The 71,023-nt window shown below is 45.1% G+C and overlaps 3 protein-coding genes across 4 annotated transcripts; all 3 read right to left on the bottom strand.

Moving 5' to 3' along the window:
- Positions 1-30,856: 30,856 nt before the first annotated feature.
- Positions 30,857-43,326, bottom strand: BUB3 (BUB3 mitotic checkpoint protein). 2 transcript variants are annotated; one of them, XM_058810653.1, is made up of 9 exons: positions 43,284-43,326; positions 42,987-43,103; positions 40,693-40,887; positions 40,120-40,189; positions 39,008-39,159; positions 35,813-35,971; positions 34,329-34,506; positions 33,192-33,408; positions 30,857-31,187 (listed from the first exon to the last, which is right to left on the bottom strand). In XM_058810653.1, exons 2-9 carry the CDS (start codon positions 42,993-42,995, stop codon positions 31,178-31,180), a joined length of 990 nt encoding a protein of 329 aa, XP_058666636.1. In that variant the 5' UTR covers positions 42,996-43,103; positions 43,284-43,326; the 3' UTR covers positions 30,857-31,177. The 2 variants fall into 2 exon arrangements, with proteins under 2 accessions (XP_058666636.1, XP_058666637.1); XM_058810654.1 differs by lacking the exon at positions 43,284-43,326 and having other exon boundaries at positions 30,858-31,187; positions 42,987-43,189.
- Positions 43,327-44,575: 1,249 nt separating this feature from the next.
- Positions 44,576-46,087, bottom strand: HMX2 (H6 family homeobox 2). The gene is made up of 2 exons (XM_058810838.1): positions 45,808-46,087; positions 44,576-45,123 (listed from the first exon to the last, which is right to left on the bottom strand). Exons 1-2 carry the CDS (start codon positions 46,085-46,087, stop codon positions 44,576-44,578), a joined length of 828 nt encoding a protein of 275 aa, XP_058666821.1.
- Positions 46,088-54,408: 8,321 nt separating this feature from the next.
- On the bottom strand, positions 54,409-55,529 carry HMX3 (H6 family homeobox 3). The gene is made up of 2 exons (XM_058810810.1): positions 55,214-55,529; positions 54,409-55,016 (listed from the first exon to the last, which is right to left on the bottom strand). The coding sequence occupies exons 1-2, from the start codon at positions 55,527-55,529 to the stop codon at positions 54,409-54,411; spliced, it is 924 nt and encodes a 307-aa protein (XP_058666793.1).
- Positions 55,530-71,023: the final 15,494 nt, after the last annotated feature.

Raw genomic sequence — 71,023 nt, 5'->3', positions numbered from 1 at the left:
AGGAGAATGTTTTTCCAATTAACAATGTTAAGCATTACTAAGTGATGTCATAAATCCCCTGTTTTAACTCTCCCTAAAATGTTCACTTGGCTTTAGAGTCTACTTCTGGAAAAACTCTCCATGACCTTATCCTAAGTCACTAAATAAATAATGCAGACACCCAAGAAACTGCCAGAAACTGAGGGAAGAGCCCTTATTTTTATGGCTTGTGAATATTTGCATTCTTAACAGATTTTTAAGAAGCAAATTGCATATTAGAAGATGTACTATAAAATAAAATAAATAAAAAGTCCATCCCTCTTCCTTTCTGACCATTTCTTGAGACAATTCTCAAAAGAAGCCCAAATAACATTTTATCTGAAAGTTTCTATAGAGACAGAAAATAGTTTACTGGGGTAATTTGCACTTCATTGACTTTTGGGTTTAAAAATTAAGCATCTGCCTTAATCTTTCTAGATTTTTCATCACAATATGCCTCCAGACAGCAGGAGCTCTCATCCTGACCCATGTACTGCTCCAAGTGCTCAGACAGCCCAGGTGCAAGGTGAGAGAAAACATTTAACTTTTGAACAATTTACAATAACCTCTGTGAATCACAATCAATTAGAGTTTCAGACCAGACTGCATTTTTTTTAAGTTGCCTTACAGCTTTCCCTTCCCAGTCAAACTTTTTTAGCCTTTAATTTGGAGGGGTTCATTTGAGACACTGCAACATCTTCTGGGACCTAAAGGGAGACACAAGAGAGCTGGAGAGAGAGTTTTGGTAAGGACATGAAGTGAAAGGAGAAGGGGGAATGGTTTTAAGCTCAAAGTGGGTAGGTTTAGATGGGGTTTTGGGAAGGAATTGTTCCCTGTGAGGGTGGGAGGCCCTGGCACAGGTGCCCAGAGCAGCTGTGGCTGCTCCTGGATCCCTGGCAGTGCCCAAGGCCAGGCTGGACATTGGGGCTGGGAGCACCTGGGACAGTGGGAGGTGTCCCTGCCATGGCAGGGGTGGCACTGGATGGGTTTTAAGGTCTTTTCCAACCCAAACCAGTCCATGATTTCGTGATTCAAGGCTATGATTTCAAGCTGATGAAGAATGAAGAATCCCGTCCGGTGCCTTTATCAGGTGATGATTTGATCACCCACCACCTTTCTCAGGGGCACATCTCACCTCCAGGCAGAGCCTGCATGAGCGCCCATGACTTTATTAAAGCAAGTTTTAACAATAAAACCATTGCCTGATGTCTGAGGGCTGCCCACCAGCTGCAGAGCAACCCCAGCAGCTGCTGCTCCACAGAGACCTCACAGCAGCTCCAGCCCAAGCCACCTTAACAACCTTGTGAAGGCACATTCTGCTGTCCTAATCACCATCATCTGACCTTTCCTCTCTGCAGGGGTCAGAATTTCACCCTTTGTCAATGTATATTAGCACTTGCCAACTGCTGTTTAAAATATTAAAACACAATCATGAGCTTCCAGAGCAGGATGAAGGTTGAGTTCTTTTCCTTCTCACTTGAAATGCCCTGAAGTCCCAGAAGACACTGGAAATGTATGTGGTACTTCACAGCTCAGATGGCCAACACAAACCTTTCTAAACTGCTTGCCTATCAAAATCATATTTGGAACTGTGCTTTGCAAGTGTGTGCAAAATTTACATTACAAAAGATGCAGTGTGACATCGAGAAAGAGTTACTACAACTGTTCTCAACCACTGTAATGTGGAAAAGGGGCCTCCAAGGATTATTTTTATCGCCCTTAGGACTCCTGTTCTGAAGTGCCTCAGCATGACAGCAGAAAATCCACAATTAAATATTGAAATCACCATAGCAGTATTTTTTAAGGAAAAAGGAACTTCTAAGAGACCTCTTTAGAAGCTGAATGCTTCCTCGTCACATTATACATGCTAGGGAAATAATTTTAAAATAAAAAGGTAATCTAAATTTTATATTGCCCTGGACGTAATAAGCTCCTGGTGAGCAGAGTAATATCGCAGTAAAATATGAAAGTGCAATGTGCTTTTTGATTACATCAGGGTTTTCTATTTGCCACTTTAATCCTTAGAATTCAGCTGTTCCCTGTTCAGTCCTTTTACATCATCCTTAGCCAATCTGTCAAACATTTCAGACAGCCAAACCAATTTTCAGATTGTTCAGGACTTTGCCACAAGCACCGTGTGCTGTTAATAAGATTTTCATTTGGAGTGATGCCATGTCGTCCATGTTTCCTATTGTATATAAATACTGAGATTTAATGGCTCCAGGTTTTGTTTAATGTTAACATCAACAATAAAAAAAGGGAGGTTCTCAAACGCCAAGCCCCATAGTGAAATGCACTAGTGACAGCTATTTGCAAGGTTAATGTTGTGGAAAACAACATCCATCTTTGAAACAGTTTCATTAGCCCCATACAGCTGACCTCTCCACATAATGTTGTCAAATGTGACGTGCATCAGATTATTGGGAATATGGAGATCAATAAATATGCAACACCAGCGCTCAGAACGCTCCTGGCATCATAGCCCTACAAACGCCATCCAACATCCCAAAGAGAAGCTGTCATCTGTCAAATCTACAGGCAAATAGACAGGCTTAAGGGGAAAGCCATGGGTGAGGGCAAAATACACGAGCAAAGATGAATGTGGGAGTGCAAAGTCAGGGCTCTGATGCATTGCAGCTCCAAAGGAACAGCTCCAGATAAACACTTTAGAGCAGGACTTGCCTTATTTGTTGTAAATGGAAACCCCTGCACGAGGCACCCTCCTTGTTTCAGGCACCCACTGCTTCCCTCGGTGTTGCTCTTGTCATGAAATCACGGAATTACAGAATCCTTTGGGTTGGAAAAGCCCCCCAAGGTCCAACATTCCCCAGCACTGCCAAGGCCAGCACTGCCCCACGTCCCCAGGGGCCACATCCACAGGGCTTTCCAGGCCCTCCAGGGATGGGGGCTCCACCACTGCCCTGGGCAGCCTGTTCCAATGCTTGACCATCCTTTCTCTAAAGAAATTTTTCCTAAATCAAATCTAAACCTCCTCTGGCTACTCCTGAGACCATTTCTTCTCCTCCTGTCCCTGTCCCTGGGAGCAGAACCCAATTCCCCCAGGACTTGTGCAGAGCCACAAGGTCCCCCCTGAGCCTCCTTTTCTCCGGCCTGAGCCCCTTCCCAGCTCCTCAGCCTCTCCTGGGGCTCCAGACCCTTCCTCACTTTCTTGCCTTGTCCCCACAGTGTCCCTCCCCTCTCAGGATCACCCCACTCCATGGGACACATCCCAATGTGCTCGGTGTCCTGCCAGCCCCAGATCCAGGAGCACACCAGGAACTGTGGTCCCCAGTCCTGGCACACTCCAGCTCTGCAAACACAGCCTAAGAATGGGCTCCCAAGGACAGCAAACATGTTTGGATGTAGTAGCTCCCACAGAAGTCACCGTGTTGTGATAACATAAAACTAACTAATGAAAAAAATTATTATTTCCTTTTAATTTTTGAAATAAATTCTATTGACAAGTTCATTCTGGTCTTCAACCAGGGTACAACTCAGCAGCAGATAGAGAAATCAATGTATGTTATATCATCAGCCCACTTCATGTTTAAGGATCTGAAGATATGGGGCAGTGGCAGAATTAAAGAGAGGGTGTAGGAACTGATTTCAAAAGAAGAGCAGACAGTACCTTGCATCACTAAGCTCCCAGTGATTTCAACCCAAAAATGAAGGTGCAAAGATCCATCTTACCTGGACTTTGACTGTAAACTAAAACTATTTAGGGACTAAAAATACCTGATTGCCTTTTTTCATTTTTTTCTGTATATATGGATTGGTTCTCATTACCCTGTCCTGGGTAATTGGGCAGTAATGCTCAGCTCACAGCTTTGGTGGGGCTGCCACTGATGAAATCCTGCAATAAATCAGTGCTTGGGATCACTCTCTGAGTGGGAGCTGAAAACTCCCCCAAAACTCAGAGGATGTCACACCTGCAAACAGCACCTCCTGCCAAGGTATAGATGAATATTAAAGAGTTACAACAATGCTGTCCAATTAAAGAGCCAACAGATTGGGGTTTCTGGGGGATTTTTATTCCTTATGCGGTTTTTAAAAACACTGCTCATGTTGTGGAAAAAAAAGGAGAACAAACAGAAAGCAGAAAGGCATTTTTGAAGTATACAGTTATAAGGTGCTTGGCTGATAATTTGCAACCTTGGTACACAACATACCTTTTAGCAAGGCTATTTATTTCTCGGGGAGAATGCTGCAGTACTTACGATAAAGGCCTCTGTTGGACCTCTTCATCAATAGCAAACCTTTAAGCACAGCACATTTCATAAATAGGAGTTCCACTAACACAGACTTCAAAAGGATAGAACCTGATAATTCAAAAATAGAGCTATATTAAGTGTTCCAACAGTCCATCCATAAAAGCAGTCTCCAAACGCCTCCTCTGTGCAGCATGACAGTCTATTAGAATAATGGCAGGGGAAAGCATAATTACAAGTAATCATTGGTTGGAAAGGAGCTAGTTGTTTTTGTAGAGTAAAATGCCTGACTGAACCCAGCAGAAGATGCAGTGCTGGTTCTAGCACTGAGGGCAGGCAGCCACAGAAAATAATCAGGGCACAAATCTTGAGTGATCAGGGTTTATTTTTTTAAACCCCTACGGATCGCTTCATATTTTCCTGGTGAATTGCACTTAATTTGCTGCTACAGTTTAAGTCCAGTTACAATATTATTGCTGCTGGTTGGGCAGTGACATCCCTGCAGCTGGAACATCACCTTGGATTTGGAAGGTCCATGACTTAATGACTTTCTTCTCATCCATGTCAAGGTGTCCCTTCTTATGGCAGGGAGGTTCGACCAGATGATCTTTAGAGGTCCCTTCCACCCCAAACCATTCTATAGCTGAACTTTAGAGGTCCCTTCCACCCCAAACCATTCTATAGTTGAGCTTTAGAGGTCCCTTCCACCCCAAACCATTCTATAGTTGAGCTTTAGAGGTCCATTTCACCCCAAACCATTCTGTGGCTCTATGATTCTAAGATAAAGTCCAACCAAATCTCCACCAACCATGATTTTGACCCATTCAAAACCCTCCCTGCAGACCATAAAGGTGGTTCAGCAATTTGTGTGAGACCGTTCAGGTGGGGTTCACAGTTCTTTCCCCTTTCCTCAGCAATGCAGGCCCTGGGCCTTGGTCTCTGGAGGTAAAAGCAGCCTGTGTTTGCAGGTAGCTGAGCTCCAGAACCCCACCTCTGATTGTTCCTTCTCTCTTCTGCTTTCTGAGTGCTCTGCCCTCCCTGCCAGCTCCTTTGCACTGCCCAGCCTCAGCCATGGCCCAGTCATTGCGACACACCAGGCGATGGATCTGCTGCTGACTTCAGTAAAAGCAGCACCATGGGGTTCGATCCCACAGATCCATCTCTGGGATTATTTCTGGTTATCTTTGCTGGAGTTGTGCATCTCAATAACCTCTACAAACCCTCTCTGACCTGCTCTAGGAGGCCAAGGGACTGGAAAATTCACCTGGCATTGCATTCCTCAGTGTCCTCACCATTTTAAAGCCCAGCAGTTTCCCTCATCACAAACGAGGCCAAGAATACAATCGGACCAATTAAGCAATTATAATTATACCCCCAAGTGCCAATCACTTTATCCATTCTGCCATTGCACACGAAGGATGAGCAACTTTTTTGTGTTCGGCATGTGGAAAGCGCCTCTGCAGCTGGGCCTGTACCTCCTTGCTGGTGTGATAATGCTTTTAAGGTAAAAACACCTCTTTGTGAGGACAGTCCCATTGGAAATGATCTGCTTAGTCGCAGCAGCTGAAAAGTTTCAATGTTCATTACATTAGCTGGTCTTAAAAACGGAATTCAAACCAATTTTAATCAATATGGAGTAATAAATAAATATTAAGGAACTATAGCACTAATGTGCAGGTAGCCTAATTAAAGTAACAGCATTTGCTGCACTCACATACCTTAATTTTCCCTACAAAATCCTTATTGAACCACTACTTTTTTAAAAAAATTGCATTTGCAATTAGAAACACTGAAGTTACATTATCGATTTTCTGCTAAAAACCTTTTTAGTAAACAAGCACAAACTACATTCATTAAATGTAAGTGCTTGGAGCTATGGTGTGAAATTCAATTCAGCCATTATCATGAATTACACTGATTATTGCTGTAATTATTTTCTCTTGGATACAACTGCATTTCTGTTCCTTGCTAGTTGTGTTGGACATATAACCATGTTCATTTTATAGCTAATAATACTCAACTGTAGTTTCAGCAATTACTATCACTTATACAAATCATTAAGTTAAGCTATGGGTAGCTAGCAAAATTTAAAAAAAAAAAGGTAGGTAAAACATCCTTTTATTTTTTACCTCTAAAGTAACTAATGGCATTAGCAGCAGAGGAAAATTACCAATGTTAAATGATTTACATTAGAAAAAGTGATCACCCGTGATACACTTTCACTGGTATTTCAGTCACAGTGAACTCTCCATTCAAAACCCAGGTAAACTATTTTTTTTACCACACAGGCCAATAGAATAATCCCTTTTTAAAAGTTTATCTCTTCAGGGAACAAATTTCTTTGGAGGTCCATGTACACTCTGACACGTCCTAGCCAAAAATGAAATATCCCAATAATTAGATCCATTAAAACAATTAATTTCAGAGATTAATTCAAGCATGGCAACAAAAAAATTGTCTTACAGTTTGAGATCCTTTCCCAAACCCAGCAGTGCAATCAAGAGGTTGTGTTGCCAGCAAGGTTGTTGCGCTTCTCAGCCCATCTAAATTTATCCACTTTCAGCTTAAACCCATTCCCTTTGTTCTGTCATTCCAGGCCCTTTTCCACAGCCCCTTTCCTGCTCTTTTGGAGTCCCTTCAGGCACTGGAAGAGCCTCTGAGGCCTTCCTGGAGACACATGAAGTTTTGACTTGGAGATATTTTTAGCTAAGGAGGCATTTCTGCAGCATGTTGGCCATATCAACATTTAGAATTTTTTTTTTTTAAGGTCCCTTCCAACCCAAGTCATTCTATGATTCTGTGATGCTTCTCTGAATGTCAAATATATGGAGGTCTCTGTACACAGAGTATTGAAAAAAAAAAAAAATTTGCAAAAATGCAAAAACTTTAAAGATAACACGTGCAAATTTTCTGAAGAAGTAAAAATACCACCTCCTCTCCCAAATCCAAGGAAACAATTGGAAACCTAGAACAAAATTCAATGGAAAATTTTAAAACCGCTACATTCTTATTCTCTGTCCCACTTTATTGTGTGCTAAATTAGAAACACTGAATAAATAGCAAGGAAATCCTAGCTGAAACACAAGCATTAAACGCACAAAAAGACAGTGGATATTCCCAGATATCTTCTTCATATAGGAACCTTTCCTCTGGCCACTTTGAAACCGTGTAACTCAACCTTCAAAGCAGGGCAGATGTGTTGAGGAAGTTCTGCTCAGCTAACCATGAATGCTAATTGCAGGGAGAATGATCTGCCGGGCCCGCAGGGCATGAGCCCGACCCAAGGGCACAAAAGTTCCATCGTGCTGCTGCAGACAATGGGGCAGGATGATGCTCTGAGCGTCAGGCAGCCTCCCTGAAACGGGATACCTGAAAATGGAATCCCCTTGTCACAGTGGCCTCGGAGAAGAGAGGATGAGTAAAGAGGAATTTTGTGTGTGTGTGTGCAAACCCTTCTGTGCAGCTCTTCCATGCTGCAGAGAGCACTTCCAGTGTGATTGCACACACACAGCCCAGCCCAGCACCCGGGCTCCTTGGCTGATGTGGGGATGAACCACACCAGGCGTTCCCCTGGGTTCAGCAGGAGCTCAGCAGTGGCTCCTCACTGATCCCTCCAGGTTGGCAAGGTCACATCCCCGCCACAGCAGCAGAGCCCAAACCTCTGAATGCTCCTGGAGGAACCTGAGTCACAGGTCAGGGCATTGCTGCCAGCAAAACACGACTGAGGTTCCATTGTGGGAACCCAGAACACCCCTCTGGCTGTCCAGGACGGCCAAGACCCCTGCCAGGGGGCTCAGAGACCCTGGCACGGAGCCCAACACACCTGTGGGTTTGATTATGACCCGTGAAGCAAATTACCAACCTTACAGGAAGATCAGCAAGCCACAACAGTTTAAGTAGAATATTAGTGAACTTATCATGGGGTGGAAAATAGATTTTAGGGGTTTTGCTATGGGGGTTCAGGAGGCAAGATGGAGGGAACTGGGTGTGTCCAGCCTTTCTTCTTCTTCTTCTTCTTGGCCACCATCTTCTGCTGTGATGGTGGCACTTCTAGATTGGTTTAGAGTAGAAGCTCACTGTCTAACATAGGTGATAGGTAGTGGAAAGTAATTGTAAACATTGCACACGTAGTTTTTAGTATAAAGACATTAACACTGCCCTGGGGGCAGGCAGAGTGCCTGGAACTGTCCTGCTGGACGGACCTCGGCTGGACAGGAGAAAGAATTTTATAGATAAGACGCAATAAACAAACTTGAGACTGAGAACTGAACTTCTTCAAGCACTGGGCTGGGAAAAGAGACTTTCTAACACATCTTGGGGTTGCAGCAACCCAGAAAGGTCCTGGGATTCCATCAGCAGTCAAAAAATCTCACTGAAGATACAACCCCAGCACTCCCACGTTCCACCACCCCACAGGGCCTGTGTCCTTGCTCCCCGCACCAGCTGCCCTCCATGAGCTTGTGAAAAATGCTAATCATTTGTTTTTAAAATTTTAAAAGTTTAATAGTAATTAAATGGTTATAAAAATAGTAATATAATTAGGGTAATAATAATCTGGACTAGGACAATATGATTTGGATTTGGATTAGGACAATATGAGACGACAATTTGGATTTGGATTAGGACAATATGAGACAACAGAAACAAAGAGTTACTGACAGTCCAGGTACCTTTTTCTGGGCAACATAAACTTGAAAAAGGCCCCACGTTAACAGAGGATTAACCGTTAAAAACAACAACTTGTTGCATATTCATACACCTCATACACGATGCATAAATTCCATTCAAACACAGGATTCTCTCTGGTGAGTGTCAACTTCTTCCTCTTAATCCTGATGACGTCTTCATCAGGGCTGAGTGAGGCGGGAAGAAGTACATTTCTCCTGATAATGGAGCAATAAATTTTCTTTCTCTGAAAGATTTGGGTGTCCTGTGGCTGCTATCTCGGAGTCCTTTCTTTAGTAAAAAAGTATCCTAAATAGCACAGTTTCTATTTTACCATTTTGTTATAACCTGAAACTATATTTAACACACTACTTAAGAGAATTAATACAGCATAACTTTCTAACACAACACATACAATATTCATTTGAATGTTTGTGCATTTTTCACAAACTGATTGGGATTAGGATTGGGATTGGGATTGGAGCTGCACTCCATGAGTTGAGGATTGGGATTGCAGTTGGGATTGGGATTGCGATGCTCAGCCCTAGCGAGGTGTTCTTGAGGAAGACAGCATTCATCTTTCCTTCTTCCAAATGACTGGGATGTGTTCAGTTCTGCCTTGAGTCAAGGAAGGAGCTCAATGATCAATTCTCTAGAGCTCCATTCATTTGTCAGGGCCAGATGGAAGAGGATTTGAAAGGCCTGATGTTCAAGGAGGGGGTTGCTATCGCTAATTCAAAGTCAAATTCTGCTCCCAAGTCCAGTGTTCAAAAGTGCAAGATCCAAAATCCCATTTGAAAGGCCTGAAACACAATTTTCTAATGAGCAACCACAATAACCCTACTGATAGCAGCTCTGTGGTGCCTGCCAGCCAGTACAAACCAGCAACACTACCATGAAAAAAGAGGAAGTTTCTATTTTTGAATCAGGGGATGTGTGGAGAGAAGCAGAAACCATCAAAGGAGCTGTGCCTGAAAACCCAGGCTGTAACTTTTGAAAAGAAGCACAAGTGTTCTCTGGACCCTGTTTCCCAACACAGATTGGGATGGGATTCCCTTTGCCCTGGCCAAACCCTGCTCCCCCTGAAAGCAAGAACAACCCATCACTGAATGTTTTTGGAACACAGTTACATTTTCTCTTTCCATGGATGTGTGCAGCGAGACTCGGGAGAAGCCAAAGCCAAATTTCCAGGCACTGACTAGAAAGTGGAGCAAACAGACACAGAAACAAAATATCCTGCTTGCCTAAAACAATTCTTAAAACAGGGTTTGTTTTCTTTTCCTGCAAAGCTGGGGCTTGGGCAGAGAAACAGAGAGGAGCTGGGGAGGACACTGTGTGTCCCACTTCAGGAAAATCATGGAGGTTGGATTTATTTTTTTGTGTAGTGATGATGCATCATCCTAGTGATGATGCAGGCAGATTAAAGGACCAAGTCTGGCTGAAATATTTTGTTTTAGAGCTTTCCTTTGAGATAAATGGCAAAGAAGCAGCATCACGATGGCACTGCCCATCCAAAAAGAACAGAAAATCTAATTAGAGACAGAAATGTCCTGGGATGAGTCAATTCCCCTGACAAAACTCCAGCTGCCCGTGGAGATGATATGCATGAAGGTTAGCAAGATAACACTGTTCACTTAACCTACTCAAGCCCATCCTCACAGAACTTTGCTTTTTATTTGTTATTAAGAAAAACTGCAGCTGAGGTTTTCCCTCTTTCCTTGCACTACTTGGACCTGCACAATTGAGGTACTTAAAATAACATTTGTATGACTGCTAGCCATGGTTGATCAGTTAGAGTGACATGGTTCAGATAAAAGTTCCAATTAGGCCTTAACTGTTTTCTTAATAGAAAGACCTGTTAGGAGCAAGAAGGATTGCCTGTTAGCAGAAGAACAGAACTTTTTCACGTGGCAGATTATCAGTATTCTTTAGATTCACACATAAACAAGGCTGAAATGCAATTACATTTTCCACAAGGACCCAAATGCTTTTAACCTTTTCAAGGTAAAAGGAGTTTAAAAAAAAAAATGTTGAAACTGCTGTTGAATTAGGTCCAGCAACCTTTTTTTTTTGTAAAGTTTTTGTTTCATTTTAATAATGGTTTAGTCTGTTTCACAGCCTGTGGCCTCTTCAAACCTGTTACTTTTAAAGATATAGCAGATGCTTCCTAAATGGAAAGGAAATTGTAATGATGCAAATCCCTATTCACATGATTTTCCAAATAGGTTTGAGCACTAGAGGCTGTATAGGGCAGGTGGGGTAGTGTTACTGACAACCAGAAAAGGTAAACTTGAATGCAAATAGACAAATCAAGCACATGTGTTCGTTTGGAAGTTTGTAGTCAGCTCCTCAATCTCCATCTGAGAAAATAAGCTATTATCAGCCCTGAGTGGCCTTCTCAGCATCAGAAAGCTCGAAATTAACTTAATTGCTGAACTGCACCTAAAATCAGCTGCTTTGAACATTACAATTTGCCTTTTAGTCTCATCAAAATTCCAAATATGTTAAAATTCTAATTTGCAAGCGTGTTAAATTAACACCGTGAAACCACAATATTTAACCTGTTGGCTAATCTGATGTCAAGTGAAAACATGTCAAACAATATGGAAATCATATACTGCGCAAAAAGCCACAGCAATTCACCTAAAAATCTTTAGCTTGGGGGTGCCACGAGGAATTCTGAAGTCTGGTTCTATTACAAGCCCTATTGAGCCTTTCCTCATACTAGTAAATAATACAGATTAATCTGGATAAAGAGAAGGAGTTTTTGTTTGAGAGTTTGCTAACATTTTCTTTGCTTTAGAAGCATAACTTTGCAAATCCTTGCAGTCTTACAGCAGCAAGCAGATTTGCATCTGAAAGGAAATTGGCTCCAGTTGGTAACCTACCAAAAAATATCTCAGAGAGATGCATGCCATTTGTAGGATTGCTCAGTAAACTACCTAAAACAACCACTTCTCCCCCAAAATTCTCCCTATTATAAAAATTATAAAAATCACCAAAACTTCCTTTACAGAGCCTGCTGTTCCTATGTGATATTAAGGGCTGGAAAGAAGCAAGGCAGAAGAAACTCAGCTCATGGCTTTTGATAAATTCATCTCCAAACCATGAAGAGTTTGTTGTAAGAGGCTGTGGGAGGTGAGGAGCAAAATGTTGTCGTGGCTTAGAAAGTAATTTGCACTGATGAAGTTCAGAGAAATCTCGGAGAAGTCTACAGAGGAGACAAATTGATTACACAACAGCAGTGACAGCCAATATTGACAAATGCAAGGCATGGGAAGATCAAAGTCAACAATTCCAACATGAAATCGGTCTCTGGGGGAAATATTTTTGTTTATTTCAAATTTTAATAAGTTTTCATTAGGCATCCTTAAACAGCAAGCTTAGCATACACAGAATTTACCTGTTTAGAAGGAAATTAATAAAGTTTCCCGTTTCATAACTTTTATTGAACTTGTATTAGCAGGAGGTATTAAAATAAAGTATCTATTCTGCTATAGCTTCTTGGCTGGTTTGGACTTCTGCTTTTTCTGCAAGTTTTGGACTATTCTTTATTACATGATGGCATTTGAAGAGTGACAAGATAAGTTTCTTTTAGAGTACAACACAACAAAGGACCTCTGGTTCCAAGTACTTCTAATTAGTTCCTAATGCAACGGTCCCATCAATGAATGGATCCTTCCTTAGCCTGGAAACCTCTCCAGAAAAGGAGATTCCTCTTTCTCCTCTGCCGAAGTTTGCAGCAGGAAGGGAGCTGCAGTTCCTGGGCTGAGATGATTCATGAGCAGCAGGGCTGGAGAGGCAGCAGCCCTCAGCGCCCTAGGAGGGGATGCAAAGGGAGAAAATACCCCCATCAGCAAACGTGACACACAGCTAATGGTTACAAATGTGTTTGCAAGGAGAAAGAGGGGGGAAAGGGCTTTAGAAATCTTCTATTCTGCTGTGTGGGAGAGCTTTTGTTTTTTAAAGCAGCTTTTTCTAAAATCATCTCTAAAAACACCCACCCTGTTCAAGACTGCTCTCAGAAATGCTGGCTAAAAGAGCAGAACTCGTTTCTTATGCCAAAACCAACAGCAGCCAAATAAAACACAGCAAGGATTAAATCAATTTAACACCTTCTAAGGTTTCCACCAAGTTTTCCTAGAAAAGAGTGTGGTTTTGTTTTCCTGACTTTGCTCAGTCTTTTTTAAATTTCACCGTATCTTCTCTGCCTGTGGATGCTGAGTGTTGGGACCATGGCTGGGCAGGCATGAGAGCAACAAAAAAACAGGGGCTGGATCCTCAGGGAGAGCAAAACTGTGTCTGGGATGGTGAAGAGTCATGTGTGTGCTTCCTTTCATCTTACAAACCATTATTTCTTTTTTTTTTAAATATATATATATATATAGATAGATAGATAGATAGATAGATTATCTGCATATTTAATAGCATGCAACTGATAAATTTTATATATATTAATTTGCTGTTGCATAAACAATGACTAGTCTTTCATGTTTGCTTCTTTACTGATAACACCTGTGGTTTATATTAATACAAGAAAAAATACTAGGTCAAGTTAGCTCCCAGCATAGAAATTATGAATTATTCTGTCCCCAAGTATATTATAAATATAAAATATCTAATATCTAATATCTAATGTATAGTATATACTATATAATATAAATTGTATTAAAAATATATTTTTATATATAATATATCATTCATAATATATCATAAATCATATATCATATATCATATATATGCAATAATTATATATAATATATAATACATCATATATAGTATATCATATATAGTGCATATATAATATATAAAAATACATATAATATATGTAAATATATATGAAATATATATTATATAAATATACATGGAAATATATACCATATATAATATATAATAAACTGAATATAGTATATATTGTATATATAATATATATAAAATATGTATAACATAAAAATTATCTAGAATATATGTAAATATATATTATATATATTATATAAATATATATAAAATATATATTTTATATGTAATATATGTTGTATGTTATATATGTTATACGTTATAGATTATAGATTATAGATTATAGATTATAGATTATAGATTATAGATTATAGATTATAGATTATAGATTATATTATGTTGTGCCTATAGAGTGATTTGGGAGGATTTCATCTGCTGGTTTGTGATTTCCTGAAGAAAGAAACAAACCAAAACTTGAGCAGGAATGCAGGGAGCACTCTCCTGGAGTGCATGGGGAGAGATGGGGCAATTACAGCATCTCAGGGTCTGCAGCAGGAGCCAACAGCATGAATTGGTGACTGAAGGTGCTCTGTCCATGGGGAATTGCTCCATCCTGAAGACACAGCTCATCCCTGTCCCCATCCATGTCCTCAGTCCAGAGGCACACAGGGGGACTGACTTGGATCCTACAACGCGGAGCTCTGGAGGAAGAGCTGGGGGCATTCATTGGTGACACAGCCAATAACCCACTGGAGCAGGAGAGAAGCTTTTCCTCCTCTCTTCCTAAGGATCAAACGTCCCCCTGGGGCAGAAATCTCTGCCTGGCCCGGGGTGCTCCAGGAGGTGCATTCACAATGAGATGCAGAGTGACCTCCTCCTCCTCCTCCTCCTCCTCCTCCTCCTTGATTGAACGCTGCCCAAGAGCCATGGGAGGCTGAGCAGCGCTTGGACACAATCCAAAGGTGATGAGTGTGCATTGCAGCCCTCAGAAACAGGGCCCAAGAACACAGCTCTCTCCTGCCCACCAGTAAGTAAAATACATCCCAGAGGGTCCTTTTGTTATACAGCAATCAGGTTCCCCAAATCCACTTGCTGCTTGTAGCTCATCTCATTTCCCACCCTCTTCCCCTTCTCACTGCTCACTGTGTCTGTTCAGCCCCAGCAGCTGCATCTCAGTCAAAAACCAAACCTTCTGCAGAGAAGCTGGGACCTTCTGCAGACAAGCTGGGCTCCATACATGGGAAGAAGACTCAAAAAATACCAGAGACAAGAGAAAACCAAGCCTTCTGCTCCTGCCTTAAGTGAACACAATAAATCAGATACAAGCACAGCCAGTCACACTTCCCTATGATTCTTTCCACAAATAATATTTGGATTAAACTAATTTATATACACCTTATTCTTTTCTATCTTTCAAGTTCCTAATCTGGATTTGGGAAAAAAAAAAAAAAAAAAAAAAAAACAACATGGGGGGAGAAGGGAATTCCTGACATTTTCAACCATCAAGAACTGGCAATGGCATAGAACAACTGCACTCTGAATTCCTTAAGCTGTAGATGTATCTCATAATTGAGTAAGTGTGAGAGAAGGGGGTTGTGTGCATCTGTGTGCACACGAGATGAACTTTCCTCTTGGCTTAGTTTTAAACTGCAGGAGGAAATCTTGAGAATGGGCAACAGCCACAAGGCAATCAGACAGACTGTCTGCAGCACAACGATTTAATTTGGTGCTGTTGCCCCTTCTGAAAAATGATGTCGACAGCAGATAAGGAGACAGAGAGTTTCAGATTGTTCTATCAGGACCAGTTCCCGGTTAGGAAGAGCATTTGAGGCAATTCAGGACTGCTCAGCTTTTCCCAGGGTGGCTGCCCATCATGGGGATTGTTTGGAGCTGAAGTGAAGCTCAGAGGGTTCCCAGAGCAGGGAGAGGTGCTGTGGGTTTGCACATATCCTGGGCATATTTCCCTTGTCTTGCCATTCCTTCTGCTTGCTGCGGAAGCTATTTCTTCCTGAGAGTCTGTTTATTAATTGAAAATAACAAGAGCTTTTTTCATTTTTATTTTGCGAGGCAGGCAATTAAAATAATCTCGGAAAATTGTTTCCCTATTCACTTAGGCTGTAGAGTACTGCAAGGGCAAACCTTGGCATTTACTGATGAGCTGAGATGGGTTTAGTAGGGGAGGACCAAGGGATTGACATGGCTTTGACTCATCCTCTTCAACACCACACAGATATGCGTTTTCCATAGGGAATGCCATCAGCCAGGGACAGGGCCACCTCAGCAGGGACCACAAGGGTGTCAGGAGGTGTTAACACCTATTTAATTGCTAAATAAAATCATTTTTACCCAATGCATAATTTATGGTGGCCATTATATTGTTTTGATGTTATTTATACATTTAGGTTTTATACTGTTTATACATTCATGCTTGTTCATGGTAAAGAAGCGGACCTGAGATAATCAGTGTGTAATTCTGTATATCCTGGTATATTGTTGTACAGTGATGGATTTGGATGTGCCTGAGCCTGACACTTAATAAAGGGCTGATCCTTGGATATTTTGTTGTTGTTGTGAATGGCAAACTCGAGGAATGAGTTCTGAGAAGCCAAGTTCCCTCAGTGATCAGCAGTCTCCCACTCACAAAACAAGAGGAAATGTGGCTCCACACGCTGGTTTGCTTTCCAGGATGTCATGTTGAATGTTGGCTGAGAGTTCCTTGTCAGTGAGCATCACTGAGACAGAGAACAGCCCTTTGAGGAATACTCAGCTGCAAGACATCCCCTCCCTGATTTAGGGCAGCCCTGTGTCCATCTCCCTGCCTAGAGCTGCTCCAGAGCCATTGGACCCACCCGAGGAGCAGCATGTAGAAGTGACATCAGCCCTTGGTCACCACTCCTCACTCCTGGATTTAGGGCAGTGAGCACGATGCTCTCTTCACCTCCTCATCCCTGAGGTCCCTGAGAAATTCCCTCTTCTGCCAAAATTCAGAGAGCTGGAGGCTGCTCTATGAGCAGAGAGCAATGCCAGAATGAGGGAAGTGCAAAGGTGGCTCTCACAGCCTCATGGACAAGAACGTGATTAGATCACCAAGCCTGCCTTTCTTCAGAAGGCAACAAGGAATTTCATAGCCAAAACTCTCCCTTGAGCCCAGTAATTTGTGTTTGACAAAGATTTGCAGCAGCAAACTGAAGCCATACCCCACCCAGGTTTGAAGGTGACAAGAAGATGTGCATTCTCTGACTCTTAGTGCTTCAAACTGTCTGAACATCTCTGGAAAACTGGCACTGACCAAACATAATCTCAAACAGCCTGTGTTACACCCTGTTTGACCAGAGAACCTCATTCTGCACCTTCCTCTGCAAATAACAGCAGCATATCCCGTGGCAAAGGCTCCCAAAAACTGCTGCCAAATCAGTGTTCCAGCCATGACCATGGAGCAGCCCAGGTGTCAGAACCCAGGAAATTCCTCTGGCTGCCCTGGAGGGCTCCAGCCCCTGCCCAGGGGGCTCAGAGACCTTGACACAGAGCCCAAGACCCCTGTGCCTTTGATTTAGCCCTTGGAAAAAGCAATTAACAACCTTATATGAAGAATTACAAGCCACAATAGTTTGAGTAGAATGCTAATGAATTTATCACAGGGTGAAAAATAGATTTTTGGAGTTTTTAGAATGGGGGTTCAGCAGGAAAGATGGAGGGATCTGGGCATGTCCAGCCTTTCTCCTTCTTCTTCTTGGCCTCCATCTTGTGCTGTGATGTTGGCACTTTTAGATTGGTTTAGAGTAGAAGCTCACTGTCTAACACAGGTGATGGGTATTGGGAAGTAGTAATTGTAAATAGTGTACACGTAGTTTTTAGTATAAAAAGATAACACCACCCCAGGGAGGCAGAGTGCCTCTGACTGTCCTGCTGGATGCACCTCAGCAGGAGAAAGAATTTTATAGATAAGATACAATAAACAACCTTGAGACCAAGAAATGAAGATTCTGACTCCTTCTTCAAGCACCAGGCTGTGAAAAGAGACTTTCTAATGTATCTTGGGGTCACTATGACCAGCTAGAGTCCCAAGATCCTGCAGCTCACGAGGTCAATGGGCTCTTTTGCCATTGCATTCAATCCGGGCAGAAATGACATTAAGATTTTTCCAGTTCAGATGTCAGCTATTAATTTGGATGATGGTTATTTGATTCCATAGAAAGTCAGTGGAATCAAGTTAAAAAGACAGAGATATATTCATATATCCTTAAACTGGGAGACACCACAAGTCACTGATAACCTAAATTAGATTGAGCTCGTGCTATCTCTGATTAGGATCTTTCACTATGAACAAGGAAAGAGGCCAAAGTGGATTAGCAAAGGAAACAGTACATGCATTGGCTCAAAACAATAACCAGAAATGTTGACTTCCATCTCAGCATGTCACGCATGAAAACAAAATGTTTCAAAAAGTATTTCCCTAAGAAAAAGCTGAAACTGTTCAGAATTAGAGAGACTCGCTAGAAATGTTGGTGACATTTATTAACTAATTAGCTAAATGACCTTTTCGTCATTTTTATACACAGTTTTCTTTCATAAATATTTCATGAATTACATGTAATTATTAGTAACATCAACTTTACTGAATTAATTACTGCCAATTCCTATTAATAAAATGCATCTTGTAATAAATAATGTTAGTTTATTACAGAGCATTGGTCTCGGAGGTATTCACATCTGTCAGTTGCCTTCTACTTCAGGCTAAAAGAAAGGTAATCAAATAACTGTAATTATTGTACTAAATATATCACCGTTTGTTTAAAATGTCAATGGGAATGGATAAAGGCATTTGTAACAATCTGAACTGTGTGCAGTGCTGTAAGTGCATGTGGCAGAGCCACATTTACCAGCAGGACACGGGCCCATGTCTGGGGCTGACAGACAGAAACGTCAACAAATGGTTACTGCTCTGATTTACTCACAGGGGGTTTGCCTGCAGGCCATTGGCTTAGGGACACTAATAAAGTCACAGGGAATTTAATCTGATGGCTCCTAATTAGCCCCTGTGAAAGGAGTGTTGGATTCGGGCCAGGCCTGACAGACAGGTCCCCATGCACTGACCGGTGCTGCCATGGCCGGTGGCTGCTGGACACGTCCTGCAGCAGAGCAAGGGTTAGAGAGAGTTCTCTGGGTTCCTCAGAGAGCCCAGCCCGGGCTGAGAGGCTCACCTGGAGCTGGGCTGAGCTTCCCCTTGCTCTCCTGAAAGGTGGAGCCTGCTCCTGGAGCACAGACCCTTCTCCTGGGCCATGGACCCTTCTCCTGGGGATGGACCCTTCTCCTGGGGCATGGACCCTTCTCCTGGGGCAGGGACCCTTCTCCTGGGGCATGGACCCTGCTACTGAGGGATGGACCCTTCTCCTGAGGCAGGGATGCTACTCCTGGAGCATGGACCCTGCTCCTGGAGGATGGACGCTTCTCCTGGAGAAGGGACCCTTCTTCTGAAAGGTGGGCCCTTCTCCTGGGGGATGGACCCCTCTCCTGGGGATGAATGCTTCCCCTGGGGCATGGATGCTTCTCCTGGGGGATGGACCCTTCTCCTATGGGCATGAACCCTGCTCCTGGGGGATGGACCCTTCTCCTGGGGGATGGACCTTCTCTTGGGGCAGAGACCCTTCTTCAGGAGGATGAACCCTGCTCCTGGGGGATGGATGCTTCTCCTGGGGAATGGACCCTTCTCCTGGGGCAGGGATCCTGCTCCTGGGGGATGGACTCTGCTACTGTGGGATGGACCCTGCTCCTGGGGGATGGATGCTTCTCCTGGGGCATGGATGCTTCTCTTGGAGGATGGACCCTTCTCCAAACAGCTGCTCCCCATCTCACATCTGGCAGGCACAAAGAGCAGCCCCCCTGGTCTGCCCAGCTCCACCCTGAGCCACACAGCACCAGCTGGGTGTTTGAGCCCCTTTATGACCCTTTCCTCAAGAACAGGGAAGAATTCTCCAGTTTTGTCTGAACAAAACTGCCTGATGTACACATCTGAATGCCTGTATATTCATTCAGCAAGGCCAGCTCAATGTGGTGGCACCTGCCAATCCTTAGGCCCTGGAATAAACCCCAAACTGCCATGGGGTTTGCAGGGTTTCATACTGAAGCTTCACAACATGGTATTATCTCATTATGGTATAAAATGTAAAATCTGAGCAACTGGAATAGGCTGAGTTTCCTATTCTCCACTCCCACCTATTTTTACTTTTTTCCTTCATCAGATAAATTCCTAGAGCTAAATCATAGGGAGACTAAGAGATGAAAATGGAAAATCCAAACACTGGGGAAGAATAGTGTTTGAAAAATAGCAAATCAGGTGCTGATAAGCTCAGACCTCTGTATCAGCCTAACCTACCTTCACTCTTCTCCTGCCTACCAGGTGCATCTCAGAGCCTAATAATATAAGCCTAATAATTTTTCCTTATTTAAATATGGAACTGAACCAGTTGTGGAGCTGATTGCTATCTCCTGCATCACACTTGACACCTCAGAACCACCCTGCACCCCAACAGCTGTGGCAGCATCTTAGAAAGAAGCTGGAATTCCTTTGGCAGGGTTCAGGGCTGAATGTGGGTCAGCATAGCTGAGACAGGCACTCTCTCCACTAGAAGCTTTTTGTTGTTCTTGTTTTAAGAGAAAATTGCATATATTAGGCAGGCTTTGAAGTTCCTACCAGACTGAGGCAGCTGGGAGACATGAGCAGAACATTATTGTTGATTTTAAAGATGAGGGGACGTGTTGACCTGCTCAGGGCTATCCAGGAGCTTTGGCTTTCAGAAACCCAGAGAAACTTAATGAGAGAGGGTTTCTGTAGCTTTCTTGATAATGGAGCCACAGATCTCAACCAACTTCCAACTTCTGTTGTTGCAAAGCTTTTAATTTTAATGTCCTGCCTCCCTCTAATATTGAGGAGCAGATTTTGCCCCAAGCTGACACCCTTAAAGCAGCAGGTTCCTCTCCTTAGCAGTATTTGGCAAACTTTGAGTTGCAGCAGGCTGGAGGTAACCAGTCCTGGCCAGAGAGTTTTAAATCATGTAACATGAGGGAACCAAACTTGTTCCTTTTAGCTGCCAGCCTCACCAGGGCTTTATCTTAATGCTCAAATTTCATTCATTCCCTGCTCTTTGATGTAGTCTTCCTCCAGATTCAGGCACTGGGTTGCAGACAGGAAAATGAGATTTTGCCACTGCATGGTAAGGAATTTTTTCAGGAGCTGCTTTAATTTCCTCACACACTGTAGGATAGTACACTGCGAAATTTAAAGGCACATTTCTGAAAGTATGAGGGAAAGAACTAGGAAGAAAATGGAGAAAATCTAGCTTAACAACTCTTTCAATTTTGAAAATTGCAATTTGACAGCAATCCTGTGGGCTGGGAAATAAACGTTCATGCCTTTGCCTCTATAGTCATTTGATTGATGTCAAATTGCTTAAGATGAAATAAAGAGTGAGATGCAGTCATATTTTTCCAGCTTCTTTCTATAGAATTGGGGTCACAGTATTTGGGATCAAAAAGTTATTTATGACATTTATTTTCTACCGCTGATTGCACTTTAGCCTCTCAAAATTTTGGTTTTATCATGAAGATGTGCCTTTATATTTAGAACTTTGCGGCACTGTGGTTTCTTAGACAGGAAAAGTGCACTGCTGATAAAAGAGCCCACCAGTTTTCAGACTTAATCCTTTCATCACCACAGATTCAGATGCTGACCCTACCAAACCCTTAAATTAACATATTTTGAAGCATTTAAATAGTGTGATCAACTTCAAAGGGTGCAAATGCAATATATTCACATGGCAGTAGACATCTTCATATTAATAAAGCTTCTTCCATGGCCTTCTTTTCCAAAAGTGCCACTGCCAAGATGAGCAGGGTAAATTTTCCCAGCTGGCTGCAAAAATGCCTCTTCCAAAGAGAGGAAATGAAGTCACACAGAATTTTGGTAACATCACCTCCCTTCTTCCCATTCCCTCTCCAGCCACCCCTGCTGGACAAGGAGGCTTTTCCCCTTCTGCTTGAGTTGGGTTTCAGTTTCTTTCCTCCCGCAAGGTGAGGGCACAGAACAGATGTGTCTTGCACAAACAGCTGTTATTTAACAATATTCCAAACACTGGAAATAGGGGAGCCTGGTTCTTCCTCATTTAGACCAAAAACCTGGCTTTGGAGAGCTGAAGGTAGGGGAGATAAATCTATCCCTGAATTTTGTGTAAGAATTAGACATTTAAATGGCTTTAAGAATGGAAATTAAGCTCCTAATGCAGATGTCACCCTTATACAAATTGACTCTCAGATGGTATTCCATTCATAATTTTTACAGTATTTTGAATTTTAAAACAAAACAAACAAAACAAAAAACAAATAAACAAACAAAGCCAGACAAGAATCACCTCATCAGAATAACAGGAAGGAACTGACACTGACAAAATGTAGGAAATGAAGAGTAATTAAAATCACTGTTGATTTCATGTTTACTGGAGCTAAATGCTGCATTATTGTTGTTAACTTTATGTATCCTGCAGCTTTTCATTCATTCCAATGCCCTAAATGTTGTACTGTGCAAGAAATCTATGAACATTCATCCAGAACTGAAAAGAAAAAGTCCCTCAGCATTTAATATTACAACATGCATAAAAATAAATTTAATTAGTCACCAAGGAAGGGGGAAGTGTTAGTAAAACTTCATAAAGATAATTACCTGATAGAAAAAGCATCTAACAAGACTATTCTGTACTGGATATTATCCAGGCAAAAAAATTAAACTTATGTTGCTGCTTCAATACCATCTAATACTAAAAATTGGCAGAAAAACATCTATTCTATGAATAATAGCTCAACAGTCCCAAAGGACATCAATACATGAATAAAGAAAAAAAAAAATCTCAAGCCTTTCCAAAATGGTGCTAATGCTCCACTGAAACTTAATTTTATAATTTACTGGCAGTCAAGATGGCAGGAAATAAAATAATTTGCTATATATTCTGCACAACAAACCCCCTGCTTTTCCTGGGAAGGGTAATTATCCCTAAAAAAAAAAAAAAAAAAAGAAAAAATACGACATCTCATATTAAGCTAAAGTCTCATCAAGAAGAGAAAGAGTGCCTCATTACATGTAATTACCAGGGAATTAGAAACATCATTTAACTAAATGAGCGAATAATGCTCAGGATATTGAAGAAACTTGCCTGCACTTCTGCAGAGCACTCTAAGTCCCATTACAAAAATTGCACCTCTTTAATGGAATAATTTTAGGCCTTGTCTGCCTTGCTTTAAAAATAAAGAGCCTCAGAGAGGCAGAAAGAGGCTGAAACTACCATAAACAACTGTTGAAAAGAGCTGCAGAGTAGGAGTAGTCTCTACTGGATACCATGATTTAAAATTACTCATAATCTAACATAATCATGAAAATTAAACCTAAGGACTTGGGTGGGAGGATGGGAGAGAGGGAGGGAAACTAATTACCCTTTTTAATTGTACTTACTCTAGACGACAATGTATTTATAATTATACATTCTAGATAACGGGTGAAAGATTTTAGGTTAAAGGTAAATCTTACAGAGAGGGATGAAAGGCTGCTGCATTAGAAGCTAAAATAAAAAAATAACCATACCTGCTGGTAGATACTTGCTGTCCTGCAATGCAAATTTTTTCTAAGAGTAAACAGTTACTGGGGAAATTAATAATGGCCATGGTTATTATATGCAAATAATATAAACCACAGCCTCTGTTTTAGGAGTTTAAAATCTTAAATAAATATTTCTCTGTCTGTAAAGGTGATTCTGATGCTGTAGCTACAAATAAAACCTGGAAAACCTTATTTACCACCATTTTGATGCTGTGCCAGGAGAAACAAGGTTTTCTTCACTGAGTTTAGCCAGAGGAATTGTCCCTCAGCCTTACAGCAAGGCAGTAAATTGAAATTAAATTCAACTCCCTTAGGTTGGAAAGGTTTTGGTCAGGGTTGGGATCCTGGTTCCACACCTCTCCATGAGGAACTAAAAAACTGAAGTGATGCTACAACAAAGTCCCACCAAAATGTCTTCAAGTTGATGCACAGGAAAAGCATCACTTCTTTTTTTGGTGGTGTTTTTTAAGAGAAGATCCTTGGAGAAATGAAAAATGCAGAGAAGTAAAACAAGAAACAAGGGGATACATATAATACATCATCTGAAACATGTGTGCTTCCTCTATTAACATTTCCATCCTTCATTTCCTTCTCTCCACACAAACAAAATCCCTCACTATAGAGATTCTAGGCAAACAAGGGGATTTTTTCTTTACAGCAACCAGTTCCACAGCAGAACAAGCTGTTAGCAAAACAAATACTGAAATAAGAGGAAGAAAAGGGCTCTAGAGCCCCAAAGTGTTGAATATGGACATCTCCACTGGGTAAAGCAGGATTGCAGAAAATTGATTATTTTTGCTGCTTTTGAGATCATAATCATCTCAGGCTGCTCACATAGGCTTGGTTTGCAATCAGAACTGCAAAAAAAACCTGGTTTTTGGGTTTTTTTGTTTTAGCTTGGGATTTTGATGGTGATTTAGAAGATAGTCCAGAAAATTACTTGGAAAATGTGATGGTTCCATTCAACCCCTCAATGTATCTGTGCCAATTAGAAGTTATACTTGAATTATTTCTGATTGTAGGAGTAGGAGATGGAATGTCAAATATTTAAACACACATTACCAGTGAGGTGGGGAGGGAGAGTAAACAGAATTATGTGGAGACCAGAGATTTCCAGAATGTGGGGAAAAAAAAAAAATCAGACAATTCCACACGAGAGGAGAGAAGAAATTGGTTAATTAGCAGCACTAAGGTCATTTAATGCTGAAACAGAAGCAGGGTGGCACCATGTCCTTTTGGGGTAAACAGCTTGTAGGAAACTCCTGCTGCTGGAAGAGGAACCAGCATCCCTGCAAGCTGCAGCAGGGAATCCTGGCACTGCCAAAGGCCCCAGAGCTCAGCTAATGCTGGTGGAAAATCCAGGGCTTTATCCCACACTTGGACACTCCAAACAGCCCCAAGAGGTTTAATCCTGCAGAGGCTGAGGAGGATATTGTGTATCATGGATACTTCAGCCAAAGGATTGTTCTGCCCAAGTAATTGAAGGAGGGGACTGGAGGGTCTTTAGGCTTAATTGATTTTTTTATTCCAGCTCCCTACGGAAATGAGATTGGTGCAATGAAATTGGCTGTGTCTGTCTGCCCGTCCCCTGCTCCTCTCATCCCCTAATAACTTGGGAACTCAGAGACCAATTACAAGGGAGCTTGTCAGAGGAAGGAGGTCTCAGAGCTATCAAATTCCTGCATCCCTCATGAAAGCAGGCAGCCAAGCAGAGGAGACAGCCTTTAATAACGTGCCCAGGAAACCTACCTGGGAAAAGTTATTGTGCTTTAAGTCAAAACTTGATTTCTCAAGAAAGAACAACCAAAAGAGCCAACTATGTAGAAAATTTTGCAACCCATTGAATTGCTTGCTCCCTGTGTAGATAAATTCCGTTTTTCGTGGATAATCTCTAGACCAAGACAAAAAAGACAACACAATTGGAGATCAGGAAAGAAATATGACTTTATTTGCATTTGCTTCCATACTGAGTTCCACCAGCATCAAAAAAAAAAGTATCACTCCAAATATCTCCATCCTTACAAATCTCCCCTCTAAGCCCATTATCTGCCTAATTAAATTTTGGGCGTATCAAACTGTTAGGCCCATCTTTTGGAGGCTGCACACTTCAATCACAGTTACATGCTGCATATTTCATTATATATTTCTTTTGCGTGTAATTAGGAATAAAAAATGTAATCCCAAAAAGATGGTTAATAATTTAAACCCTGAGGATTTGATTAAAAGCATCTGAGCATTGCAGATGACAAGGAAAGAACAGTGACTCCATTATAACCAAGGGAAAAAATCAAGGATTTAAGCACTTTTTTTTTTCCATACCAAGGCCTAAAATCCTAAAACCAAACAGAGGAACAGAAAAATATTTAATCTGTGGTATAGGGCTGAGAGTTCTGCACATGTTCCATTTGAATGTCTACAAATATTTCTTAAAATACTTCCTTCCAAAATTTCATTAGCAGAAATTAATATTGTCTGATGGAAACAGGGCACTTACATCACTGCTCAGGCAGCACCTCCTTCCAGAGCCTGTGTGTTTGCAGGCCAAAGCCTTCACACAAAAAATCAAATAATCTCAGCACTAAAAATATAGGTGGAAGAGAAACAGCCAAGGTGATGTTCTCAAAACAATTTGCAAATTCAGGATATTTTTATGTTTTATGTCTGTGCCAATAGTTGACATCTTTCAGGGATGAAGAGGAGAATGAAAAATTTTTCACCAGCAAGTGAAAAATTCAAAACAGGGATTATAAACATATTAAAGCAAACTGGGGCTGGGAACAGGGAGGCCATTCCCATTTACAAATATCCTACATTTGCTTCCAGGGAAAACACACCTGCAGCTTCTCCACAGCCATGCAGCAAGCTCTGAGCATCCTGCAGATGTGCACATGCAGCGCTGCAGCTCCCCAGAGCACAAAATGTCTCTGTGGGACAAGAAATCTGATTCATCAACAGGAGGCATCAGGAACCAGGGGTATGCAACATGGCAAACACAAACATTTATATGTATATATATAAATTCTTTTATTGATATCTCCACTCTATTGACTGCTGTACAGGCTACAGCTGTGCCAATTTTTTTTTTTTAGTTCTAAAAAACAAGTTACAAATTCTCTACTTAATAGTTCTGGATGATCTTTGATTTGTAGGGCCTGAATTATAAATTTTTTCTTCCTAGATAATACTATATAGAAACACAATGGTACATTTTATTATTTTTAAAAGTACATCTAATAATGCTTGCACTTTCTACTTTCTTCCTCTCACATCTCTCTCTCACTGAAGGAAAGGCAATCGTGGCATTTTACTGGAATCTCTCTTGCCATGTAGCACTACCAAATATCAACACACCAGTGTACACTGGATTAAAACTGCATTTTAAAAGATAGACTTTAAATTTTTTCTAACAATGTGGTTTCATTTACCTTTCCATGGAAGCCCTGGCCGTTCTATTGACCAAAAAATTACAACACAGGACTAAAAAAGATTAACTGAAATAACTCCCCACAGTAAGTCTACAGCAGAGGCAAAAAATTAAACCAATTACGTGCACTCAGAATCAAGACATCTGTTCAAGTCCTGCCTTTGCTCTGTGGCAAGGAAATTCACTTCCTTTTTCTGTGCCTTTGTTGACAACTCTGAAATGAGAACATTTCTTCTCTGCCCACCTTTGTCTGTCTTATCTATTGAGGGAACAAATTCTGCAGGCAGGATCCCCTCTGGCAGTGCCCCCATCCCAGCTGGGAATGAGGCAATGGTGCCTTTGTTGCATTGTTGTGGCTGCAGAGCAGGGGAGCTTGCAGCAAACACCAGCAGGGAAAAGCAACCCTTGCTTGGCTTAATTAGCAGGAAATCTTGGCCCTAAGTGAATAAATGATTGCTTTGTTTCTACTTGAGGCTGCCTTGCTGTGCTTTTCCCAGAAGAGAATGCAGTGGGTTTCTGCAAGTGGGGAATAGATTAAAACACACAACTCTGCTGATGGTGAAGCTGGGTGCAAGCTGAAAGTTATGGCAAGATGGATGTAAAAAAAAAATATTTATATAGCAAATAAAAGTCAGCTACTCTTGATTTACCTTCATTCAGAAATCAACCCTAATTCAGAATTAACCTAAGTTGAGAAATTCCTACTAAATGAATGCATCCATTGATTTGAAGAAATCAGACAATCACAGAATGTTTGGGTTGGAAGGGACATGGAAGGCCAGCTGGTTCCACCCCCTGTCATGGCAGGGACACCTTCCACTATCCCAGATCGTTCCAAGCCCTGTCCAACCTGCCCTTGGGCACTGCCAGGGATCCAGGGGCGGCCACAGCTTCTCTGGGCACCCTGTGCCAGAGCCTTACACCCTCACAAAGAAGAATTCCTTCCCAAAATCCCACTATCCCTGCCCTCTGGCAGTTTGAAGTCATTCCCCTTGTCCTGTCACCCCATCCCTTGTCAAAGTCCCTCTCCATGCTCCTGCCAGCCCCCTTTAGGTACTGGAAGGTGCCATAAGGGCTGCAGAGCTTCCCCCAGGCACTGCCCCCCTGGCTCTGGGAGATCAGATCCCACTACCAGGGGAAGCTGGGGAGCAGAACCACCACAAGGACAATCAGCACTGCCTTATCCTCCCCACCCAAAGAGGGAAAGATAGAACCAGTTAAAACCCCACCATTCCTGGGAGTCACTGGTCTAACCTGTGCTTGAGAAATTCCACAGATGGACACACTGCAGCTTCCCCAGGCCATTTATTCCTGGACTTAACCATCCCTTCACTTGAAAAGTTTTTCCTAATGTCTACACTAATCTGTGCTGCAATTTAAGTTCATTATGCCTGGTCCCAGTGGACATGGAGAACAGTTTATTCCCTTCCACTTTGCAGGTAATCATGGGAGGCTCTGCAGACCTATTACCTCCCCCATGTTGCTATCACATGTTTGAGCATTTGTGCTTTTCATGCTATAGGAAAATGTCTGATACACTGAAAAACTGCACATACAGCCTTAGGAAGAGATATTTCACACAGAGAGCCTTTAGCATATCAGTTACAAGAATACCTGGGCAAGTCCTGTTTTGACTCTTCATTTCTAAGTTCTACCTGACTAAAAGCATTTGAAACAAAGAATCCTGACACTTTTCAGAGCAAATGTCACAATGCTGGAGGAGCAGAAGTTGTTGCATATTGGCTAAAAAATGACTGCCTTTGTGGTTGTGATTATACTGAACAACATGAGAGCAGCTAATGGTGTAATCACCAGAGCAATGTCTGCAAGTCCAAAGAAATGGGTTCTGCTCCACACCACTGACACCAGTCCCTCATGGGGGATGGGTCATTCAGGAAATTTGCAGGAAAACTCAGTGGAAACACCCAGCTTTTGATGCAGCAGTGGAATTACTGCTCAACTGGGGGACTGAGTGACTCCAACTACAGAAAATCTCAAGGCAGTGAAAACCACTGGGCACATCAAAAAGCGTGAGGCAATTAAGAGGGAGCTGGCAATACCTACACAGCTTTGTAAAGTCATCCTCAACAGCATCACTTCAGTCTTTGTTGGGGGCTCAGAGCTCAGCTTTGGTTTTGCTTGGGAAAACACCCACCTAAAGAAGACATTTTTTAATATTCATTATAATTGCAGCAGCACCAGCACTAAACATCCCACCTGAGATGCAGCAGAGCTCCAGACCTGCATGCAGTAAGCACACACTGATTATCCTGAAGGACTGGCCAACAGAAAGAAGTACTTACCAGCTTGCTTTTGTGACATTCAGGGCACAGATGCCACTTGGCTTCTAATACCACAGTGTTATGAGGCTCTTGTGAGAGACAGCCCTGGATATTCACTGCTGCCAGCAGTCAGTGGTGATTGATGACTCTATTACAGTGATGGCTGTGGCTCCATGTTTTCTCCACGGCCCTCAACACCAGCCAAAATGCAGTGACTTAAGGAGCTTTTTTAGCTCTCAATTCCTCTGTCAAGAGTCAGTACATCCTTTGTTCAGCTGCTTGTTACAGAAGTCAGAAAAGGCTTGTTTCATGATTCCTCCAGCTTATGAACCTCTGCCTTGACCTGCATTTCTAGGAGAGTGCTAATAAAAGGGAGATTAATCGTGTAAAAGAAGTATCTGTATTTCAACTGCACATTGTGATACTTCTACCCAACACATGGACACAGCTGTAGCCCTGACTGACCAACATTTTATTTTCCTCACTGGTCTCACTATTTTTGTTTGTTTCAAGCATTTACATAAAACACCAGCTCACCAGGAGGAATCCTCCTCTGGGTTTTAAGCCAAAAGAGAAGTCAAATCCATTCCCTCACACTGGGCTAACTTTGCCCACTGGAACATGCAGATCTCAGCATATTAACAGGTTTTTCCCCCAATGCTTAGCACTGAGAAGTTGCACAGGTGGCATCATTTCCTAGTTGTATTATGGTTTTCTTTGTCAACCAAAGTATTTGGGATTCTCCTAATTCTTTGTTTTGCCCTATGCTCTCCAGCTCTTATTTCACTTTGCTCCCCACATCTCTGTACCTATAACTCCCCACTCTATCCTCTCTCCATTTCACATATTCCTTAGTCCCAGCCTAATTCTGCCTTCACGCTTTTTTTTTTTTTTTATTTGGACACATCCTCACTACTTTTTCCACAAGTTTATTATTGCTTTGCTAGTCACTCTGACAGAAACCTTTAGCTCCCATGATTGGGCTCCAATTGGCCCTCTTTAGCAAAGCTAAAATTCTAAAAATAATAAAACACCTGAACACCAAGGAGCTATGACTTCCTAAGCTGACATCAAAAATTCAACCTCTGCCCAACATCAGCCATGTAACCCTCACTGCAAAAAAGCCAATTAAAACTGCAGGGAACAGGGGTGGTGCACAACCACCAGAACAGAGGCTGGAGACACTGTGGTGAGGGCATTATTCATATTTAACTCAGGAAGATCTTCATTTTTTCCAAACCTATCAGAACCAGTTTCTATTACCAAAGAATTCACATCTAGCTCATGACAAACTATAAAATATTCCATACACAACTCATTTAGCATGTCCACCTGGTAACAGCTCCAGTTTGTCACATTTCTGCACACACAGAGCTGTCTTCTCTCCATCACCACCCTCTCTGCAACCATCTGGCACCATCCCTGTTATCAGCAAGTTTGTTTTCCTACAGGTAATAAAGTGCTCCCACTGGCTACACTGGCACTGATAGAAGAGAAGAAGTTGGAAGCAAAGAATGAATCCAATCTCCAATCCAAAATACCCACAGCTGAATCACCTTCCTCAAGCCTCAGCTTTTCTGTCCCTCCTTACTATTCACTGTAAAATTAATATTTAAGTAGTAACATCTGATACAAATTACCAGGAGAGCAGTGTGAGTCTGCACTGCAGAGTTAAGTGAGACAGCTTTTAGTGGTAATACTCAAACAAAACAAAAAAAACCAACTTTTTATTTCCTGGTTCATCTCACTGGAAAAAGATTAAAGATTCAGAAATTTTTCCATCAGGAAGATCTAGAACTCAATAACTCCTACAATTTAAGGGTTTGGTCTCAACATTTGTGTCAAAATCAGTAAAGGCTGCTACACAAAGTATTTATTTTCAAAAAATCTATAGATATTTATTGAACAAATAAGAAAGCAGTGGAAGTTTTCATAATCAGATACTACAAAATATCTAAATTTTTAAAAGGTTATCTACAGGATTGAAATAATTCAGCTCCAGACAGCAGATAAAGAAAATAGTTTCACTAACATTTTAAGCAGGTAAGGAATGACAGATTTAGACAAACTACAATAAACAAACAAACAAACAAACAAACATTTCTTAAAAACAAGAGGAGTACAAAGATTGTTCACTTGTTTTAGTGGAGCCTTGTTAGGAGCAGGTGAGCATTTCTTGTAGACAAGGAGCAGCAGCAGTAGTCTAAGTGGACCTACAATAAATAAACAAACTCCATTTTAGGAAGAATATTTAGAGCAATCATTAGCAGGTAGAATATTCACCATCCTAGGAAAGCAGAAAGTCAGCTTTGACTTGTACAAAACACAGAATATGAGAGTTTAATGATGAAAAAAGTGATCTTTATATAATATGGCACCATCTTGATGCACTAAGAATGCATTGTGCAGAAACACTGTGACTCAAATTAACATGCAAAGAGATCCCTATGAAACTGCCATTAGTCTTCTGCCCTAAGTAACTTATTTTTAGAATAAACCAGAGATGACTCACACTACTGAACCACTAAAATATACCCATCATTCTTAGTGCCCTAAGGTTGGCACAAGCAACTTGTAAATGTCAGAAAAGCATATAAACCTCGTTAATGTTTGCAGAAATTCATTTAAAGATAGAAACAGGTCCAAAAAGATGCCTGTCTAAATGCATTGCAATTACGTTACAATTATTTTCCAAATCCACAGATATGCTCTGTCTTTTCTCAGCTCATTACTGACTCAAACAATTTGCCCTTCTGGGATCAATTGTTTGCTAATAAATAATTGTTTACAGTCACAAAATGATATTAAGGAGTATTCTTATTAGTTTTCCTTCTACAGCCTAATAAGATTCCAAACTAGCTGATTCCCAAGAGTCTAACCTTAACCTTGCTGTGTTTAACAGCCCAGGAAATGATGAACCATCTGTTTCAGAAAATAATGGAGGGCCAAGAGGAAATATTGTTTAATTGTAGATTAACCTCCTTGTACAGCAGAATGAAGCAGCTACAGAATTAGCAACTCTAACTAGCAATGAATAAAGAAAAAACCCTGAAAGTAGTTCTTACTATTAGAAAACCAACAGCAGCAAGTATTCTTTTATCAACTTTGAAAAACACAACAAAACAAACCAACCCATAAATGTATGTAACAAGTAAAATTTGATTTTAAAAAAATTAATTATCATATTTGGATATTTCCACTTGAGGAACTCCCAGAAATAAATACTAAAATAGTTCTGGCTTTACTTTTCTAGGAGTATCAAAATTACTTTAAAACAAGCATCTCCAAGTGAGAGATGTGGAAGTTATACAGTAATAAATACCCTATCATTTTAGGTATGAAACTGCTGCTACAAAGCAACAGACAAGTCATTTAAGGGAGTGGAGGGAAAGATCTTGAGGTTTTAAACCCAAGAAATTTGATCATTTATGAATCTGTTTTCACAGCCACTTTTAATAATGGAGACAACCTGATAAGGTGTAAGACAGACTGAGTACTAGAAGAGCAAAACCCTAGCAGTGATAAGGCACGTGAATTTGAAAATAAAGCCAACTGCTCCTGTGCCTCCATCATTAAGAGCAGCACAATTCTGCAGTGGGATGGCAATTTTTTTATGTAACATTGATGTCAAAGCAAGCTGAACAGGAATTTTTACCTCCATCAATCAGCTTGCCTCGTTTTGACAGCAACAACGACAGAGAAGTGTGCTATCAAAGGGCTGCAGCAAACTCCAACACACAGGAACTGAGAGAGCTTTCCCTTGATTTCACACAACCCTCCTAGAACAGAATCTAAATTCACTGCTCACTCTGACAGCTGGGTGCATACTCAGCATGACAGATTGCATTCATTCCAAGTTTTAAATATCCAAACACGGTAACATTTACTCCAATAAATTATTCTTGAATTCTTCACTCAATTCCTGAAGCAATGAGCTCGCAATAACTCTACAGCTTCATATAATAGCACCTATTGAAAGAGGATAAGAGTTTGACATTCTTCTCCCACCAAACAACCGGGCACAATTTTATCCATCAGCCGTCTATCAACCTACGGATATTGAAAGCTTGGGCGAAGGAGATAACATCAAACCCAGCCCTACTGTCAAGCTGCGCTATCTCCTACCATCAATAATACTATTCATGAATTTAGGAAAATTAATAACTCTTGGGCTGGAGGCTGGGAGAGCCTCAAGTGCAGGTGAAGCAGGCACTCACTTGGGCTTTGTCTCGGCGTCGGTGACCTGGCGGATGTAGATGCCGTCCTCGGGGTGCTCGATGTCGTCCATCTCGTACATGTAGGAGGAGGCGATGGCCAGCGTGGTGCCGTCGTTGCTGAAGGCCAGCGAGGCGATGCTCGTGGGGTAGCGGTGGAACTGGCACAGCCTCTTCTTGTTGAAGGGGTCCCAGATGTTCACAAAGCCGTCGGAGCCGCCTGTGAGGCAGGGTTCCAAAGAGAAGTTGTAATTGAGGGAAAGAATAAAACTGAAGAGAAAAAAAGGCAACTACTCGTAATGACTTTGTGCTCTGTACCGAATGAATCAAGCCTGTGTTTTTCCTGACAATGAGCATTTCCCAAACTCCCTGTTAAAGCAGTTAACTGCAGAAAAGACTGCAATACAGTTTTATCTCACAGCACTCTAAATTCTAAGGCGGTGGTAAGGCAGAAAAACATTTCCTAAGAGAGATTCTCACTGCATCGTAGTTTTAAGCTGACAGTGAGACTTGTGATTACACCTGAAGCAGACAGTGAGAATTGTAATTACATCTGCATGGCACAGACATATTTTATGAAAAATCCTTTCATTAGGATCTTTTCCCCTGAGAAGCTTCAGCTTCTCCATGTTTTGCTGTTTTGGAATGTGATTTGGAGAATTGTTTACCCAGCATGTGAAACTGTTTTTACTTGATGACCAATGACAGCCACCTGTGTCGAGGCTGTGAGCAGTCACAAGATTCCATTCCATTCTTTTCTATTCCGTGCCAGCCTTCTGATGAAATTATTTCTTCTATTCTTTTAGTATAGTTTTAATATATCATTTTCTTTTAATATAATATATATCATAAAATAATAAATCAGCCTTCTGAAATATGGAGTCAAGATTTTCATCTCTTCTCTCATCCTGGGACTCCTGCAAACACCACCACACCCACAGGTCCAAATACAAGCTTGTGTTTGGGGAAAAAATATTAAGAGTTAAGAACTCTCACTGCATCAAATAATTTTAAAACCTTGCTTATAGCATGAATACAATTTAGATGCTTAAAAAGTCAGGGCATATGAAGTAAAGGCTGATCTGTTTAGAGCAAAACTAAAGGAACTGGGGCAAGTGTTACAATTAATTGAGTATTTACCTGTAGCAAACGTGTTGTGGACATTATGGAAAGAAATGGCATTCACTGGATAAATCTGCTCGATGTTATTCTCCTTCAAACGGTGACATTTGAATGCATATTTCTTCTTCTGGATTTCTGGGCTTGGATCCAAATATTCCACAGCTACACGACCTTCAATAGAGCTTAAAACATAACCCTAAAAGGAAAAAAGAAAAAAAATTGGAGCTACATGTTTTAGAAGTTTACAACTGGAGAAAAGACTGCAACACAATTTTATTTCATAGCCTAGTTCTAGGAAAGTGGTAAGGCTTGGAAAAAAGCTTTCTAAGAGAGATTCTCATTGCATTGTAGTTTAAAGCTGACAATGAGACTTGTAATTACTTCTGCAGGTTGAAAAACAAGCTTGTCTTTGGGGAAAAAAATTTCAAGAGATAAGAACACCTTGCATTTGCTCACCTATCCCCCAAGGCCTAAATATCTGAAATATGAGAGATACACACAGGACGATTTAGTTCCAGAATTACATTACATTAAAATTAGTTCAGAGCTTTATACTAACAACTAAACACTCAAGCTGAAATAGTATTTTCAGTGAAACTTGATTACAAGTTGTGTTCACTTATCCAGTTAATTACAGTCCTGACTTGGAGCAACCTGAGATGCTTTTATTATCACTTTTGAGTTAAGTCCATAATAGATCTTTTCAGAAATAGGATTGCAATGATATCTAGCTATAACAGGGCTCTTTAAAATCCATCATACAATACAATCTGGAAGATCAGCTTGTTTTACTATAACTAGAACTGAAAATGGACAAAGCATTCATGCCAGTTCAAGAACAAGTAACTAGGTCTTGCAATTCCTGTACTATCACTCTGTACAAGGGAAAATTCCCCTACAAATTAGTTTGGCAGAGAAAGCCAATCTTCTTGCTTTCCTTGAAAAAAGAAATACCACAGACACACCACGTTAACTCGCACAGAACAGCTGCAGGAGCACCTGAATTGCACAATTCCCCCTGGATAATGGATCCAGGGCTCTGCAGTGCATGCCACAGAACTCAGAGAAGAAAAAAAGAAAAATATATAAATGACATTTATGCAGTTTTAATCCTGCCTCTGTTCACAGACTGTTCAAAAACCCAGGGTTACAATGCATAAAAGGTGCTTAGGAACCACCAATTCTGGCTTTCTCTCTTCTACTGTAACTGGGGAGGGGAAGGATTTTTTTTTTAATCACATGTCAGCATTGTGATTCATTAAACAGGTTATTTCTAAAAAGAAGACAAATCTTGAGGAACAAAACAACAACATAATATGCTGGTAAATCACTGGCAAACATTGCTAAGCTGCGTTAAAAGAATTAATGTTCCCCGGGAAGCCTCCCCCCTCCCAAAGTTTGATTACAAAACACACCCCCATAGAAAAATGAACTTGAAAATAAACCCCCATTTTCCTGAAGAATATTGAGCAGAAATGTGAGTGCTGCCACTGCTGCCATACCTGTTTGTTGGGGAATGCTCTGATGCAGCGGGTCTGGTACTTCAGGCTGGATTCCCTTCGCTGCTGAACGTATCCCATGTTCCTCAAATCCCACACCAGCACCCTCCGGCCTGCTGTCCCCACAATCAGCCTGTCCCCAGACACAGAGAGGGTGTAGACCTTCCAAAAGAATATTTACAGTATTTAACACTGATATCAGCCTGGGAACCCCCCTGCTCTTTGGACAGAATAAGCTGTCAGCAATGAGCACTGACACCACTGGTGACATCTCCCATGGAATGCTCAGCAAAAAATTCCCTTCAGCTTTCATTTAGAACCCAAATTTGGGACAAGAACATGTATGTTAATGTAATTATATATTGAGAAAACTCAGGTGTGGTAAAAACATTTGTGATTTTGTTAACTATATTTAAGCTGATCTATATATACAAGAAGTTTTGAATTCACTTTTTTTCCTGGTAAAAAATGGGAGAGTGTCACTGGCTCCTTTAAAACAGGATTACTGACCTGGTGATTTGAGCACAGCCCAAAAATCAAACAAAGAATATTTACAGTATTTAACACTGATATCAGCCTGGAAACCCCCCTGCTCTTTGGACAGAATAACCTGTCAGCAATGAGCACTGACACCACTGGTGACATCTCCCATGGAATGCTCAGCAAAGAATTCCCTTCAGCTTTCATTCAGAACCCAAATTTGGGACAAGCAGCAGGAATGTGCAGCTGGTTAGTGAGAACATCCTGATACAGCATTCAAAAGCTCAGGCATTAAATTTACCAAAATTAATGGCAAAAGAAAAACCCATACAAAGGAACAGGAGGGGAAGTGATGGATATTGGAACTAATTTTGGCTTGGTTTTGCATTCCCACTGTCAGTTCATGATCCTGCAGTTTAGTCCTACAAAACCACATCACACATTTTCTTCTCTGTTTTCCTCCACCTGGTAACCAAGTATTTTTCTTTATAAACTGAATATTTTGAGATGAGCTTAATAAAATAAATTGCCAAGAGATCATTAACATTACTTTGTTTACTTTAATAAAATGAAGTGAATTTGAAGAGAGCAATATGCTTGACATATTAAAAAAATAAGATAATGGCTTGGAATGTTAACTCTACCCCAAAACTTGGCTCAGTGGGAAATTTTGGCTTATCAGATTTCATATGAAAATATTTAGTGCATGAATTGTTGTTTCCAGCTATTGCTTGGGGTGCAGTTCATCTGTAATGTGTAAAAAAAAAAAAACCAGCAAAACAAAAATACAAGAAAAAGGGAAGAGGTTTAGTCCAAAAAAGCCATAGAATGAATTCCAAGGTGTTGATACATAAGCAGATGGAATCCAGCTACCAACAGCTGCTTTACAAGAGCAAACAAGAATGAGCCTTTCCCAGTGATCAAATGCAGCCAAACACACAGGAAACAGACCCTGGGTACTCCTCAGATCAGGAATTAAAAGTGTAAGAGATCTGCTGTCCTGCCAGAGGGAATCAGCTTGCTTTTGGCACGTGCTTGGATGATTTTATTTAGTTTCACTTTGTGGTTCTCTGATGAAGCCCAAAGCTGCTTGGTTCTGCTAAGACTGCACTGAAACATCACACTCAACAAATTTTCTCCTCATTTGCTACAAATACATTTTGAAAAAGTTAATTTCTAATAAAAAGCTAAGCAGACAGGTGTGTATGTATACATAAAGATAAAAAAAGCTTTCTTTAACCAATCCTCATCCACCCAGCATGATTTCTTCTCTAAAATGTGATTATAGAACTGTTAAGACTGAGATTTTAAGATGGGAAAAGTCTTAAATATTCACATAGCAGTTGTCCAAAATATCTGATGATCCCAATTACTCCTAAAAAGGGTAAGAAAACTTGGAGCCAACAGTAGTTACACATTTTAACAAGACAGTTTTTTGTTATTGATGTAAAAATCAGTCCAGAAATATTCATAAAAACTATATAAAATATGTTTGTGTACATATAGGGAAACAAAGGCATAAAGAACATCAAATATCTTAAATCTTCTTCACAAACTGATGTCACACCTGTACACTGAGTGTTCTTTCTCCAGCACACAGCCATAAATCAAATGAAACCGTTGTCATGCAGTGGAGTAGGTGTACACATTCATCAAAGGCAGCATTAAAAAAATGACATAATGAACCTTGCTGAACCAATGAGCAGCTTGATTCACTGTGCCTGTCCATTACATGGTATTCTGTCAGCAATTTATCACAGTTCTTTACATGCTACATACATCTATAAATCAAAACTAGAAATAATGCAATTACTTTATTCTGCACAAAGGTCTGGCCAGGAGTAGATCCAGCTCTGCTGGAACAAAAGTAAGAGCTATTTAGGGGCAAAGGGAAGGTAATGATGGCTCATAATTAGGACTTGACAATAGGATGTCACAGAGCTAAATGAAATTTTTAAAAGGTACAGGCAAAAAAAAAAATTCATATGTAAAATTATCCAGCAAGCCAGCCTGTGTTTAGGGGTCTCTGCAGAAAAAAGAATTAACAGAAATTCCTGTTTTTTCTGTAAGCAGCATGAGAAGTTAACACATCATGTGGCCATTAGAAAAAAGCTGAAAACATCATCCCATTTTATCTTATTTCTCTGAGTCTCCCATTAGCACAGAGGATTTCAGCTTCAGGAGAATATCCCAATTTACTAGGCATTAATACAAAACAGGCAAATCACAAACCAAGCAATTCTGTTCAATTTTTTGAACACAAGTAAAAACCAAAAATATTATTTCAGGCAACAAAAAAGATCTCCTACATAGATATTTCTCTGTGCATACTCCAAAACAATCAGACCTTAGGACTGCCAGGGTCTGATGTACCTAAATCTTAACATTTAAGGAAATAAAATGTGCATTTTACAATTAAACCAAGATGCTTGGCTTTCCTTCAAATTTATTTGAAATTTAAAGGAAGTGGTCCAGCACAAGCACCAAGAATGGAGGAACACTGAGGAAAGCTCAAAGGGCTCACCAAAAATAGCAATACATTCTGAATACCAGTCATGTAAAATGCTACACTTCCACCCAGTTTAAAAAACATGAAATATAACTTCACAAATTCAGCTCACAGCTTCACAACTTCAGCCCAAGGCAGTGTCCTTGTGGTGTTCCAGTCCCAGGATGAATTATTATCCCATTATTTAGCACCTGGGGTGCTCCACTCACCTTTTCAGGCTGGGAGAAGGTTCCTGCATTGCAGGGAGTTCTGGGATCCCAGAGTTTGACAGTTTGGTCCCAGCTGCCAGTCACCATGACATTCACTTCTGGGCAATACTCCACACACCTGATAGGAGCATCGTGGGCACCAACAAGGTTTTCTGTAAGAAAACACAAAATTTTGCAAAAGAACACCACTGCAGCACAAAGCATTTTCTGACACTCTACAGGTGCATTTCTATGCCAGAAGTCCCTGTAAGGATAGTTCAGCCTTCAGAAGCATAACTTTTGCAAAGATCAGCACTGTTACATTTAAATTTATGAGCTTGAGCTTAGGATTAAAGAATTTCAGGCAGTCACTGAGAGATCTTTAAAGGTATAAAGCACCCACTGGTATCACACTGACAAACACACTAACACAGAAAGCAACTTAAGCTTGTGTGCATCAATAATATGACAAGAGAAAGCAATGAGAACCTTAATGAAAATATTAAAATACTTGTAGGAAGTCAGCTATGGCAGAATTATTTGAGCTTTTTGGTACCATTACTGCACACACTGATTTGCCAAGCCCTGGCTATTGGCAGGTGCTGGTGACTGGCTGAAATTTGCTTTTCTCTTTAACACTCTAAAAACACACAAAAAGTTGAGACAAACCAGTTCCATATTCTGCACCAACAAGGCACTGGAACTGTTAATTTCAAGCAATGTTTTCTTAGAAAAAATCTGTAGCACAAGGCCATGACTGACAAATCAAAAGCTCCATATATCCTCTGCCATAAAAGATCATTCTAAATACATCCAAACTACAAATCTCTGAAAAACAAAATGTTCAGCTTTAGTTCAGCTTGGCTCCCTAACTGAGCCACTGCAGCCTGTGGCAGGGCAGGATTATCATCAGAAAACCAATTCAATGCACCCTGCAAGCAGCCACCAAACCTTCTGGCAATGCCAAATTCTTCCAGGTTTTAGGTGGTCCTTATTAGGGTCACTGGTTATTCTGCAGATACTTCAATATCCCCCAGCTATAGAGCCTGAATGAAGAATGCTCTGTGCATGTAAGTACACAAACCTGAAGCTCAGCCCAGCTGCTGACAGCACTCAGAGTTCAATCTGCTCACCTTGGTCCGTGTTTAAGTCGTGCATTTTCAGTTGCTGATCCAGCCCCCCACTCCAGGCATGGGTAGGATCCTATAAAACATAAAATTTACTTTATTAAGTTTCCATGGCTGCTCTGCATCCAGCATCCTGAACTCATAACACAGGATGTGCTTTCAGGAGTTTTGGGAAGACAGGAATTCAGACACAAATGTTAAAGTCTGGTGTAAACAGATTTAAACAGACAGAAGCTTTACAAAATGTTTAAGTGCTTTGAGCAATATGAATTTTTTAGTTTAGAAGTAAAACAAAAATAAATTTTTAAAAGGCAGATTCAGGCTGGACCAAATAATTTCCATTTCTTCATATTTTAAATGACTGACAACCTAAGTCCCATCTAGGTGCAGGATAATGCTAAAACTGATTTAGAAGGGAGACACCATTTGAGAACCTGAGTGTTGATCCACAGCACAGCAGCAGCCACATGACAAAACATTCAGTGAAAAAAAATCACTGGTAGGCCTCTCTTTAATTTCAGGGACTGACAATTGCTCATATTTTGTAAAATAATAATTTAAAAAGCCCTCCACACTTACATAAAAAGCACAGTCCAGGACAGCTCCTGAATGCTGATATTTGAGTCTCATGGTGTTGGCAGGGACATCATAGAGCCGCACAGTCGTGTCCCAGGATGAAACCAGCAGAAACTGAGAAGTGTTTGGACTAAACTTCACTGATGAAATCCCATCATCTGGAGTTTGGTTGAGCTTGAACTCGTTCGATCCTGTCATCTGCAGACAATAAGGCACAGATGCAATTTTAGTGACTGCAAGAACACAGGCCTAGCAAGGGAACAAGACTGAGCCCTCTGAAAGGCAGCTTAAAACTTCACTGGATTTTACACAGAACAGGTTCAGAACACCCAAATGTCTCCAAACTCTAAAATTCAAGATGCCAATCCCTGTCCAAAACCTCAAGAAGTGCTTTTCTCTACAGAGAGCTTTTAAATATCAAATGCAACATGTATAAACAACACAAAAATATTATGATCATTATTATAACCTATAAGCTGAGCTATTGTTACTTACAAAAGTATTTCCCTCAGTCTGCTGAGTGTGTGGCTGTGATTTTTGAAGTATTTATAAGTTACTGTGAACATCAAGAAGTCACTTTTAAAAATATGTATTATGAGAAAGGAATTGGGATTTGAAAACTCCAAAAAGTGTTGGTTTGCTCCTGGATTGGTGTGACTGTCACACACTCCCAAGAATTTCAACTGGATCATCTTTTATGTAGCTCTGGGCACTGTGCAACTTTCAGACCTTTAGGCTTCCAAGATGCTGTGAAATATGTGCAACAAAAAGCTTTAAGATTATTTTTCCCCCTCTCTTAGAATCCAAAGAGCAGGTAAAGAAAGGAAAGTTTTGTTTTGAGAAGTTCTGAAATGTGGAGTGACCACAGAACAGGGATGTGACCAGGAAAAACATCAACAATTCAATCAAGAGGTAAATGCAGCACTCCCAATCCAGGACCAGTTTGTTGAAAACTTCCAAGGACAGCAGAAGTTATGAACTGCAAATTTCACCAGGAAAAGAGCTCAGGCCTTACAAACACTCTGAAAGAAGAAAGTGCTGGTTACACATCCACAAAACAACCACCAAAACAACCACAGCCTCTTCTCAAGGTTTCTCAAGGCCTCCACAGCACATTTACCTTCTGCTAAAGGGGCAGAGCAGTGAACTAGCTCAGATTTTCTGTAACTCTGTTACAGAATTTGTATGCACAACTGCCAAGGTAAGAGAATAAATCAGGAATAAATCATCTCTGAGAATAAATCGGGAGATAAGAAACAGATAGGGCAAGGTACAAATTTAGGGCACAGTGGTTCCAGGTCAGTGCTTGTCAGCAGCTAAACAACATCAGGTTGTGTAATAAAGTGAGGAACAAACTTTCCTGCACTGGAGAGATTTCCTGAGTGGGAGCTTTGCTAAGACACCCTTCAAAAAACACAAAAACCAACCACTGTGTCAACATAAAGTGCTATTTCTGCTACTGAAACATGAAGTTAAGGGGAAAAAACCCTTTTAATAATAGAGAAGCTTCTTTCTCAGCCCCTTTTTCAGCCCTGCTTTGGGAACACTTGGGGAAAGAGAGGCTTGAGGTTGTGCCACACATCTTTCCATGGGAATGTTACTTGGAATTCAGCAGCACCTGCTGAGGGTGTTTCAGATGCAGGTCCAGAGACACAAAACCTAAAGGAATTCAGAACAACTGAGGCAATTAAGTTGGACAAGCTTATTACTGTGCCAGAAAGCTCAAATAACAAAACATGAGATTTGAGGTACAAGTTACTGTATTATTTGAGGCCTGGTACAAATTACTAACCAGCCCAAAAGCAACTCCAGGAGGCAAAGCTACTCACACATGAAACCTGGAAGGATGTCCCAAAGATATTTTTAACAATGTTCATAATATCAGAATTTAAGTATATCCTGCCTCTTATACATGGTAAAAAAAAAAAAAAATATAAGACCCACACTTTCATAAAAACACAACCAGGATTCCAAACCACAGCGCTGTGCCCATGTCAAACAATAAAGTCCTGGTGAAATGTTGAGGAAAAAAAACTTTTAAATATTACAGAGAAAGCACATGCTGCTAAAATGGCGATTCTGAGTTAACCACGGGGTTCAGTTTGGCAAAAAAAAAAAAAAAAATGGGAAAAAAAAATTTATAGTGAGCAAGCAAGAAACCTGTGCTTTTATAGCTCCTCTTGGCACAGGTGTCACCCAGGTGGACGGAGGAGACGGAACAAAGCAGAACGCTCCGCTGAGAGCCTCGGGAATCCCCTCCCGCGCTTTTATTCACAAAACACGAAACTCAAAAGTACCGTTTTCATGCTGAACGAGCTCCTCCCGCTGCTCCACGGGCCGCCAAGGAAAAGCTTTCAGAGTCCGGGCAGGCCGAGGCCTCGGTCCCTGTGAGGAGCACCGGGGTGAGGAAAACGCTGCGGGGAAGGAAGAGAGTGAGGGAAAGGCCTGGCAGCCAGGCACGGAGGGCGCCGCACCGGGAACGAACACGCGGCCGGGAGGGAGGGTTCGGCTGTGCCCAGGGTCCCGGATCCCCGACCCCAAACCCTCAATCCGAACCCCCGGTCCCGAATTCCCGGCCCCGGCCCCGGCCTCACCTCAGCCGCCACCGCCGCCGCCCGCGCGCGCGCACTGCCGCCCGCCCCCCGCGATTGGCCGGTTCGAACGCGCGTGGCGCTGCGTGCCCGACGTGCGCCGCGAGCCCGCCGCGGGGCATGCCGGGAGCTGTAGTTCGCCGTTGCCAGGGCAGTGGCACCGTGAGGGGAGCGCTGCCTTCTCCCCGTCCCGGCCCGGCTGATAACGGAGGGGCCCAGGAGATACCCCCGGGGAAACAGCTCGGAAAGAGAGGCTGCTGCTGGGCTGCAGCGATGCGAAGGGATAAAACCCGAAATACGAGTTATTACCCCTAAAAATAGAGTCCGAAAGGCGGAGCGACAGAGCGGGGCTGTGTTCCCCGGCCCGGCTGCCGCTACCCCGGGGCTGCGGCTCAAACACCGGCTGTGGAGCGCGGGGAGAGCGTTCTCCTTCCCCGCACGGAAAAACGCCTTATTTATCCCTTCGGATATTTAATTTCTCTGGTTTTCGGGCGTTTGTTTTTCGCTGTCCTCGTTGCTGTCGCTGTTACAGCCCCGGCGCTCGGCACGGAGCCGGTGGCCGCAGTTTAATCGCCCCTATCCGCGGGATTTACGGGTCTGGGGTGACCCACCGAGGCCGTGTCCCGTGCGGAGCCGTCGAGGATGCCCAGTGCGAGCCCGGCCCGCGTAGAGCAGGGACCAGCCCCGGTAGCACCAAGCCCATCACCGCGGCTTCCACTGAAACACTCAAAAAACAGGAAAAAAAAGTCCCCGTTTAACGAAACTTTTCGGGAATTGCCCCTCATCTCCCAGCCGGGAGAAGAGCAGCGAGCCCCCGGTGCGGGCGGACGGTCGGGCCCGGCTGGGATTCCCTGCAGGAAACGAGATAAGGAGCAAAAATTCCGTCAAAACAAACTCTCGGCGTTACGAGTCGTTTTGGCTCTCCCGTGCATCTCCCGGGCCATTCCCGGCCCGGCTTCAGGACACCCCCGGTCCCCCTCGGGAACACGCGACCGAGGTGGCAAATTTATAAACGAGGCTTAAAACGCTTTAATTTTTTTTTCTTTCTTACTTTCTTTAAAAATATTTACAGATCTGAAATAACGCTTTTTTTAATTAATTTTTTTTTTCTTTTCAAGCGACAGGATGGCAGGAGGGGAGAGCGGGGGTGCCCCCGGCGCCCCGGGCTCTCCGTTTGCCCGTCCCTCCCATCAGTTTCGGGGCTGTGTCCCCTCCATGGGGGCGGCCCGAGAGCCCCTCACGGAGCCCCGGCCCCGCTCCCGGTGCGGGTCCCGACGGGGCGGGGGGCGCGGGGCTCAGTAGTCGATCTTGTTGTAGAGGTTGTAGAGCGGTAAGGCCGAGAGGTTGCTGCCGGGGTAGTAGAGAGGAGCGGGGAAGGCGATGGACCGGGGCACCGGCACTCGCAGGAGGGAATTGTCTCTGAACACCAGCGGCATCCCCACCAGAGTCTGCGCCGAGGCGTGGGCCATGTTGGCCGCCTCCAGCTCGGCCGAGAGCTGCCGTTTCCACTTGTTCCTGCGGTTCTGGAACCACGTCTTCACCTGGGTCTCGGTGAGCTGCAGGCTGGAGGCCAGGCAGGCCCGCTCCGAGCTGCTCAGGTAGCGCTTCATGTCGAAGGTGGACTCCAGCTGATAGACCTGCGAGCGGCTGAACACCGTGCGCGTCTTCTTCTTGGCGGCGCCGGCCTGCCGGTCCCCGCCTTCGCGCTGCCGCTCCCCGCAGGACGGCGAGGAGGGTCCCAGCGGCTTCTCCTTCTCGTCCTTACAGTCCTGCTGGGGGGGCGAGAGGAAGGGCCCCCGCTCCCCGCTGCCCGCCGCCGCCGCTCCGCTCCCCTTGGCGCTGCCTGCAACAGAGCGACAGCGCGGGGGTCGCACGGCGGCCGGCACCGGGACCCCCGCCGGCCGAGACCCCCGGCCCGCAGGGAAAAAGCACCGGGGCGAGATCCCGGGCAGGCACCCGCCGCCTCTGCCCCCGGGGGAACACACAATCGACACAGGGGGAAGCGATCCCCTTCTGGGTATCCCTGTGCCCCCGATGGATGGACGGACGGATGGATGGATGGATGGATGGATGGATGGATGGATGGATGGATGGATGGACGGACAGGTGGGTGTGCGTGCCACAGTGAAAAGAGCTGAGTACCAATCTTCCTATCCGACACGAGCCGGCAAATTTTACTTTACAGCATGGCATTTCACAGACCGTTTATTCAGAAATAATGCTAAAAACTATAAATAAATAAGCACCGTTCTTCCCTGCGCCCGAGCGCTGTAATCAGAATCTAAGAAAACGAGCGTTATCCATCGCGCCGCATCCCTCGGGGAAATCAACGCCGGATGAGATGGAAAAGATTTTTTTTAAAAAACACCCAATTTTTCCTGGAATCCCTTCCTCCCCGCTTCCCCCACGGACGGCGCAAACACTCTGTGCCCCGAGACGGTGCGGCGTGCTCCCGCCTCCCTCTTCCCGGCGGGGGCCGGACCCGCGGCCCTTCCCGTCCGCCCCGTCCCATCCGTGCGCTACTCACCGAGACAGGTGAAGCTGAGGGGGGGCTGGTGCTTGCGGCACGCCTCGGCGGGGCCCTGAGCCTCGGGGCAGAAGCAGCCGCGGTGCTTCCAGCTCTCCTCCGGCTCCTCGTCCTCCGAGGACAGGGACAGGGTCCGGGCGCGGGCGGGCCAGGCGGGCGCTCTGTCTGCGGCTTCCCGGGGGGGCTCGGCGCTGCCGCTGCCCAGGATGGACTGGATGGTGAAAGTGGAGATGGGAGCAGCCGCCGGACAGCACTTGCTCGGCTCTTCTTTGCTGCTCATCCTGGGTTCATAAGAAAGCAGAGGAGGGAAGCCGTCGCTTTAGAGGGGCTGCGCGGGCGGGGGGTGCCCCGGCAGCCTGCGGGGAGCCGTCGGTGGGGGCAGTTTCGGGGGGCGCTGGGGGCGTGCGGCGGCCGGCTCTCCCCGCGCCGAGGCAGGCGGAATGCATGCTCCTTCCCCCGCGTCCCTATTGATCTGCGGGCGCCGGGCGGCGGGGCTTCATTTGCATGGAGGTGGCCTCCGCCGCGCCAATCACGGCGGCGGCGGACACGGAAAGTTTGGAAAGCCGCGGGCTCCGGGAATGGGGAGGCACGGGGGGGTGCACTGGAGCTGAAGGGGGGAACCCCCGGCGGGGACTCGCCGCTGTCCCCGGGGGCTAGGCTGACCCCGCGGCCCCGGAGGAGGGATGCTGGCCGCCCGCCATCCCTCCTGCCCTCCGCCTCGAGTGGGCGGCAGCGACGTGGGCTGAATGGCTCATGCCGCCCGGGGGGTGTCGGGATGAACACCTTGTGCATATCCGGGCATCTTTACCCTGCTCCTCATTAAACGAGGGAAAAAACCTGTCACGGTGTATGTTGCCTGCTTGGCAGCGATGGGAAACCTTCCAGAATCCGGGATTTGCGCTGCTGTGCTGCAGCCGGTGACAAATGTCCCAGGAAATGCCTCCCGCGTTTGGATCCCCGGGCCTGGAAGCCGTGGGGAGCAGGGAGGGAGGGTACGTGCCGCTGCATTTCCAAATAAACTTTGCCAGCACTCAGGGGCTCTTCCCCTCGGGCTGGGAATAAATCACAGCCACCGCAGCTCCTGCCCTCGGAGGGGACACCCGCAGGTGGCAGCTGCTGCGTCCCATCTGTCCCAAAGGGAACGCGGGGCCGAGGGCAAGGACCCCGCCGGGACCCAGCACCTTCCTTGGCGCAGACGGAGCCCCAGAGGCTCCCCAGGCCGCGGTGTTGGGGCCTGGAGCCGCTTTCCCCGGAGGTACCGGGTGGAGACCGAGCCCCGACGGCCGCCTGGCACCGGGAGCTGGGCCCTCCCTCCCATCGCCCTGGGAAGGCTCAGGAAGGAGCCCCGGTAACGGGGCCGGTGTGGAAAACACCAGCCTGGTCCCCGCATTGCCCCACGACCCCTGTCCCGGGCAGACCCTGCCGCCCTCTCCGCCTCCATTTCCCCGCTGCCGCCACTCCGGAGGGATGCGCTCCCTCCCTGGCCCTCCTCCCTGCGGACACCCGTGTCCGTGGGTCGGGCTGCCCCCGAGCCCGCCGCCATCCCCGGCCGGGGAGGATCCCGCAGAGGGGAGCGAGTGGGAAGCGCTGCTGCAGCTCGGAAATCCTGCTGGGTTTGGTCGCATCCGTGTCCAGGTGCAATGGCCTTGCCCTTGGCAGGGCCGTGGCACCGGGTTTTTAACCCCGGGTTGCCCGAGCAGGGTGGGGCGGGGGTCTCTGCGAGCTCCAGCTGTTGATTCCCTCTCTACAGAAATAATCCCTCCCCCCTTCCAAAAATTAAAAGAAAAAAAAAAAAAAGAAAAAGAAAAATCAAATAGAGGAAAGCAAAGAATGAGATGGAAATATACAAATCAATAGAGACAAATGTCAAGACGTTTTAAAATGACATTTTCATTAACTCCGAGTCACCATATTATGTCCGGTATATTGAATAAAGTACTTATAATATAATTAGGTATAGCGAGATGACGACTGTTACCCAGACCAGTGGCATAATCTTTAACTACTTAACTACTTGATAGACTCATTAATGGACTAATTGATTAGGAAAAGTGTTCCTGCTCCTCCTCTCCCTCTGAGGGGCAGGTGCTGTCCTGTTTTACCACATTAACCTTTTCAGTGCTTTTCAACAGGGTCGCGACACATTACAAATGGTCAGCTTTAATCATGATGTCAGCTCATTAACCCGGAAAGACCCCGCACTGAAATACAATTTAAGAAATCGTCCTTCATCCCGCTCTGCCGCCCCGGCTGGCCCCGCACGCAGACCCCACAGCCCTCCCGGGGCCAAAAGCCGTCCGGGGGACCTGCCCGAGCTGGGAGAGCCCCCGAGCGCTGCCAGCCCTCGGATCCTGCGCGGGGACGGGCCCGGAGCAGCGAGGGAAGGCGACACAGGGGACATCCCCCGACGTGACACTGCGGTGGCACCGCTGCCTCCAGCTCCATGGGCAGCTCCGTGCCTTCGAATGCCACCAGCACAGCGCGGCCCTGGCACAGCGCGGCCCTGGCACTGCCCTCCCTTCCCCACGGAGCGCGTCCTGCCCGTGGGAGCCGCGCGAGTGGCGGCGGCCGGGCCGAGGGGACGCCCCGAGTTTGGATGCTGGGCGGGCCGGGACGGAGAAGCGCTGCGGGCAGCTCGGAAACCTCCAGAGTTTCCCTAAAATGAGTAAAAATTTCCCCGAAATGAGTATTTAAGCCAAACTTGTGAAGCGGCCGCTCCGCTCGGGAGGGAGGGAAGCCAAGCGGGTTCTGCGGGATGCCGCGGTCGGGAAGGGAGGAACGGCGGCTCGGAGCGGCCCAGCCGCGCTCTCATTAGCATCTGATCAAATATTCATCAGGCCAGGGGCTGCGGGCCGCGGGAAGGGTTTTGCGAGGGGGCGACCCGCAGCTCCGTCCCGTCGGGGCAGCGATGATCAAACGGCGCGGCAAAGATAAACTTTGAAAGACAGAGCGAACGCTTAAAGTTTAGATCTCCAGATTATTACAATGCTCGATATTAAAGTGGCCCTGAGCAAGCTTTCAAAGGGAGCCTAATAAAAATTGATCTCCGCTGCTTTTGCAGCACTCGGAAAATAGGCTTGTTGAGCGGCCGTAATATCGGGAGAAGGTTCCCTCTGAAATGACAGATGAAGTCATAAACAAGTTTGATCTTGGAATCAAGCTTCGATAAATATTAAACACAGTCCCCTTTACACGTGTGGATTATGATATATGGCGCGTCCAAACTTTAAAATAAGGAAATACCAGAGAAAATGATCTCAATAAATTTTCTAAGTATAAACGTTGATTATGTTTCGATTTTCATTCAAGAGCCTCTGCTGCTCGTTTTTTGGTGCAAATGACATCTCGCAATAGGCTTTTGGGGAAAAGGGCTCCCTATTTGAAAAAGAGAGCCCTAGAGGTGTACAATTTATGTAATCTGTGGCTGGAAAATGAATCGTGTAATTTATTGGAAAACAGAAAGTCATGAAGATTGGATCAGCATAGCCTATCCAAGGCCCCCTATCCATCAAGTTCCAATTAACAACCTAACCAGAGAGCTTTAATGTGTTTCCAATCTAGTGGCCTGATAGACTCATCAATTCCTCTGGGAGAAATTAAGAAAATCGACCGCCCCTTGGCGTTGTAGTGTCATTCCTTTCTGCAACTATATGTCAAATTAAAAACACAATTAAAATTTAAACTGTTTCAATCAGAGGGTGCCCTGCAACCTATGTTTCACTTAATAGAACTTTGATGAAAATCTGATGGTTCCACTCTATCATGAAGGCGAATAGAGCTGAGGAGAGCAAGAGATTCTTTATATTTATTTAAAATACCGGAGCTCAGGAGAGCCGAGACCAGGTGACCAAACCTGGGGGAAGCGGAGGTTTCATTCCCCGCGAGTGACCGGCGGGGCCGCTCCGCGCTGCGCTGGGCGACACGCGGGGGGACAGCCGCCCCACGGCCCCTTCCAGCCCCCTTCCACGGAGTTTGAAATCGCTCCGATCGAGGGGATTGGCTGATTTGGGCGCTAAAATATGCACGGGCAGCTCGGCAGAGCCACCAAGGCCCCGGGCGCGGGCTGCGCTCCCCGCGGTGCCCCCGCGCCCCTGGGGGCTGCCCGCAGGATCCGCGTCCCCTTCACTTGATATTCATCTAAACAGCTTCAGAAGTGTCCGCTGGGCAGCTTTGGGGGCTTCCCGGGGCTCTGATCCCGGGAGAGGTTTTATCGGTGCGGAGCGGAGCGAGGGAGGCTCGGGCGAGCCGCTCCCCGCACGCAGGGCGCGCTCGCACCGCTCCCTTCCCTCCTACATAAGTTTTCCTATTTTTTCCTTATTTTTGAGGTGATTCTGACCCCTCAAACCACGCTTTCGGGTAGGTGAAGGTCCGCGGGGACGGCGGCGACAGGTCCCACCGGCCGGTCCCCAATCATATGGGAGCGGCGAGAGAATAATTTGGATGCGGGAGAACAAACCAAGGTCATCAACACCGCCGAAAGAGCGCAGGAACAATAGATTCATTTGAAACAATATTTTACAGACGTTTTACGATCAATATGAACTGAAGCATTATGCTGTACCAATCTGTTAATGCTCTTAATGGTCTTCTCATTCCGTTAGCACACTATGCCAAGTCGATAGAGTAAAGTGATTATTACAGAGACACTTGCAGCATATTTGGGAAAAAAAAAACCCTGAAACCCAAACCCACAGGGTTTTCCACCACTGTTTTAAAGCGGGATTATTCCCTCGGAGCGGCTCCGCGTGTCCCCACCTCTGCCGCCCTGCAGACACCGACAGCAGAATCAAACATTTCCCACCGACCTGTACCAGAAAATTTGAGAATATTCGGCTAAAACAAAAAAAAAAAAAAAAAAAGAATTTATCAATAATAATTAGGATAAAAAATACCAACCTCCCAACGTGGGTCGCCGGGAGCGTGCGGCTGCTGGAGGGGCCGGACCGCTCCTGCCGCAGCCTCCGCAAAGCAAAACTCTTCTGAATCCCCAAATCTGGTGGCCGGGAAGTTTATATCTTTCCCCCCGCTGTTTGCTATACACAGCAACCCCCTATTTACTACCAAATAAAAGAAATACATGTGTGTTTCGACCACAAACAGGCGAGCTAGTTCTGTTCAGCCCTGCTCAAAACAGTGGCCGAGAAGAACCGCGTTATCTCTCCAATTGCAAACAAAGGCAGAGATTTGCCGAGCGCGGCTGCAGCAGTAAACACGAGTGGTCGCGGAGTTGCCAACAGCCGAGAAGATCGAAGCAACTTTCTTTGAATCGCCCCCACCTCCCCGACAGAGAGTTTTTGTTTCTGTGAAGATGATTTTCCTTCCACCGCTCAAAGCGATTGCTTTCACTCCATCCCAGAGTGATGCGGGACCTCCAGAAAGTTTAAGCGGGGCCAGAGGTGCGGGAGGAGGGGGTGGGGGTTCCCTTGGCAGTCTGTCCCGCTCTTGTCCCGCTCCTGTCCCGCTCCAGGTCGGCGCTCCCCGCCCGGAGCGCAGCGAGGAGCGCCGGGGCTGGCGGAGCCCTCGCCGCTTCTCCTCGAAGGGAGAAACGGAACCTTTCGCTTCGCGTTTCGCTGGATCCTTGAGGGATAGGATGGAGTTTGGGGACACCTCCTGAAGGCTCGAGAAAAGCCTGAGCGCCGGGCCGGGCTCGCTGCGGATGCGGGCGAAAGGAGCATCCTGCTGTCCCGCTCCGAGCCGTCCCTCCCGGCCGGGCTGTGGGGAGCTCCGGCTGCGGGAGGGGGGCAGCGGACCGGGCTCACCGAGCCTCGGCCCACGGCCCAGCTTCACCGCCAGCTCTCACAGCATCCGCCTGCTGTCGATCCCGCCGTGTGCAAGCGGGAAGCAGAAAAGCTGGGATCTGCTGAGAATGCTTAGTTTCTTTCTTTCTTTCTTTTTTTTTTTTTTTTTTTCCATCCTTAATAATGATTTTAAAAAATCCTGCCGAGCCCCATCAACCCCACCGAGACCACGGTTCCCCCGGGAAATGCCCGTGACAGTCCCGGGACGGAGCCGCCGCCCGCTGCCCGCACCCGCGCAAAGGCCGCGCCGCGGAACCGGGGCCGCGCTGCTTCCATCGGCTCCTTCCTGTGCTGGGAGACGGCCAGGAGGCTCCGGAATCGTTTTCTGAGCGCTGACCAGAAATAAATGAGCTTTTTTTCCTTGCCGTTTGATAACATCGTGCTGCCGCGCTGTAAAATGGAAAGACGTATTTACTATGACAACAATATTTTTAATGGGCTGCAAGCGACTTGTCCCAAAGTTGGTACTGCAAACAGCAAAGGCATCGCTCTGTTTGTAGGCGACACAGCCAGCACCGCGTTTTGACCCCGAAATTCTGTTTATTTTTCATTTACGACCCATTGCCAGGGTTTTTATCCCAAACGAAAAGAAACCGCGGGATTATCTTTTCGCAACGCTGAGTTTTATTTTGATTTCTTTGGCCCCAAATCCTGCCCTCGGCGCTATCAACACGTCGATTCGGGCCAATCTGCGGCAAGCGGAGAGCGATCCTCTCTCCAAATAAACCCTGCCGGGGCTTGGAACACGCGTGACGGCCGCGGCCGTGGGCACAGGGCTGGGGCACCGTGGGGCAGGAGGGGCACGGGGGGCGCAGGGGAAGGGGCGCCGGGAGTTCAGGGAAAGCCCTCGGGGGGGAGGCGGCGCTCCCATGGGCAGGGACCCCCCCGCTGCCCCCTCCCAGCCCTGCGACCCTCGCTCGGGGCGAGCCGGGCACCGTGAGCCCCGGGGCTGCACCAAGGCAGGCTTCCCATCCCCGTCCCTCTGCCCATCCCCGTCCTTCTGTCCATCCCCGTTCTTCTGCCCATCCCTTCCCTCTGTCCGTCCCCGTCCTTCTGCCCATCCCCATCCTTCTGCCCATCCCGTCCCCTCTGCATCCCCGCTCCAAGGAGATTTCCCCATCAGGATCGGCTCCGTGCCTACCCGCAGCCCCGCAGCTCACACACAACATTTGACTTATTTTGTTATTCCCACTTTCCCCCCACCCCACATGTTGTTGTTTATTTATCTTCTTTTTTTTTTTTTAATTATTATTTTTTTCCGCCCGAAACCACACTTTAAAAATGATAAGGAACGGGTTTTATTGATTTTTTTTTTTTTTTGCACCACAACATTAAGTTTATAACAATATAGGTTGTTTTAAAAATAGGACCGATCCCTAACAGAAAGCGAGAGGGCAGGGGATACAACTGAAATTGGAAAACAAAATTTAAAATCGAACAAAGAAAAGAAATCAACTGACCCAAACCCTTGGGAAGACAGCAAACAATTGTCAGACAACAGGTGAGCAGACACTAAGACAGAGAGAGACTAGAGGTGTCCACTCCTCACTTGATTTCTGCCTATTAAAATCCACATACTCAATGGACTTTAGAAGAAAACTGTACATCATATCAAATAAATTAAAATTCCCCTAAAGTTGATTGTCCTTCACTTAAAGCGCCCAGCTCACCGAATCTCCCTTATTTATTCGCATAAGCCGGGCTGATGCTAATTCCCATGCCCTGCTCCTCTCTTCTCACTTTCCTTCGCTTTTAAATCTTTTTTATTTCATTTTGCACAACATGAAGAAACGCAATTTTACAATGCTAAAAACCCTTTCCTCACCATTCAAATAAAAGCAGTGCTTTAAGAATCGTCGTACAATATTGCACAGTTCAAAAGTACAATAATATTAATAATAATAATAATAATTAGTATTACAAAAGAAAGCAAAAGGGCACAGATTCCCCCCCCCCCCCCCCCCCCCCCCCAGATACCGAAATAACTTTACAAGGAAAAAAACCCGAAACGACCCGACAACTAGGAAAACAAGAATTATAAACAAGAATTAAAAATGTCTAAGTAAACGATAATAAATAAGGGTCACTCAAAGCGTGCGAGTGTATTTAACCGTTCACTTTGAGGCTGTATTTCTTGCTCGTGAAAGTCTCATGGCAGAAACCGAAAGGTACAAAACGTGGGCAAGCAAAGAGGCAAAGGTCTGCTTAAATGAAAAGCCGTGGTCGATGAAGTTTGAGTCACGACAGGATCAGGAGCCTGAACAATTATTTGGAGGCAGAAGGAGAGATCCGAAAGGAACAGAAATTCAGCTTCCCGTTAGCGTTTGGCAAATCTCGAGGAGTGGCCTGGGACCATTCGTTTTATTTTATTACTATCCCTTTTTTCCCCGTTTTTTTTTCTTTTTTTTTTCTTTTTTTTTTTCCTTTTTCATTTTTTTTTTTTTTTTTTTTTTTTTTTACAAAAATAAAACTAAAGCCACCGAGAGAGAGAGCGAGACCATCGCGGTTTTCATCCACGTTTACAAAAGGTGTGACAGCTCCAGGGTTCTCTACAAGCCCCCGCTTTCATTTCCCTCATTTTCGTTTCCCTCCCCCCCCCCGCCAGATTTTTAATCTCTTTTTCTTATTATCTTTTTTTTTCTTGTTTTCCTCCTAAATTTCCGCGGCTTTCCTCCTACCCCCACCCGCCGAGGGGTCCCCCCAGCCCCGCACTCGTGTCCCCCGGCCGGGCGCCCCGCACGGGGGGCTGCGGTACTCACAGGCGGCCGGGTGCCTTGCGCGCCTCTCCGCGCCCCTCCCGGGCTCACACGGGCCGCAGCAGCGGCACGGAGGTGACCACGGGGTGCGAGTAATAGACGGGGTGAGGGAAGGTGAGCAGGGGCTGCGTGCCGGGGGCTCCGCCGCCCCCCGCGCCCCCCTCCGCGCCCGAGTTCTCGTGGTAGAGGATGGGGACGCGCACGATGCGCTGCGCGGCCGCGTGGCTCAGGTTGGCCGCCTCCAGCTCGGCCGCCAGCTGCCGCTTCCACTTGTTGCGGCGGTTCTGGAACCAAATCTTCACCTGGGTCTCTGTCAGGTGCAGCGAGGCGGCCAGGCCGGCGCGCTCCGAGCTGCTCAGGTAGCGCTTCATGTCGAAGGTGGACTCCAGCTGGAAGACCTGCGAGCGGCTGAACACCGTGCGCGTCTTCTTCTTGCGGCACGGCTTCTTCTCGGGGCTCTCCTCCCGCTTCTTCCAGTCCTCCGCGCCTCCCTCCTTCTTGGCCTCCTCCGAGTCGCTCTCCTCCAGGACGATCTCGTCGGGGCTCTTGGAGTCCAGCTCCTTCTGCTCCCCCTCCGCCTTCAGCAGCGGCTCCGGGGAGTCCCGGTCGGTGACCGAGGCGGGGGACGAGTCCCTCAGCAGCGATTTCTCTGCGGCTGGATGGGGAAGGACGGAGCGGGGCGTGAAGAGGGGGGACACGAGGGACACAAAGAGACACCTTCACCCCCCAGGCCCCGCGTCCCGTTCGGCCGGATCCCCGCGCCACCCCGCGCCCCGCCGCCCCCGGGCCCCGCCGCTCCGCCGGGGAGGGACGGAGGGAAGGAAGGAGCGATGGAAGTTGCGGGGACGGTACCTTCCGTGCGGGGCAGGTGCGCTCCGGCCGGCGTCAGGGCGTAGGGGTACCACCAGGTCTGGGCGCGCTCCAGGCAGTGCGCGCTCAGGGCGAAGCGCGGCGCCGGGATCTCGAAGCGGGGAAAGGCGAGGTCGCCCACCTGCGAGAGGGCGAAGCCGGCGCCGTCCACCGCCGCCTTGCCCGAGGGGGCGAACAGCGCCCGCGGCTGCTTGGGGGGCGCCTTGGGGGGGCCGCCGTTGAGCAGGTTCTTGATGTAGAAGGACTCCTTGGGGGGAGGCGGAGGGGCGCTGGGCGGCTCCTGCCCGGTCTCCGGCATCCTCCGCTGCCCGCCCGGCTCCTGGCCGCCGCTGGCCCCGCAGCCCGCGCCCGGCGCGCAGGTGGCGGCTCCCGGCGGCGCGGGGGACAGGCGCGGCGGGGCGGCGTGGGAGCGCGGCGGCGGGGCCGGCCGGGGGCCCCTCGCATGGGGGGGCGGCAGCGCGGGGGGCCGGGGGGACCCGCGCAGCCCGCGGCACCGGGGCGCTGCTGCGGGCAGGCGGAGAGCCGGGGTCGTCGCTGCCGCCGCCGCCGCCGCCTCCCGCCGCCGCTGCTGCTGCGTCAACCTGACGCCGGATGCTAATGATGAAATCAAAATGTCATCCCCGTTCCGCGCGGGGAGCACGCGGCGATTGGGCACGCACAAAGGCGAATGGGATCAGGCGGGAGGCGGCGGGAGGAGAACGCTCCGCGCAGCCCCTGCTCGCAGCCGCCCCGGCCCCCCCGCCCGACGCGCCGCCGTGCCCGGAGGCGGCGACCGCCCGCCCGCCCGTCCGTGGCGTTTGCGGAGTCCAATTAGGCAGCGAGCGGGGCCGGGCCGGCGGCACAAAGGGAGCGGCGCGGCGGCAGCGGCGGCGGGCGAATGGCACGGGCCGCGCCGCTCCTGCCTCAAAACCGCCCCCGCCCCGCCGCGCCGCCCCCCGCGCCCCCGCCCCGCGCCGCCGGCAACAAAAGCCGCCCGCGGCCGGGGGGGGAGCGGGCCGGGCCGGGCCCCGCCGGGATACCGGGCACCGGACAGGCTCCGGCCGCAACGCGCTCCGTTCCGCTCCGCTCCGCCGCGGGGCACAAACGACTGAGCGGGCGGCTGCGGGGCTGGGGCTGTGGGGTGGCGGGACAGCTCTGCCCCGACGGTGCCGGTGCCCTCCGCACCGCGGGCAGCCCTGCCGCCTCTCCGGGGCCGCCGGGACACGTCGAGACCGCGGCGGAGCGGCGACCCGAGCCCGCCGCTGGTGGGCTCAGGGCAGGAGGCGGCGGGATTCGTTCCTGCCCCAATCCCGGAATTCGTTCCTGCCCTGCTCCTGGGCTTCGAGCTCCGGGCGCTCCCGGGATCGATCCCTACCGCTCTCGGAACACGGTGCTTCTAGGATCCATCCGTGCCGCTCTGCGCGTTCGGGCACGGGGCGATCCCGGGATCCATCACTGCCCCGTTCCCGAGATCCATCCCTGCCCGTTCCCAGTTCCATTCCTGCCCCCAGTTCCATTCCTGCCCCCAGTTCCATTCCTGCCCCCAGTTCCCAGATTCGTCCCCGCTCTTCCCGGTTCCATCTCTGCCCCGCTCGCTGATCCATCCCCACTGTTCCCGGTTCCATCCCTGCCCCGTTCCCGGCTCCATTTCTGCCCCGTTCCCAGTTCCATCCCCGCCGCTCCCGGGATCCATCCCTGCCCCATTCCCGGTTCTATGCCTGCCCCGTTCCCGGCTCCGTCCCTGCTATTCCCCGTTCCATCCCTGCCCCATTCCCGGTTCCGTCCCCGTCGCTCCTGGGGTCCGGGCGCAGGGCGCCCCCTGGCGGGCCCGGAGCGCTCCCTGCACCGCCCGGGACACCGGGAACCGCGACGGGAGCCCCGGTAGGGCCGGAATGCCGCGTACTGCCCGCCCGTACCCGGGGAGGGAAGGGAAGAAAGGGAAGAAAATGAAGAGAAGGAAGAGAAGGAAGGAAGAGAAGGAAGAGAAGGAAGAGAGGGAAGAGAAGGAAGAGAAGGAAGAGAAGGAAGGAAGAGAAGGAAGAGAAGGAAGAGAAGGAAGAGAAGGAAGGAAGAGAAGGAAGGAAGAGAAGGAAGAGAAGGAAGAGAAGGAAGAGAAGGAAGAGAGGGAAGAGAAGGAAGAGAGGGAAGAGAAGGAAGAGAAGGAAGAGAAGGAAGGAAGAGAAGGAAGGAAGAGAAGGAAGAGAGGGAAGAGAAGGAAGAGAGGGAAGAGAAGGAAGAGAGGGAAGGGAAGGGAAGGAAGGAAGGAAGGAAGGAAGGAAGGAAGGAAGGAAGGAAGGAAGGAAGGAAGGAAGGAAGGAAGGAAGGAAGGAAGGAAGGAAGGAAGGAAGGAAGGAAGGAAGGAAGGAAGGAAGGAAGGAAGGAAGGAAGGAAGGAAGGAAGGAAGGAAGGAAGGAAGGAAGGAAGGAAGGAAGGAAGGAAGGAAGGATCAGTTCTGGCATCCTTCTAAACATTTGAAACACCTTTGAGCGTGCCCTGCACAAATCTGCCCTGGCACACGCAGAGCTCTGGACTCAGACGTGCTCACATGTGCATAGAGAGCAACAATCTCTACTTCTAAATATTTTAATGCCTTGATCAAATCTACCTGGTTTTTCTTGCTATTTCGTTTTAGAGACATCCACTTGGCAATTTGAAACGAGACATTTTTTAATCTGGATCAAACTGCCCAGGAGTCTTTCCTCCTCCTGAGCACTTGGGGTTATAGATAGAGGGAGAATTTGTACAGAACCAGTCACACAACATTTTTGGCTGCAACAGACATGGTGGTTCATGTACCTTCCACACATCTTGGGGATGGGGTCTCAGCAATTGATACTTTGCAGAAATATTCTGTTATTAACAACTGTTTCTTGTTCCTGCTCTGGTTAACAGCTTAAAGCACCTGGTAAAGAAAAGGTCGTTGGGAATTTTGCAAAGAAATGTTGTTTCTCTGAGAATATCCCTTAACTCTGGGGTAAAATGTACAGAGGAACAAACCCCAGACAGACAGAAATAGTTTCTGTTCAGAAAACAGCCAATAGCCCCTAACTCAGGCTCCTGCCTGAGACCTGGGCTAAAGCTCTGTGCTGAATGTGTGCAGCTCTTACATGAAAAGCCAAGGGTGAAAAGTTCTTACAGAAGACCCCAGTGTATTTCTCCATCTCAGTGAAGATTTTATTTAGATATGAGTCACCGAAATAATTCTGCACTGAAGCTCCCACTCTTTTCCATCCATCTTTCACTGCTTTGGTAATTATGAGGTCCTAATCCCTTTGGAGTCCCTCAGGGCAAACAATTCACGGTAGAAAGCCAAGCAAGGACAAAAAATCAAACCAGCCTCTGGTTAACTTAAAAGAAATTCCCACTTTGCAATTCTTTTCTACAAAACAAACAAACAAAACCCTGCAGTGTTCTAAAAGAGAATTTTTCTATTTCTATTATTTAAGGTCCATAGATTTCTTGTTTATTTACGTATTTTATTTATCCCCCCTCCCCAGCAATATCAGGATGTTAAAGACTGGTATTGACCATTATCCCCTTGCCCACTGGTGATGGAGCTGAGTGGATTTTGCTGCAGTCTTTATTTCTGTTTCCAGACTTTCACTCGTAGCATTCCATTGTAAACAGATAATTATTATTTCATTAGTGTTGCAATTCAGAATTAATTGGCTAATTTACACATGGATCAATTGTATAAATGTGATGTTTGTGATGGGTGCTTGATATGATTTAAAGTAATTGTTTATTTTCGGGTTTTGGCTGTATTGTATTGCAAAGTGATTTATCTCCTTATTTATCCTGTCTCAGCACTGCCTCTTCTTTTTCATTGTTTTTCTAGCAGGAGCTAGGCTGGAGCATGAACCCATGTGCTGTGATTCTGTGATGCCCCACTGCTAGGAGCTCCAAAAAGGCTTGCAGCCTGCTGAGGAGGGTGTGCAGAGCACAGCAGCCCCGTTTCCCTGGCAGGAATTACCCACTGCAGCCCCTGTTTCATCCAAACTCCTGCCCCATCTTTATCTGCCACCCCTGAGCATCCCCACTGTAAGCACAGGTGACAAACTTTGGGTTCAGCTTTCTCTTTGCCACCCTGAGGAAAGGGCAGGGCTGAGTTTCCTGGTTCCTTTATTTGTTCAAGAAGAAGTGGAGGAGTATTTGTCTCCTGAAGAAGTTTGCACGTCTGGGCTTCCAGAGATTGTGGAGAAGCAGAATTCCAGCCAGGCACTGCTTGATTCTAGGCTGACATTAAACACACCCCCACAGGAGAGTGCTGAGGCACCTCCTTGCATCAGTTTGGATGTCCAGGGGGAGAAGGAAGAAAGGAGAAGACATTTAACAGCTTGCCCCCCACACACAAACTCTCCTTTCCCAGGCAATCAAAGCGAATCCCTCCACCATCAGATTTTAGAGCTCCTGTCACGCCGTCCAGGCACATAAACACAATTTTGTGAATGCCAGAGATTAACTGCTGCAGAGTCTGAGCTGTTCTCAATGAGTCTCCATTTCCTATTGCAAATCCTTTCATATTATCAGGGCCTTTTTAAAATCTGAGTTTTCAGCATTTTTCTGTCAGTCTTTCAAGTGCTCCTTCTGAAATGCATGGCTGGAAACAACCAGAGCTCAGCCAGAGAAGGGATGCTGCTTCCTCATCAAAAGGAATGTCTCCTGTGGGATGGATTTGATAAGGATGTTCTGTTCAAGACTGGAAAAACTACAAGGGAGTTTTGCTTGGAAGCCTGTCTCAGGTTTCCCCAGGCTGAGTGGATCAGGGTGTATGACATGTGTGTGGGTTGAGAGGTATTTTGGAACAGTTAAAGTTGTTCCCTTATTATGCCTTACAATGGCATTTTTGTGCCTTTAAATGGAATGCTTTGTTAGTGTCTGCTTTCCAGTGGCTTCCTGGCAAGCTGAGAGTCCTCCCTGACAAATATTAGAATCTCCTAGTGCTTCCAGAAAGCAGGTTGTTCAATTTATCAGACTTTTACTTCTGAGGCTCATCACAGTGCCGTGTCTGACTCACAGAGATGGCATTTTTATCAGAAAAGGGGAGAAATTTTTGGGTTGTGATGCTTTTGTGAAACAAATTCCCTGTAATTTGGAGTAAATCCACAGGGACAGAACTGATGAGGTGATCCAAGCACAGCCTTTGTCTCACAGAGCACTGCACAGGTACTCTATAGAATGTGATAAGGCTCTCTGATCTCATCACAAACTCATACCCCATATCCCTTGCTTTTGTCACTTTGTCTTGCCCACCAGAATAATTTCTGGAAGGTTTCATCACCCTGGCATTAGTCATGTGGGCACAATTCATCACTTCCACAGGTGAACTCACCCAGTAGAGGTCAGCTAAATACACTGGAGGAAATCCTTTGTGAGAAGTGCCCCCAGAGGGTTTGAAGGCAGAGCACGTGCTGTTCTTTAACATCTTATCCAAACACAAACTTCCGCTCATCTTTCAAAATCTGTCAGAAGGAAAATGAATAGATGGTGGCTTTGCAGCTTTATGTCTGAAGCCCAGTGCTTTTGTAGGTGGCTGTAAACTTTGAATCATGTAAAATGTAAAAACACCCAAAAATCAAAACCAGGACTATATAAACATCAGGATTGGTGAAATCCCAAATAAGCAGATGTGGCCATAAATAGGTCATTTATTAAATCTACAAAGGAATCCTGACAAGTGCTGAGTATTTCCAGCTCCTCCTGGAACAGAAAATTGCTGCAGAGCTCTGTGGTGGCAGTGGCTGGAAAAGGGGTGTTCAGAGCCACACTCAGCCTTCAGCTCTCAGATCCAAACTGTCCCTTTGCAGAGAGCAGAGAGCAGAGCAGGTCCAGTGCTCGTGTTGTGCAGGGCAGCTGGACCATGTGCAGTTTTAGGAGTTCTTAAATAATCATTGATTTCAAAAGTGTTACAGCCCATTGACTCAAAACACAGCTGCTTCTGAAGCCTCTTGTGTTCCTATCACAGATCCTTGGCTGTTGTAGGAGAGTTATTCTGGATGTACCTACAGAACATGAGCTGTGACTTGAATTTCATGCAAAGATCCTCAGATCACCCTCATTTCCCTACTAATGTTTGCTATGACAGCCTGAACCAGCTTGTTCTGAGTCAGCAAATCCCCAAAATAGCTGGAGATTTTGCAAAATTAATGAATGATGGGGTCGTTCTGTGCTTCCTCAAGAATTTCTTTGTCAAAACCTGATTGATGACTTATTAATGACACTGGCAGTGCCCAGGGAAGGCTGATCCTCAGGGAAACTCGGTGTTCCAGGAATCCCAGGGAGCCAAAGTGATGCACACACCACAGGAGGCTCCTCCTCCCTCCTTTGGCTGGGGAATCTCCAAACAACCACGTTTCTTGTCTTCAGATATCCAGAGGTGAAGCTCTCCCGTTGCTCCCATGGTGCACAGACTCTGTTCTACCTGTTCTACAGAGAAAAGAACATTTTTGGGCTTCTTTCTGCACAACATTCCTGTAAATTGCAGGGAAAACTTTATCCTAGACAACAAAATTGCTTCTTTCTGGATATATTATTTTTAGTGTACAACTTTACATTATAAGAATGAACAATCAGAGGCCAAGAAAGGACTGCAGAAATTTCACATCATCCTACTTCGAGCCACAGCTTTACATTGAAGTCTTTGTTTTTTGTTGGCTTTTTTGGTTTTGGGTGTTTTTTGTTTTGTTTTTGTTTTGGTTTTTTTTTTGTTTTGTTTTTTACATTGCTGCTTTTTTTTTTTAAATTATGCCATTGAAAATTTGGAGATCTTTAGAAAACTAAGCATTATACAGAAAATATTTTTAATGCATTTTGGTTAAACATTAGCAATACACATCAGAAACTCATCAGTAGTAAAACCAGTGGAAGCAATGCTGGTGGAGAGCAGCAGGAGGATTTTGAATGCAGGTTGTGCAAAACTTCTGACACCATCACAGCCATGTCCTTTTTTTTCTCTTGTCCCTTTTTTGGACAAGAGAAGATTTCCTTTGGAATTGAGACACAGGGACCCAACCAGTTCAAGGCTTGAAAGTCCTTCCTCACATGAAGGTATGAAAAGCAGCCATGAAGAACTGACAAAACACAACCAAGGGTGATTTTTCCACATAATTTTACATCAGCAGATTTTTGGCTTGTCATTAAGGATCTGTAAATAATATCAGAAAAAATAAAAAAAAACCCCAAAATGATCAAAAGAGACTGTGTACAGTTAAATGCCTTGTTCAAGGTGGCAGATAAGGCAAATAACAATGAAATATTATATGTGACAGAAAGTGGAAGAAATCCAGCTAGATATGTGCATGAAATGCAACACATTTAAATAATGTTTGGTATTTCCAGAGCAATAGAATTGTCAAAATAACAATTTTTACATAGAAATAAACATTAGCTGTTTCTCCTCAGCAGCCTGATGTGTATCCTTGCTGCGTGCTGTCATTCCCACAGTGTGACATCTAACTTATGTGTGCAATGAAAAAAACCCTCCCCGCGTAACAAATCCCACCCAGACCACATGTAACCTTAAACATTCCAGTCAGGAAAATCCTGTACAGTGCACATCACCCTGCCACGAGGGCTTTGTCATGGATTGCTGTGCTGGAGAGCTGCAGTGGGGCCAAGAATGGAGAAAATGCAAAAAGTCTCGCGGGCCAACATGTGAATGACACCTCTGCTGTTTGTTTGTTTGTTTGTTTGTTTGTTTTTTGGCAGCCAGGGCTGCTCCGAGGGAGAGAATGAGGCGCTGTTTCCCCAGTGACAGATCCTGGTTTGATTCTGCTGTAAAGCTCTGAAAGCGATCAGAGAGCAATCAGGATTTCCAGATGCCCTTGACAATGCCCTTCACCTTCCCGATCAGGCTCTGAAACGATAATAATGATAATCTATTGATCGGAATGCTTGGCAGCAGCGTGACACACTCAAGGGTATTGATAAGCAGCGCTGATATTTCAGGTGACAAACAAGGGTTTGGGGGCAGCGATTAGTTTAAATATCTCCAGCTGGGAAACTCTGTAGTGATATTGGCCACCAAAAGGTCTCTGCTTTTTGTATGGGAACAGATTTCCATCTGAAGCTGCGGAGGTGAATTTCTGGAATTATTATACTACTATAATACTATAATAAATACAAATGCAGCAGCGGGTGGATGGACGGAGCGCGGGGCGCTCCCCGCTCGCCCTTCAGCACCACGGGCAGCGCCGGGAGCGCCTTCCCGCCGGGATCCTGCTGAAAAAGCTCCAAACAAACACATAATCAACTCCATCGAAACCCCGAGATTACAAGCTAAATCCTTTAATTAATCCTAAATCCAAAGGAGCCTTTGTCTGGGCTCCCCAAACATTCTCACACAAATTCAAGGGAATTACATCTCGGGTTATTTTAATATCAGAGAATTTCATAAGAATTCATGAGAATTTTTCCCCTTTCCTACAGTGTTGATGCATTGCCCTGTTTATTCCCCAGCTGGTGTTTTTTGTACTTCTCAGGGATATATCAAAGTTTATGCAGTATGTGTAACTCGGGGGAGATAGAAAAGGCATTGACAATATTAATTGTTTCATAAATAGCGTCAGATAGGATATGCTTTTTATAACCTTGGTTTAAACCCTGTTAGTGAAAAACCAATACCCTGCCATTTGTTTATACTTTTCTTGGCGTACAGGGCAGATATATTAGAGAGAATGAAGCCAATAAAAGGTTACAGGCAGCCTTTTCCACTCTCAACTTTTAGGCATGGCCCCTTTTTCAAAAGAAAACTGTCTTTTATTTCGGAACATTATAACCATTCCAGCTGTCTGTAAAAATGAATGAAGAACCAGAAATTACAAAGGACCAAATAGAAAGGACCCTTTTTGCTTTTAGGTGAGCACTTCTTCACACAAGCAATTCCACAGGCTCCACCACGAGCAATTCCATGCTGGGGCAGAGGGAGGAAGGGCTCCAGCAGCCAGCCCAGCAGTGTGGGGGTCTCTGGGGCAAAGCTGCCTCAGAGAAAAAGGCTCAGAATGGGAAGAAAACCCCTCTCTTTTCTTCAGTGTTCTTATTTGGATCCCAGAAGTTTATCACAGAACAAGTCCTGAGGGTGGAAAGAGGAACTGCAAACAATCCCAGAGGCGGCACACGACTGAAAGCTTCAGACAAGGAAAACACTCTGCAAATTAATTACTGGAGGTCTTGCAGAAGTTTTTAATGGTAAAAGAGACTCCTGAAAAAAACCTTTGCACTGCAAGCATTTAGCTCCTTTTATTTCCTTTATTCAGCATTTTAGTCCCAGAAGGAAGGGACAAGGAGGTGGGTGATGGTGGGTTTACCTGGTAGGGTGTGGTGGGTTTGCCTCTGCTTTCATTTTAAAATGTTTCAAGTGTTCAAAATGTTTTAATCATGTTCTGTGCAGTGTCCCATGCAAAAGAAACACAACCCTTGCACATCTTTAAACAAGAGTTTCAGTGCTGTCGTGTTCTGCTATATTAATATGACAGTTTTGGAAGATATGTAGCATAGCAGCAGCTGACTGAGGGCTGGAACATTGGAAACCAGGAGAGGAAAGAAGGAAGGAAATGCCATTCAATATTGCTGGAAATTCCATAGAAATTCATGAAAACATGCATGGTTTGGTTTATTTTAATAGCATGGAATGGCCCCAGTGCAGCCCTGAGTCCCTTCTGCAGGATGCCCAGGGCAGCAGTTTTCCTTGGCATGGGCACTCCCTGGGTTTTCCCTTGGTCTGTGCACAAGGAATGTGAATTTTGATGTCCTGGTTTTCAGAGCAGGTCTGCATGGATCATCTCCTGCAACCTCAGGAACTTTCTGTGCAGAATCAAAGGTCAGGCCCTGTGGCAAAGCCATAAAATTCCTTACAGAGGGAACACCAAGGCATGGTCCTTTCTCCCATGAGAAGAGGAGGCTTTGCTCAGCAATCACTTTTATTCCAGACCTATTTGTTGCTCAGGCTGCAATAAATCAGGAGTACCTGACTTCTTCAGCATCTCTTAGACTCAGAACCCAGAAGGCTTTTAGGAACATGCTCCAGAAAAGTAGAAACTTGCTGAAAAGCAGAGGAAGAAAAGCCAGAAGTACCTGTGGAGGCACAGGGTGCCAAAGCCAGGCAGAGATCAGATTTTTGATTTGCCTCTGAGCCTCTTCACATCCAGACTCCAGCAATACCTGGAGAGGACTGGCAGATATCTAGAGAAGTAAAGAAAGCAGTAAGAATAAAGAAAGCCATGAGAATAAAGAAAGCAGTAGGAATAAATTCTGTCTGGAAGGTGCTCCCACTTGTTGCCCACAGCTGATTGTAGCTCAGGTGTGGGTGATGCTGTGTTCGGGACCTGGAGCAGAGTCCTGCTCCCTGAACCCTCCTGTGATCTGGTCAGAGGGAAGAGCACTGGGGTAGTGACAATTACATTTTAAAGAGCCGTGTTTCACCCTTTTTTCCAGCACAAATGTTTCCAGTTGCTCTGGAAGGCCAACAGAGACAAGAAGGGAGAATTTGCCCCCTCAGTGCAAAAGCAGATGTGACAGCTGCTGTGCTGGGCTCTGTGTAAAGCCTTTACCTAAATCATGCTAATCTCACTGTTAAACTCCACTCTCCAGGCTTGGAGAGCGCAGTGCAGCCCATCCACGGCACCAAGGCTGACCCAGCACCAGCTTTTGCCACTTCCCACCTGTGCTGGGCTGATCGGAAACACCACGACCAAATCCCATTTCCAGCCTCGTGTGCGCTTTGCCTTGCTCCTCAACCTGCCCATTCCAATGCCTTGCAATTAAATCAAAGCCTTCCTCACGCTCTGGGGCTCCCTGGGTGAGGCTGTGGCTTTGATTTCACCCCTCTCACAGCAGCAGGGTTACGGCTCACGTGCTGTGGGAAGTAATGGTGATCCAAAAAGCAAACGGAGGTGGGCACTGAAGGAGAAATCACTTATGCAAATAGAAATATTTTCAATAATGATCAACAGCATGAGAAAGAATATAGGAAAAATTACATTAGGCAGAGGAGTTTCATTTTTAAAATGTTCCCTAAGTGCTAGAAATCTTCCCATCTTCATTTTTCCCTTTAAACTCTGTCATTTGTACAGCCTATTAACCTTTAACTTTATGACTATCCTAACGTGAAATACTGGCAGCATTTAAGTCTGAGAATACTGGAGAGCTACCTTTCTGGCTGGCAACAGAGGTGAAGCACTTTCTTTTAAATCAGTCATTTTTTAATATCAGTCATACACACACAGCATCAGAGACACTATTTATAGATTCACGTGCTGCTGTTACTGATAATAAATGCTCTACAAACCCCAGAGATCCCACAGAGCCCTCCTTGCCTGTCCTCTCTCAGTTCATCTCCCTAATTGCAGCCTTCAATCCTGCTCAGAAGTGGAGGAGAAAATTAAATCAAATCACTCCCTTCAAACTCCCTCTTTGCTGCTCTTAAAAAAGACAATGTAAAATTAATTATTTGTGTTTACGGGAGTGGCTGAGGAGTTGAGCTGAGGCTGGAACTTTGTGGTGAGAGGCCCTGGACCAGTTTTCTGAGCCTTTTGTGCCCTGCAGAGCTGGTGTGGGGCAGCAGGAGGGTGATTGAGTGACTTCCCAAAGGTGCTGGGGTGGGGAGAGCTGGGGCGGCATCGATTCCACCTGGGGCAGGGATGGCAGAGCTTCAGCACGGAGGGTTTTAATTGTTGGGAGGTTTTAATTGTTCCCATTTGTTCGAACACAGCAGTGACAGGGGCTGCTCAGACCTGAGGACAGGAAACTCTGGTGTTTGTAGCTAAATCTCAGTGATTAAACAGCAGCCAGGGATGAGGGGGGATGATCCCTTGGGAATCTGCTGGAATTTGAAATGGAAAGAACTCGTTAGAACTTTCGGCTTGTAAGTTAAGCATGAGTCCATAAAATAAAATATTTAAAGGTTAAGTCAAAAATATAAATATCTTTGTTAACAATATTTTATTAATCAATAACTCCTTAAAAGGAGCTTATAAATAAAAGTCTTGTAAATAAATAAAGTCTTATAAATAAAAGTCTTCTGAACCATACTATAGCAATGTAAACCGAATTCACCCTTCCAACCTGTGTAAAAAATAAGAAAATAAACCACATTATCAAAAAAAACTCAGGAATTACCTCTCTATCTTATTCAAAATTCCTTAAAAATGCCCACAGGAGTGTGCTGGCTCTCCTCCCTGTCAGTGAGGGCGTGGGGCACCACTGAGGCCTGGGAGAGCTTCCGGAGAGAGCTCCCGGCTGGAAAGAGCAGCCAAAGCTGTTACACCGACGGCAGGGAAAACATTGCCTCAGAGCTGAACGGCCGGGATGCATCGACACAACCCCTTCCCCTCTTGCCCTGCTCTCTCAGGCTCAGCAAACCTTGGAGCAGCCCAGCAGGGAGCCCTGGAGCAGCGCTCAAAGCCAGATTTCCAGGCAGGGCACAGCGCCTCTGTCCTTGACCACAGACACCCAGCCCCAAGGTGGGGTGGTGTTCACTGGGCGCCCAGGAGGAGGGAAGACATGAGAATCTTGGCTTCCTTCAGGCTGATTTATGATTTTATGATATATATTGTATTAAGAGAAAACATAAAGAAAAAAATTTTATTAGATATATAGTATAAAAAGAAAATATATTATGTTCAAAGAAATTAATATAAAATATATTTATACATATTATATATTAATTAATATAAAAGAAAATATGTTATATGATTAAATTATATATCAAATAATATATTAAAATATATAAAATTAATAGAAAGAAAATATATTTATACATATTATATATTAATTAATATAAAAGAAAATATGTTATATGATTAAATTATATATCAAATAATATATTAAAATATATAAAATTAATAGAAAGAAAATATATTTTATATATTATATATTAATTAATATAAAAGAAAATATGTTATATGATTAAATTATATATTAAAATATATATTAATATATATTAAATATTTCTTTAAATTAATATAAAAGAAAATATATTTTATTATATATGTGTTATATTAAAAGAAAATTTAGTATACTAAAACTATACTAAAAGAATAGAAGAAAGGATTTCATCAGAAGGCTTGAAAGGGACAGAAAGTAACAGAATGATAATAAAATCTTGACCAGAGAGTCCGAGCCAGCTGACTGTGATTGGCCATTAATTAGAAACAACCACATGAGACCAATCACAGATGCACAGATGAGGGGATTCCTGAGGTGGAATTTATGTTTGTGTTGGTGTCTGGGGTTTCCAGCAGCCTCTGCCCAAAGCATTAATGGAATCATTCATGGAATGGGGTTCAGCACACAGCAGGATCTCCTCAGGAGCCAGCACATCTCCTGCAGGTGCCACCACACCCCTGTCACCTCTGTCACCTCTGTCACCCCCTGCTCTCACCCAGGGACCCCAGGAAAGCCCCCAAACCTTCAGCACATTCAGCCACCCCCCCATGGAGCTGCTTCTCCAAACTCCAGCTGGGTTTTAGAGGCATGCTCAGTTCAGGAGAGCTCCTGGGCCCTGTTGGCTGTAAAGCAGCAATCAGAGGTGTAAAACTCAGCCTGTGTTTAATTGCTGCTCTGGATAACAGCAGCAGGGTCTGGTGCTCACCCTCCTCACTGCCACAGTGCTGGGACAGACACCTGGCACCAGCCTCACAGAAAGATTTGGGCATTGGTCCCAAACCTCAAATCAGATGATCCCAAATTCTTCTTTTTTATCTTAAAAGTAGGTATATATTATTGTCTCTGCTTTTTTATTAAGAGATGGGACTATTGCTGGGTTGAGAATGGTTCATTGCTCAGATAAACATCAGTTTCAGAGGTTGTGAGATTTTAAAGGAGGAAGTAGTTGGTCATAGCTCAAGAGTAGTCACAAGATTTTTGTTACATAAACTTCTAATGTAATGAATGGATGCTACAAAGTTTATTTTGGTTTTTTGACTATTCACTTTAATTTTGTTGTACTGTGGATACTCTTGTCTAATGGGTTTTTATCTGATGTGCACACGTTTCTATTATAATTTTAAACTCTTAACTTACTCTATATAACTACTCTTACATTATAAACCCTTCACCATCTTATCAGTACAATTTCTCACTTACTTAAGGCAGATTTTTTCTTACAACTATAGAAACACAAGTTTATGATTTTTCTGCTTAATGCCTGTGTGTTTTATTTTTACATCAATCTAAGTTTTTTTTTAAGGCTATAGATCAAACTCTTCAGTGGCTGCAGAAGTTTCTGTTTTTCTGATTCCCACAGGTACAGTTTCCTGAAAGGAAGGTAAGCACAAATGAATTTGGAAGGGAAACTATGTAAAGCCACTTGTTAATTTAGCTCCCACTCTCAGGTATTTAATTTTTGGCATTTTCCTAAAGTTTTCATCTCTCCTAGTCTTGTTTTATGGTTAGTATAAGGCCAGCCTGAAAGATAATATATTGTGACTGTTATATTATTTATTTCAAAGCCAAGTTATTGATTATTGCAGGCTGAAAATGACAAATGGCATCTGAGAAAGGCACTGTCAGCGAGTTCTATTAAAGAAATGATAGTATTGCTCATGGATTGTTAAAAGGTTCAGTTTAGATACTTTATAGGTTTATGTCCATCACTATTTAATGACCAAATGATGAAAAATACGAGTCAGAGGGACAATTCCTTTTTGTTAGACTTTTATATTTAAGCAGTTGGCAAAATAATAGAAAAATTTTGTGCTAAAAGGTTTATGCACCCAGACCTTGTAATCTGGGACTGAGCTTGATTATTTGAAAGGCAATGATTCAATTCAGGTGACTGGGGCACACTGGAGAGGATCAAATCCTCCCTGTGCAGCGCAGAAATGCTGGGGATGGGATGGGATGGGATGCAGATCCAGGGAGGCAGGAGGGGTTTGTGGGTGTTCCATGTGTTAAACCCCTCAACAAGAACCCCCCTGAGTCCCCAGAGCTGCCTCTTGGGGCCCAGGCCCAGGCCAAGGCTCAGGGAAATTCTCATTTTCCCAGCATGATTGCACCAGGCAGGGCAGAGGAGTTTGGGGTGGGTCACTCTGGAAGGACAAACAGACATTGATGAACAGGAACCAATCCCACCCCAGGGCATTCTGGTGTCCCTGATATCCTCCATTTCCCTTCCTAAAGGGAGACAGAGTAGGATTTGTCCTGTTTTCCCCATATTTAACTCCTCAAGCTTGAGCTGGAGGCCAGCATTACTTTATTTGTTTGCCACAGGTAGGAAAGCCTCTCTTCTCACTTGTATACTCTCAGAGCCATCTGCTCAGAACACTTTCAAAATGAGGGCAATTAGAGATAAGAGCTAATAACACTCCAACCTGCACGCTGGGAAATGCCATTTAATCACCATTGCCTTGGCTGGCAAATCAGGAGCAGCCCCTGCCTGGACCAGGGTGATAAAGCTCCCACGCAGGCTCAAATGAAGAGCCCAGCTGCAGTGTTTGCCACCGTGAATTGTGGCTGCAAGACCTGGAACCTGGCCTAAAGAGCTGATATAAATCCAGCAGGATAAATCTTTCCCTACTGCCTGTGGTTTCACACTGCCTTAACTCAACTCTTTTACCTAATCTCTGACCTTGCTTTGTAATTTTTCATGTTTCCCAGGTAAAGCTCGGGGTGCTGGGGCTGAGCCAGCAGGGCTGGGCAGTTCAGGTTTGCTCCTGGGGGGAAACCTTTGGCAGGGCTCTGCACTCAATTTCCCAGTGGCAGGAGCATAATTTGGTTTCCTCCTCCGGCATCCTGGGGCAGAAAGGAGCTCTGTGGAATATGAGAGCAGGAGCAGGCTGGAAGATGCTCTCCCACCAACAGATACAGGGAAAATTC

The sequence above is a fragment of the Ammospiza caudacuta genome, chromosome 9 (assembly GCF_027887145.1).
Source record: "Ammospiza caudacuta isolate bAmmCau1 chromosome 9, bAmmCau1.pri, whole genome shotgun sequence".
Taxonomy (NCBI): Eukaryota; Metazoa; Chordata; class Aves; order Passeriformes; family Passerellidae; genus Ammospiza; species Ammospiza caudacuta.
The sequence above is the reverse complement of the archived record's forward strand: the minus strand, read 5'-3'. Positions and strand labels throughout refer to the sequence as shown.

Excerpts from the sequence above, each read along its gene's own strand:
- BUB3 (XM_058810653.1), bottom strand. Across the intron at positions 35,972-39,007 it reads CCTTCTCCCAGCCTGAAAAG|GTCTACACCCTCTCTGTGTC; the intron begins GTGAGTGGAGCA and ends TTCTTTTGGAAG. Across the intron at positions 34,507-35,812 it reads GAGCATTCCCCAACAAACAG|GGTTATGTTTTAAGCTCTAT; the intron begins GTATGGCAGCAG and ends TTTTCCTTTTAG.
- HMX3 (XM_058810810.1), bottom strand. The coding sequence starts at position 55,529 with ATGCCGGAGACCGGGCAGGAGCCGCCCAGCGCCCCTCCGCCTCCCCCC. Across the intron at positions 55,017-55,213 it reads GCACCTGCCCCGCACGGAAG|CCGCAGAGAAATCGCTGCTG; the intron begins GTACCGTCCCCG and ends TTCCCCATCCAG.
- HMX2 (XM_058810838.1), bottom strand. The coding sequence starts at position 46,087 with ATGAGCAGCAAAGAAGAGCCGAGCAAGTGCTGTCCGGCGGCTGCTCCC. Across the intron at positions 45,124-45,807 it reads CCTCAGCTTCACCTGTCTCG|GCAGCGCCAAGGGGAGCGGA; the intron begins GTGAGTAGCGCA and ends GCTCTGTTGCAG.